The sequence below is a fragment of the Dysidea avara genome, chromosome 2 (genome assembly GCF_963678975.1).
Source record: "Dysidea avara chromosome 2, odDysAvar1.4, whole genome shotgun sequence".
Classification (NCBI taxonomy): Eukaryota; Metazoa; Porifera; class Demospongiae; order Dictyoceratida; family Dysideidae; genus Dysidea; species Dysidea avara.
In genome coordinates this window covers 318,192-390,280 of record NC_089273.1, presented here as the reverse complement: position 1 = coordinate 390,280, position 72,089 = coordinate 318,192, and the positions used below count along the sequence as shown (strand labels likewise).

At 36.0% G+C, this 72,089-nt stretch overlaps 1 protein-coding gene across 2 annotated transcripts; it reads right to left on the bottom strand.

The window, feature by feature from the left end:
* Positions 1–17,563: 17,563 nt before the first annotated feature.
* On the bottom strand, positions 17,564–63,982 carry LOC136246410 (TNF receptor-associated factor 5-like). 2 transcript variants are annotated; one of them, XM_066037798.1, is made up of 4 exons: positions 63,884–63,982; positions 24,802–24,924; positions 24,283–24,358; positions 17,564–18,568 (listed from the first exon to the last, which is right to left on the bottom strand). In XM_066037798.1, exons 2-4 carry the CDS (start codon positions 24,841–24,843, stop codon positions 17,745–17,747), a joined length of 942 nt encoding a protein of 313 aa, XP_065893870.1. In that variant the 5' UTR covers positions 24,844–24,924; positions 63,884–63,982; the 3' UTR covers positions 17,564–17,744. The 2 variants fall into 2 exon arrangements, with proteins under 2 accessions (XP_065893870.1, XP_065893871.1); XM_066037799.1 differs by lacking the exon at positions 63,884–63,982 and having other exon boundaries at positions 24,802–24,937.
* Positions 63,983–72,089: the final 8,107 nt, after the last annotated feature.

Genomic DNA, 72,089 nt, shown 5'->3' with positions numbered 1-72,089 from the left:
TCTCTACAATGTGACTTCTTCTAGCTGAACTCTCTACAGGGTGACTTGTTTCTAGCTGAACTATCTATAGGTGATTTGTTTGCAGCTGAACTCTCTACATGGTGGTTTCTTTGTAGCTAAACTCTCTACAAGGTAACTTCTTCTAGCCGATCTTTCTACAAGGTGATTGAGTTTTTTGCCGCTGAACTCTTTACATGGTGGTTGCTTTGTAGCTGAACTCTCTAAAAGGTGACTTCTTCTAGCTGAACTCTCTACAGGATGATTTGTTTGCAGCTGAACTCTCTACGTGGTAGTTTCTTTGTAGCTGAACTCTCTACAATGTGACTTCTTCTAGCTGAACTCTCTACAGGGTGACTTGTTTTTAGCTGATCTCTCTACAGGGTGACTTGTTTCTAGCTGAACTCTCTACAGGTGATTTGTTTGCAGCTGAACTCTCTACATGGTGGTTTCTTTGTAGCTGAACTCTCTACAAGGTAACTTCTTCTAGCTGATCTTTCTACAGGGTGATTTTTTTGTAGCTGAATTCTCTACAGGGTGATTTGTTTGTAGCTGAATTCTCTACAGGGTGATTTGTTTGTAGCTGAACTCTCTACAGGGTGATTTGTTTGTAGCTGAATTCTCTACAAGGTGATTTATTTGCAGCTTAACTCTCTACAAGGTGACTTCTTCTAGCTGAACTCTCAACAGAGTGATTGATTGTTTGTGCAGCTAAACTCTCTACATGGTGGTTTCTTTGTAACTGAACTCTCCACAGGATGATTTGTTTGTAGCTGAACTCTCTACAGGGTGATTTGTTTGTAGCTGAACTCTCTACAGGGTGATCTGTTCATAGCTGAACTCCCTATAAGGTATCTTCTTCTAGCTAATCTTTCTACAGGGCGATTTGTTTGTAGCTGAGTTCTCTACAGGGTGATTTGTTTGCAGCTGAACTCTACATGGTAGTTTCTTTGTAGCTCTACAATGTGACTTCTTCTAGCTGAACTCTCTACAAGGTGACTTGTTTCTGGCTGATCTCTCTACAGGGTGACTTGTTTCTAGCTGAACTCTCTACAGGTGATTTGTTTGCAGCTGAACTCTCTACATGGTTTATTTCTTTGTAACTGAACTCCCTGCAAGGTGACTTCTTCTAGCTGATCTCTCTACAGGGAGATTTGTTTGTAGCTTAACTCTCTACAGGTGATTTGTTTGCAGCTGAACTCTCTACATGATGGTTTCTTTGTAGCTGAACTCTCTACAAGGTAATTTCTTCTTGCTGATCTCTCTACAGGCCGATTTGTTTGTAGCTGAACTCTCTACATGATGGTTTCTTTGTAGCTGAACTCTCTACAAGGTGATTTCTTCTATAGCTGATCTTTCTACAGGGTGATTTGTTTGTAGTTGAACTCTCTACATGATAGTTTCTTTGTAGCTGAACTCTCTACAAGGTGATTTCTTCTATAGCTGATCTTTCTACAGGGTGATTTGTTTGTACCTGAACTATCTACATGATGGTTTCTTTGTAGCTGAACTCTCTACAAGGTAACTTCTTCTAGCTGATCTCTCTACAGGACAATTTGTTTGTACCTGAACTCTCACATGATTGCTTCTTTGAAGCTGAACTCTCTACAAGGTGATTTCTTCTAGCTGATCTTTCTACAGGGTGATTTGTTTGTAACAGAACTCTCTACAAGGAAACTTCTTCTAGCTGATCTCTCTACAGGGAAATTTGTTTGTAGCTGAACTCTCTATACATGATTTGTTTGCGGCTGAATTCTCTACATGATGGTTTCTTTGTAGCTGAACTCTCTACAAGGTAACTTCTTCTAGCTGATCTCTTTACAGGGTGAATTGTTTGTAGCTGAACGATCTACAAGGTAACATCTTCTAACTGATCTCTCTACAGGGTGATTTGTCTGTAGCTGAACTCTCTACAAGGAAACCTCTTTTAACTGAGCTCTGTACAGGGTGAATTGTTTGTAGCTGAACTATCTACAAGGTAACTTCTTCTAGCTGATCTCTCTACAGGATGATTTGTTTGTAGCTGAACTATCTACAAGGTAACTTCTTCTAGCTGATCTCTCTACAGGGTGATTTGTTTGTAGCTGAATTCTGTATAGGTGATTTGTTTGCAGCTGAGCTCTTTACAGAATGGTTTCTTTGTAGCTGAACTCTCTACAAGGTAACTTCTTCTAGCTGATGTATCTACAGGGTCACTAGTTTGTAGCTGAATTCTCTACATGGCGGTTTCTTTGTAACTGAACTATCTATAAGGTGACATCTTCTAGCTGATCTTTCAACAGGGTGATTTGTTTGTAACTGAACTCTCTACAAGAAAACTTCTTCTAACTGATGTCTGAACAGGGTGAATTGTTTGTAGCTGAACTCTCTACAGGGTGATTTGTTTGTAGCTGATCTCTATACAGGTTACTTATTTCTAACTGATCTCTTGAATTCTGTTCAGGGTGACTGCTCTATTAGGATGACTGCTCTATTAGAGTATCTCGATCTCGCACTTGCTACACCAAGTTGGATTTCGTGTTATACCTCCGTGGCTTTAAGTCTGATTTTTCTACACCATTGAAGAGCCTTTCTAAGATGATCACTCCATCTGTACAGCGATTTTCAAAGCATTACCCCAAGTGGTTTATCTGGAAGGCGTGGCAAGCATAATAATAATAATAATAATAATAACAAAAATTAGCTAATCTTGATTGCGTAATTGTTACACACTGTTGATGTTTTCGCTGTATCTTCCTGGTTTTTAGCTCGATTTCTTTCAAACCACAAAAGGTTTGAGGTTCAATAGATAACCTATTCACCCACCGATTTTCAGCTTCTTCCCATACGCGGTTTACCCTGTAGGCGTGACAACATATTGGTGTTATATTCCGTGCATAATCGCTCATAACTCTTTGCCTGTTTATGGTATTCCGGCCAAAGTTGGTACAGAGATGCGCCTTTATACCCCCATTCTGTGTGCCAAATTTCAAGGCAATCGGATAAGGCGTTCGCGTTTTATAGCAGTATTTGTAAGTGTGCGAAAAGAGGAAGAAAAATAAGAAGAAAAAAAAAACGAAGAAACTAAGCCAATTTTTGAAGTCGCATATCTCAGGAATGCCTGAAGCGATTTCGCTCAAATTTGGAATGTGGAGTACTGAAGTTGGAGGGAATGTACACAGCAAAATTTGTCTTGTTTCATCAAGGCAGCACAGAGCTACGGAGGTGCGAAAATTGCGTTTTCTTTCTTCCTGTCAATATACTCACGGGGTTGCGCGCCGGCTTCTTGGGCCGCACGACACACTACCGTGTGTCTTGATAAATAAAATCAACACCTTTAATTTGAAACCATGTTTATATAAAAAAATAAATGTCACAAGAATTACTATTTATGTGGAAAGTTTCACAATTGTATCAAAAAGTGCATAAAATGCACACTATGCCACTCTACTAATAGTCATGCTGCTATTGGAACTCTAGTAGTGTATTTTTGGACCATTAAATAGACTGTTGCCTGAATAGCTTGGCCAAATGTGCAAAAAAGGGACTGATAACCTTTCCCAATTCCCAACTCTGACTAATTACAAGTGAACTCATGTTTTAACCTGTCACCTTCATAATTATTATAAGTTTATTTTCACAACAAACAAAAGTGATATGTTATGATGTGACCACATGCACATTTCAAACTCATACCATATTCAGAAAATGAAATTATGGGTAGCCAAGTACATGTAATTACCTTTTTTGTATATCCAGTAACATATTAGTTCTTCACTGCTTGGTAGCATCAGGTACTCCACTACTGGGTTCACTCCATTGGAATGGCCAAAGGTAATGACCTATAACCACTGTGAGTTGTTAGGGTACCCCTTACATCAAGGCTTTGTGCATACCTAATAACCTGCAGGGGATCAAGTAGACCACCAATAGTCCACACAAATATACAACTACATTGGGAGCTCTTTCTATTATAAGCTATGACATCACACTTATAACTGTAATCGCACTTACACAATTAAACAGCAATCATTTAATACTACACACACAAATGTATTACAGCTACACCTTGAGCTACACAAACCACTAGCTATGCAACATAACACACCTCACAAAATTTTATGGGTAAAAATTCATAAAACAACTATCTATATAGCTAATAGAGGTGTGTGATTATCTAGATATCATAAGACTTATCAAGATAAGGATGACAAGTTTATTTATCTAGGTAATAGTAAACTTCAGTAAATTACTTGTGTACCAAAGATATCTGATGGTAGAGAACACCTCCAATTCCCTCACAACTCGAACACTGTGCTAAAATTAACAATTTTCACTTCTTTATGTTCTAATCAAAATTGTAATTTTCTCACTTTACTGGTTTAAATTATTGACAGTTGACTATAATATGTATTTGTTTAAATTATCTAGATAATTATGTTAGATAACCGAGATAAGTTCAAAAGGAAATATCGAGGTACTGTATGCCTAAATATGTTATTACACAGCTCTAATAGTTAACAGTGTACTGATTAACTAGCTTAGATTATCAATCATGAATGAAAACCATTGAAATTATGTGCTAGCTATAATATGGTCACAATTTAGTGTTAAGTAGTTAGGTGGTGTGTATTAATGGAGAAAAGACTATCTCAAAATACATAACATGATGACCATAATGAAAAGAGATTTGTATTGAGACTTTCACCATCTAGATACTGATCATGTTCTGAGCTTACAAAATCCCTATACATTGAGGTAGGGTATACTTTGTAATTACCCACCATGAACAACAGCCTGTGGGGAAGTTAGGCTTGAGCAAATTATGCTTTGAAAACTGTCTATTATGCTTTTGAGTGGTGCTCAAAATCAAGCCTATTATGCTCAAAATTGTGCTTTCAAAATCAAGATTATGCTTGAGAGTGGACTGTTTTATTAGAGTACATTAACATTTCTGACTGCTGTATTAGAGTAGGTGACTGTTCTGTTAGAGTATCTCAATCTTATTCCACAAGTGTGAATTATCAGCCAAGAAACAATAAAAATAATAACATTATGAAATAATGTGTAGCGTGTTCATGTTGTGCAATATTTTTGGCATGCACATTGCACTTTTTAATTTAAATTGTTGAAAATTATCCTATTAATGCTTGATGCTTTTGCTAGCCTTTTAATACTATTATGCTCCAAATTATGATGGAATAATTAGCACAATTAGCATAAGGTAAGTTCCTGCTTAAGTCCAATACCTTGAATTCCAGATCTGAAGATCTAAATTTGCTGTTACCTATCCTATTAACCGTTGAATGGAAATTGATGTTATTATCTTAGGAGAGCTCCTTATTGGTGTGGTTATACCTTCACTGGTCAGTGATTTCACACTTAATGCTACATGTACCAGTCCACCATGTACCAGTACACCATGAGCTGATATTGTAATCATAAAAGTGGTAAGAATGTTAGTTGAAAGTATGTAGCTAACTGTAATAAGTTGAGTTTTGCAAGAATAACCTGACTGAAACCAAATTGGTGATCTTCTAATAGATTTAGGTGTTCTATGACAGTGATATAAAACAATTATGCTGATAGATGTTAGGGGTATTGGACGATATAGTTTTCTGGATTACAATGGTCTCCCTTCTTAATAATTATGCCAGTCACTTCAGCAAAATATAATCACCTGTGAGTTTTCTTGTTGTTTACAGTGCAGCAGCTGAATTAAGCAAATCATCATGATCATTCTTTCAAAACTCATTAAATATCTCATTAATGGTAGCTAACAGCATAACTAAATCAAGCTGCAGGAAAAATTGAGTTGCGTATAAGGTAGCTTCTGATCCTATTATACTTGAATTTTTATAGCTATAAGTAAAGGTAGTGAAAATGTAGTTTTGGTTGAGTGGATCAGCACTACGGAACCCCACCCACAACTTGTTTAAGTATAATTACTTACACAGGGTAACTATTAAAACACTTACTGCCTATGGTTGGACAGATTAACATTCACTACCACTGGAAGAATACTAAAATTTCCTGGGATCAGGAAACATGCAGTACAGGGCAGAATTTCCTATAGAATTTCCTGAAAAACCAGGAAAGTCTATAGGAAATTCTACCCTGTACTGCATATTTCCTGATCCAGGAAATTTTAGTATTCTTCCAGTGTACGTCGATAGTGCTGGCATAATTTCAAGCATAATAGGCTAGCAAAAGCATCAAGCATTATGCCAGCATAATAGGATGATTTTCAAGAATTTTAATTAAATGTGCAATGCGCTCACTAAAAATACTGCGCAACATTAACACACTGTACATTATTACTACAGTTCATATCAAAATAACTTGTAATGTTATTATTTTTACAGTTTGTTGGCTGATTATTCACACTTCATGGAATTATATAAGATCACGATTGAGAGAACAGTTACCTACTCTAATACAGCAATCAGAAAATGCCGATGTACTATATCAGGGGCGGATCTAGGATTTTTAGAAAGGGGTTTCCAGTGGCAATGATTCTTAGATTCTTCCTGAATGTTAACCACCTCATATCACTTTGTCCCTCTCCCCCCAACTTAGAGTACTGTTCTGATACAGTGCTCTGTTAATTCTTGTTATTGACACAGCAGTATACCTTACAGCGTAAACAGAAGAGGATATAGAAGGTGATGGTAACAGTGATAATGAAGAAGAAACGCTAAATAGCTATATATGAAGAAGCAAAGAGTTGATAAACAAAATCATGACTAGCTATAATACTTGAAGCTAATTATAAAGATTCAACAGACCAATCTATCATAACTAACTACAAAACTATCAGTGAAAACATGACATATTAAATGCTAGTGAGTATTGATAGATCAGAAACTCTGTAAAATAGTAGGTTTAAAACAGTACAGTAAGTTTTATTAAATTTCAAGTGTTTCAGAATTAAAACCTTGTCAACATCTAGGGGCTGAGTCCCCAGACACCCACATCTGAATCCTACTAACAACACCTTATATTGGTGTGCAAATCACAATATTAGGACATAATTAATTACATGCCAAATTTGAAGATTGAATTTGAGAACAATTTCATTGGTCCGAATACAGTTTTCCTCAATGACTGTCAGTAGGTAGATATCAGTAAATGAAGGCCTTTGAAATACACACATAAATTTGTAAAGCTACATCTCTAATTACAGCTGAGTTTATGTAATTACATCTTAATAAATGAATAATGGAATTAGTATATTGCTTAAACTGAATGTTCTATTAGAGTAGATGACTGTTCTATTAGAGTATCTTGATCTTTCTGTATCCTCTCAAAAAGTTTTGTGATTCTTACTGCAACAATAGTGAAAAAGTATCAGTTTAGCAGATGATCATTGATGAGTATAATTCGTGTGTTATTTCCTATGAGTTTATAGTAGAAGTATACAGCAATAAGCTAGTTTACTAAGGGCTGGGCAGCTGTTCTGAAGTAAGCCCAACTGCAAAGAGGTTTCTAGAAACACAGAAACACCCCTAAAACCGCCCCTGATAATAAAGCAGTCAGATCACGAGCATAATCTTGATTTTGAAAGCATAATTGTGACCGGGCCTGCGAAAATAGGGCACGTGGACACATAAAAATTGCATACTTTTTCAAACTTGCATGTGTCATAACTTTGCACTCCATATCTCTGTAGTCATGAACTTTTAAGCACTTATTAAACATGTAGTTGGCTTTACAACACATGTCATGGAATGAAAATATTCTATCCCATTACTGAGATATGATATGTTATATAATGGGGTGTAGTTTGTGCCCACATGCCCTATTTTCGCAGGCATGGTCACAATTTTTAGCAAAATAGGTTTGATTTTTGAGCACTGCTCAAACTCATAATAGGTAATTTTCAAAGCATAACTGTCTCAAGCCTATTCACTACAAATAGTTGAATAGATTGACATTCACTGCCTATAGTTGGATAGATCAAATCTGTACAGAGTGGAGTATAATGCAAGGAGACAACAAATCCATTTATGGATAGCTAACACAGCTAAAAAGAGAAGCTGGTAGTACTTAACATCAGGTACCTAGGGTTATACTACTGCAGTAACTATTTTAATTAAATGTGCAATGTGCTCACCAAAAATACTGAGCAGCATTAACACACTGTACATTATTACTACATTTCATATCAAAAGAACTTGCAATGTCTTCACTTCTGAAAACATAGGGCAGGGAACTACTTTCCCAAAATAATTATAGAGGACATTTGAATGTTACAACTGTTACTCAATTACATGTATACATGTGTTACTATATTTAATTGATTGCTATTCCTTACCAGACCACCCATGGGGTATATCAGGACTCACCATACTTTTAGATCTTTATTTGTGACCGAATTTTGGAAAATCACCCATATGGGTGCATTTGACAGCTAAAATATTTAATGATAAAACTGTAAACTTTATAGTGCAAATCTACTTGTTGATGGTTTTAAGCCATTGTCAATACCATAAATTACAAGAAAATTCTTGAAATATTTTCAAAACTGTGCCCTACTCTTGTTAGCAACCCACTAAACATGAAAATTCTTATTATTTCATGCACGCCCATATGGGTGATTTTCCAAAATTCAGTCACATTTATTATAATGGCTTTTATATACTATAGACAGGTTTACAAGGCAGCAACATCACCATAGATGGACAGATATTAGTACAGTCAAGAGTTCATAGAGGAAGGGAGAGTATCCAACACTGTATTACGTGGTCAAAATGAGTACTGTATTCAAAGATTGCATACTATATCAGCACCAAAGTGTATTAAATTGCTACTAAAATGGTGTCAGTTCTAATAAAGTGTAGGGCTGGGTGATATTGAAATTTTACTATCATGATTATAATTATCATGGACAAATACTAATTATCATAATATTCTTTCTATAGGTGCTCTACTATCAAACTACGCCTGTCTACAGAAGTGTCATAACCTGCAGTAGCATGAACTGATGCATAAATAACATACTGTAATTATACTAATATCCATTGAACTACCATATGCATGGAGATGCAGGCATCAGATAGAATTCCCCGGGAATATAGATAGTGGAGACAGACAGCATAAGACATACTAATGCATAGAGACATCTGTAAGTGCTATCCCACTAGTAAGGAACCATGAATACACTGATACAAATGGAATGACTTACTATTAAAACATCCTGACTTTGAACTACAAATATGCATAGCATGGACTCATTTTATACTCCCAAGTCAGTGATAAAATACAGGAGGTCTAGCTGCATCTTTACTGTTGCAGTGTAAGGCTGCGATCAGTTTTACATCATGCATTAGATTATAATGATAGCTACAATATCTGGTTTATTGTTTAGCTAATTAAGATAAAAAACACGAAGCATAACACTCTCCAAATACAATGTATTTTTATGGATATTTACATCAATGTTCTATTAGAGTACATAAATGTGGCTGCTCTGCTAGAATGTATCTGACTGCTCTATCAGAGTATATCAATCTTTCAAGCAAGTTTTTAAGAGGGCTCATGTTCCATCTGCAAATCCTTCCCTGAAAGAAAGTTTCTGCTATATAAATTGTGGCTGTATGAACTTTGGAAATTTCCCATATGCGCGTGCATGAAATAATTAGACTTTTCATGTTTAGTGGCTTGCTATAAGAGCAGGTAGCAGTTTTGAAAACATTTGAAGAAATTTACAGCATTGAGAATAACTTAAAACCATAGATTTGCACTATAAAGTTTGCGATTTGACTATTAAATATATTTTAGGCGTCAAATGCACCCATATGGGTGATTTTCCAAAATTTGGTTGCAATACTTATGTGTAATTTTGTGCTGCCAAATTAATGCTGTGTAAAGTTTGCTGCAAGCTTAGAAGTCTAAATTTTACAAAGGGATTCCTGAAACCATAGGAAACCCCTTCCCTACACCCCTACCCTCATGAGTCCTTTTTATAAAACTTTTAAAAAGAATATTATAAAATAATACAGTGAGTAATATCCATTTGGTTCTACTTGGGGTACTTAGAGATAATAAGTCACTCACTAGAATTCCTATGGATACAAATACAAAGAGAAAATGTCCTGACCACCTGGCAAACTCCTGTAAGCGTTCAATCGTTGATTGGATTGTTGCAGGTTCGAAGCTGCCTAGGTCAGATCAAGGATTTTTCTCCTTTCTGTAAATTTTTAAACACACCTATAATGACATCTTTAAACAGCTATAGGGAACCTTCAGTATTTTTGCTGTAAAGCATTAATAAATACTCTAATAGATCAGTCATGTATACTCTAATAGAGCAGTCACATTTACTCTAATAGAACATTCTCACAATATAAAAGGTTGTTAGTGAGTGTTTGTTTTGGAGTTTACGGCTAACAATATTTTCAGACGAAACATTATAACTTGAAGGTGATACAAATGAGCATGACCTTACACTGCTATTTTTTGTATAGCAGACATACTGTAGGACTCCTGTATTTTATCACTTGGGCATAGAATGAATCTATCTGTATAAAAACAATGTTTAGATTGTATATAAGTCATTCCATTTGTATCAGTGTATTCATGGTCCCTATATTTATCACTGTGCAAAAAAATTATGTTTCCTGACGTTTCATGCATAACAAATTATGACAATTCCGTGAGTCAGAAATACCCGAATGTGCGTAATTCCTGAATTAAAGAAAATGTACATAGAATTGTGTAAGGAATTGTCACAATTAATTTATCTTTTGGCAAGAGTTCATAATATATATATTTAGTATATTTATATTATGAACTCTTGCTTTTGGTAATTATATGCATGAATGTACCTAATTCCTTTCAGGAAATGTGCATGTGCATGACAAACTAATACATTTCCTGAAAATTTCATTGGTAAATGTTGCAGGACTATGGAACGAACAGGAGAGGGTTCAGTGGCATAGCTACTTACCACTAAGGCAACCAAGGCAGCTAAGGAGAACTAGATAAATGTATCGTACCCTAATAGAGCAGTAAGATACTTAGATAGAGCAGCAACAATACGCCTTGGTGTTGTGTTACCTAGCCTATTAAAGGTGTAATAGTGTGTATATATCTTAATATACAGTAGAATCATCATAAGCTATAAGCTACTGTAGTTGTAAATAGCTAAGCATAAGGATTCAGTAGTTAGATAGATCTTGTGTAACCTATTATAGGCATTGATTTCCAATTGCACTGATAGCTAAAACTTCAGTTAGCACTATAGCAGCCCATTGTAGACTATTTTAGAGGCTCAGTGACTTGAAGTGTATACAAGGATACGGGAAATGATTTCCATAACTCAAATGAAAAGAAGCTTGAAACACTAGAGTCCCATTACATTTTACCTATACGCTCTGTCAAGTGTCATAGAAGATTATAGTATGGAAAGCATCTAAATCTCTTAACCAAACATGTTTCAGTAATGAGTATAAATGGATTGCATATGACTACTCACTACATGTAGCTTGCTAGATGGAGTGTATGAAGCAATACATATGTATTGTGCCCTATTCTCAGGTCCTGATAAAATTGATGAGCCGGTCAAGACACCATTGTATTTATGGACAGTGACATTGCAGAAGTTTAAGAAGCACTCATAAAGTGATGGACATAAACATGCATCTGAATGTCTTGGCTGAAAATTTCATTAAAATAGCTAATGGCATCACAGTAGCAAGATGTTGATGAACAGCTTAGCACAACAGTTGCCATATAATTAAGTTTAAGCCAATTAAAACTTTACCAAACCAACTTGTTCTGTGGACAACAGAGTATTTTTTGAAGATATCAGATGATAATAGTGACATCATCAGTAATTAGATCTGAGCTGTGTATAATAACTAATGTGTAGTAGATTTTAAACAGTAAGTTTTGATTTTATCAGTTGCATAATGAGCATAATCTAGTAAAGGACATTGATGTATTAGAAAAGATACAAAGAAGGGCCACTAAGTTGATGCCATCTGTCTCTACACTACTTTATGAAGCTAGACTTGAATATCTTGACTTGTACTCACTTTATTTTGTAGTACAAGAAGAGGAGACCTAATTGAGGTGTTTAATGTTCTATCGAAGTGTGCCAAAAGATATTTTTTTACATTACAACAAGATAGTGTCACCATGCAGGGGTCACCATTAAACCAAGAATTAACAGAAACATTGGTCAACACTTTTCAGCTTTGGAATGACCAACAATAGAATGACTTACCTGATCTGGAAAAAAGTCAAAAGCTTTCATTATATAATACAGGAGGAAAACTGGATACGGACATAGTCAGAGGCCTTTAGCCTATTAATCATTTTGTATTTAAAGTCTATTAAATAGAATGGAAAATGAAGGACCATGTGTATTTCATTTGCAAAAAATCATGTCCATGCATGGGAAGATGGTGTAGATGATACCCATGAATCAATAGCTGTGGAGGATTAGATTATATGAGTTGACTGTTCTATTAGAGTTTAGAGTATCTCCATCTTCATAAGAGGTTTGTATTCTGTAACTTGTCTCATAAAGCCAATAATAAATGCTTACTAAGTGATAAAATTAATTGCCATAACATATTGGTATAAAATTTTATGAGTCAAGGAAGTTCGAAAAACTAGGCAAAAATCACATGTCCACATGCCCTGTTTTCACAAGACCAGTCACATATATCTGCTACATGATAAAAGTATCTTCTTTTGCATATTATAGAAATTCCTACTAGACCTGCACTAGTGATCTAGTAGTTAAAGGATTGGTACTGTTTGTAGAGTTCCACTGCTTCCGCAGTTAAGTGGTCAACAGAGCAGATCATACGTAACTAGCTTTTGTTCATCTGATATGTCTCAGATCAAAGTCAAAGTTGATCTGGCATGTGCTGAAATTGTATAAGGCCAAGCAAACTTGATTACTTGTTTCTCATTCACAAAAATTCGGATTTCCATGAAGGAGGGAGGTAATTTTTCATTATTCACTATTAAAGAAAATACTCCAAATCAAACTGTATGATACTATAAAGGTTAGCTAAAGCTATTAAGAACTAATACTTACATTTTACCACCATTTCCGAGGTTTAAGCAACATTTGCTGTGCTGTAAAATGATAGCCAGCTTTCTTAGCATCAAAATACATGTGCATGCACATGATTGATAACAGCAATAATGAAATTAGAAGTGGGTGGGTAAAAAGGGATACAAGCGGGGTTGAGAAACAATTAATCAAGTTTGCCTGGCCTAATGAAGTACATGCAGCATGCATGAGCATACCAAGGTGGGAATATATGCTTCAGGAAATGTTTAGGTTGTAAATGCATAGATATTGCATATTATAAGTATTTTGCCAACCAAAATTCCTTCAGCCTTCATGCACTGCATCACTGTTAACCCCTGCACATATGTAGCTATAATGAGTTATAATAATAATAATAATTGTGACCGGGCCTGTGAAAATAGGGCATGTGGGCACACAAAATTTGATTACTTTTTCAACCTTTCATGTGTCACAACGTTTTCGTTAGTTAAGCTATGGCCATGCAATGTTTACCAGGTATTACAAATTTAATTGGCATTATAATACTAGTTACAGAATGTAGATATTCCATCCTAGTACTGAGATATAACCCATAATGTGATAGGATGTAGTGTGTGCCCACATGCCCTATCCAGTCAAAATTTGTGATCATACACTTGATAGCCTTTACAATATAATACATGCCAGAAAGTGTGAACAAACTTAAAGATCTGTGGATGAACAGTGTCCACAGTCATATTACACAAGTAATTACAACTACAGTAGCTACACATACAATAATATATTTTACATTGTGATTATATAGCTAGCTACAGTAGGTAGTATATCAACTAAAATTGTTACTTATGTTATTCAAGTTGTGTATAGCTAGATCTAGATCTGTACTGGAATTTTTGAACAGGGACAGAGAAAATGTAATGTGCATAAGGACTGAAATTACTAACCTTAATTGGAAGTGAATGGACATATAATTGTTTCATTATTCTAGCAATTATGATCAAACTATAACAGGACGTTTGGACAGCTTTCAATCTCGCATTGAACATATGTGTGATTTCTTATTTTCCTCTTTGACTGACCGACGCAATGCCTCCATCTTGGGCTTTACCTGTCGCCTTTTAGATGGTGAGGGATGAGGCAATTTACAAAGTTTTTGTCCAACATTTAAGAAATCACCAACCCGACTATCTAACAGATTACATTTTTTTTGACCCAGCTAGCCATCTCCGTCTCATGAACATATGTAATTTTCGAACTCTGGATCGTTTCCGCCGTAGTTGGCGGGCCGCAGTTGTGCCTATGTGGGACTTAGTTCCGGCTGATCTTTTATTGCAGGGCGATTGTGTGGGATGGAGGACAGTTTTGAAAGATATTCAGAGAACTATTATGATGTAATTGTATATTGTCACTGTGTGCTTGAATTAATAACGAGGTTTCTTAAACGTAAAAAAAAACAAAAAAAAAAACAAAGGACCTTTAAAAGGCTGTTGAGTTCCAGCTGATCTTTTATTGCAGGGCGATTGTGTGGGATGGAGGACAGTTTTGAAAGATATTCAGAGAACTATTATGATGTAATTGTATATTGTCACTGTGTGCTTGAATTAATAACGAGGTTTCTTAAACGTAAAAAAAAAACAAAGGACCTTTAAAAGGCTGTTGAGGTCTTTACAGAGTAAGTGATCAGGATCCATTAAAACCCGGAATACGGAATAGATAGATAGAATAGAATCTCCAAGTGAACATGTGGGAGAAAGGTGCAGAACATCAACTTTGCTGAAGAGTTTAGGTTTGATTCCTCAATGAGACAAAGTTTAAGATCTTTTAGGCTTTTAGGTGCACCTTTTTAAAAGCACTTTGAGTGCTCCATTAGAGTAGCTGACTGTTCTATTACAGTGTATTGATTTTTTTTACTGGAAATAATAATACTATTCTTAACCAGTTAAGTAGGTAGTACAGGCTGTCTTTGTGCTAATTACTCAGTAAAAGTTTCATGTCTGTTTGCCTTGGTGACGTCAAGGTACTGAAACTGCATAACTCTGAATAGGCTTGAGCCAATTATGATTTGAAAATAGCCTATTATGCTTTTGAGCAGCACTCAAAAATCCAGCCTATTATGCTCAAAAATGCTCTCAAAATCAAGATTATGCTTGAGAGCTGACTGTTTTATTAGAGTATATCAGCATTCCCTGACTGCTGTATTAGAGTAAGTGCTGCTCTATTAAAGTATCTCGATCTTATTTCCATAAAGTGTGAATAATCAGTCAAGAAATATATAGTAAAAACAATAACACTGCAAGATTTTTAATATGAAATGCAGTAATAATGTGCAGTAATTTTGGCATGCATGTTGCACGTTTTAATTACAGTTATTCTTGAAAATCGTCTTATTATGCTGGCACAATGCTTGATGCTTTTGCTAGCCTATTGTGCTCAAAATTATGCTGGCATAATTGGCGCAAGCCTAACTCTGAAGTAAATAAACCAGTGTGATGTACATTGCATTATGAGCTATACACTACGATACACCTCAATTAGCTCATACCACAATTCTAAGAAGTAAGTGCACCCAGTGACAGATAAGAAGATAGTTGAGTTGGACACCAGGAGGTCATTTGATATCATTATAATCCTACCCTAAGGTGTGTGCTTACCCTCCTTATGTATGTGATGAGAATTTACTCAGTGTTGGGGGTAATGCATTATACTTATGTAACGCATTATATATGTAGCTAATAATTATTACTTTTGTGGTAACAATGTAATATAACAAAATACACTGTAAAAACCGGTAATATAACTCAAGTTACTTTACTTACAAATGTAATGTGTTACCTAAGTAATGAAGTTAGCTACTGTAACGAGTTTATTACATAATATTATTACTACAAGTAATGAAGTTACTAATCTCATTAGTAATCCACTGAGTAATGCCTTTCCACAATAAAGTAACAAAGCCTACTGAATTAAGCCTATTCGCCAGCTTCTTACTTATAACCAAGATTTACACATTGTCCTACAATGCAATCATGTCACGTGATAAGGTGGTAGTTTCACACGTGACAGCTTAAGGCTGTGGACACAAAGTAATAATATGTGACAGCAATTGCGAAAAGGGTCTCCACACACATCCAATTCTATGAACTTGAAAGGTCGTGACTTAGCATTCAAGAAAGATACAACTGTACAAATTTTCTTTATCCATTGACCTATATATGTTGGTGGTCACCTCTGACCAAATTTCAAGTCAATGGGTTTTTCAATCTCAAATTATGAATTGCTAAAGTTCTATATGTGCTCTCCATTGGTCCCATTATGCTTGCATTATGGTCCTAGGTTTTTTAAATACGCAATAATTATTGAAAACTTTAACCAATGATTGCTCTGTTTCACTACAAATTAAAGTGAATGTCCTATCAAAGTGTATCAATCTAAGGAGCTATGTACAATGCACTTGAGTGCTCTATTGCAATAATTACTTGTTCCGCTTACTGCTCTATTATGGAGTATTAATCTATCTTGCTCCACATTTTCACTTAATAATTATTATGCTAGCATTATACTAGCATAGTACTACAGCGTATTATGTTTCTATTTTGATGCTGGCCTATCATACATGCTATAATATAGTATATTATTTCTTATACTGTACATACACATCAAGTGTACAGTGTCTATCCTAAGCTAAACACATTCCATACAGGCACTATGTTGCAAATCTTGATTATGCTCTTCTGCACCCAAAAATGCTATATAACAAACATGGTTACATAAACAAATCACACATTCACTCTAGAAGAAATGTGTCAATGTGATGACCACATAATTAAGTGTGCATTGTTACTTGGTTACAGTCAGTATGTTATTATGCACTATATGTGACTGTGTTTGGGAAAACCAGTCTTAACTATATAATTGCCAATTGAGAAATGCTAGCTGGTTTTAACTGCTGTTTAGGTTGTAGCTCGCCTTTGGTTAAAGCTATAATAATGTATGTGTACACATGTACATGCAGTCATTAGTTCACACCAATTCTTTGCCTTCCAGTACATACACTGTATACAAGTACCCAATGCAACATGAACAGCTATTAAAATTCCCACTATTAATGGTAGATTTTAACTCAAGGTTAATTGACTGAAGGCAGATGAAGGAGAGAGAAAGAGGGTTTTATAAAATGAAAGAGAAATGCATAAATTAGGCTATAACTGGTTATGTAAAATGAATGGAAATTTACATCACAGGCCTTTATTCAACACCATACATTAGTACCTGTACTGCATATGTGTGACTAATTATGAGAAAATTGAGTTATTATCCATGACTGCAGGTTTGATTTTTTCACCATAAACTCAAAGCTACATGAATATACACTACCAAAATTAATTTCACCGTAAAATCTGCTTTTCCAAAGCTAAGCAATACAAGCATTCTAGGGCCTTATATTAATGGAGCTGTGGCCAACTTGCATGGGTGAGGCTGTATTCGGATTGTTTGTTTCCAGTGCAGACCTTAGCTTATTAGCACTAAAGTTCAATTAAATAGCTACTCAATTTCTATATTTTTATCAGGAGGCATGCACATAGCTATACATGTTAAACAACATCTCTCACTTAAACAGGATTAGAAAAGTGAAACATGATTGTTTAAAGATAAATGCAAACAAAATCCTATAAAAATAACAAACTAAAGTTTTCACACGTCTCAATGAAGTCAACAACAGTTGCTAAAGTTTTTACTTATTCATTAGTTTTGTCATCATAACTTCTAGTGATGCCACCTTTTTCTCAAGCTGCTTATTAGCATATTCCAGCTGCTTCCTTGCATTTTCCTCACTTATGGCTCTCTTAGCAACTAAATCAAGATGGTGTTGTATGGCAGTAGACATGTGCTGATCAAGCTCTTTGCGTTTCATCTTTTGTTGACATCCAAGCTCTGAATACTTGCATGCAACAACCTGGTCAGGACAAACTTCAAGATGTTGTTTCATTTCTTCTCGAGTAATCATTTTAGGGGCTGAGCATTTATTAGGACAAGGTAAGGGCATCTTAGGGCAACCACTAGTGTGTTTAGCCATATCTTTGTCCTTCACCTTCTTCCAGCAGTGAATACAGGAGACCAAACGCAAACTGCAATCAAATTCAGCATGAAGCCTCATGTTGTTCTTCTCAAGCTGTTTATCACATCCGTGTGGACACATTATTGGCTTTATGTCACAAACTTTGAGGTGATTTAGTAGCTCTGATGGTGCACCCTTCCATTGACACTTATCATCAATGTGATAAGGACAACAGATTTTAAGCTCATTGATAAGCCTCACACTCTTCTTGTCTGGGAAAGTTTCAATTTTCCCTCGACAATGAGGGCAAACTTTGTTATGTACTTTCCCAACACATTCCTTGCAATAGCTTTGACCACAACAAATGGTCATAACTGGATCATCAAGGACATCAAGACAGATCTCACATTCTAAATGACTAGGCAGAGGAGATGTGAACGAGGCTTTAGCAACTTTTTCAGCAACAGGCCATTTACTAGAGTTGGTGACATCTCTATCCACTAGAAAGGAAGATACAAACAGTACCAAAAATGTAGAAAATATAAAATAATTGCATAAAACCAATGTACAGCTGGTTGTTGTGTGCAGAATTACAATTTATTTACTTATGAACATAAATTACAATGTCTATTATGCTAAAAGTTGTAAGTCATTTATGTCACCATCTTTGTTATGCAACACTTCCCTTACTGTTCCACTTCCAAAATTGGATAACATGTAAGTAAAAGCATGAAACAGTCTGATTAATGCCTGAGCAAATGATGAACATACCACTACATAGGCAATTCTAGGTTAAATGCACCCTCCCCCTGATGAAGTAAGCTTTGAAAAATCTTGGAGGAAAGTTACAGTATAGATTAGCATTGTTATTTTTAGCATAATATTTTAGCTGTTTTCAAGCTTTCAAATTGAAAAAAAATCCTGCAGCTGTATTCACCAGACCACCCTATTTTACATTACAGCCATACGACAATAGTCATGCTATGCCCTACTTGGCCCCCTGTGGGTCAGGTCTAGAATCACCACTACCACTACATTACTTTTTTTGGGGTTGGCAGTTAACTAACAGATATTTAGCCAAATGTATATGATTTTGTAGTCTTTTCAATAAACAAATCTGGTTGGTATAGCTACATTCCAAACTATGAATGTATGTACCACAAGGCAAAGCCAAGTGCTACAGTACTACAATTAGTATTGAAGGCAAGAGAATAAGTTTAAAAGTACTTTGAAAACATATGTTTCTATAATTATTATTTATGAACCAGTCAAGTAATGGAGAAGCAGTATGATGGAAGTTTGTCTGAGAAATCTAAAACTTTTGAAGTACTGATATGCATGCACTTCAAGTGTGACACGTATACTGCAAGTGACAGCTATAATTTATTAGAATAAATGGCTGTTCTATATTAGAGTATATCCCAACTACTGGCAGCATGCAGTTATTGGCACAAGCATTCTCAATTATCAGCAGAAGATTATGTATTTTGCTTCAATAATTTATGGCATCTCTTGAACATGTGGTGAACTGAAATTGAGGTAAAACTGTCATGGAGATTGATTATTAGTTGTTTTTATTGGTTGATATAGGCTTGTGCTGTTGTGGGGACACTGGTAATTATATTCATGATTCTTTGCATCATTCTATTTGGAATTTCCTGGAAAAAGCTTGCATTATGCTCCAAAATTTATGCATTATTCTCAAAATTATTTCAATAAATTGAAATAGAAATGTAGAATTGACTGTTCATTTAAAATTCTAAGGTTAATTATTGCACCTAAAAAAGATATTTCATTGTTCTAATATAGTAATATGCAAGAAATAGGATTGATAGAGTATAAAAGTGAATGTTCTATTAGAGTATCTCGATCTGGTGACTGTTCTATTAGAGTATATTGATTGTTCATTCATGAAAGCTTTAATAAGTCTTTCAAAATGCTAGCATAATGCTAGAATAATGATTTCTGGCATTATGCTGAAAATTATTCTGGCATAATTACTGCACCCCTAAGTGAACGCGGTCTTTAGATGCCACAAAGTAAAAACATGTCTAGAAAAGAATGGGGAAGGGGAAACCCATGCTCACACTCTACTTCTGGACCAACCATTCTACCATCAAGATACTCCCTCCAAAATTGAAAGCAATGGACAGATGAAAGCAAGCACTTCGCCATTCATACTGTTAAGGGTAGGCAAACATCCTGGAGAGTGGCAAAACAATTAAATGTCCAAGACAAATGCTGCAAGATAGAATCATTAACCAGGTTGTCCATGGAATGAATCCTGGGTCAAATCCATATTCATAACATGTGGGAAAGTGATTGAACTGGTAAATACTGTACAGTTAAGGCAGGGTAGGACAAGAGCAGACAGTAGGTACAAATGATTGCAACAAATGTAGTGCATGGTAAGCAAAGGTTATCATCAAGCAGAAGAGAATCAAATGGCTGGTGTGGGAAGACAGAGCCATCTGACATTGCATAAAGGTGATCCCATAGTCAAAATAAGAATAGATTGCGTGAACAAGCTAGGAAACAATGATGACTGATTATTTGTGACCGGGCCTGCGAAAATAGGGCATGTGGGAAAAAGATTTTTGCCTACTTTTTCAAACTTCCATCACACATAACTTTTTATACCATTAAGCTATTACAATGCAATTTTCAAGTTTTAGCAAACATTTAATTTGCTTTATGATGCAAGTTACAGAATGCAAATATGTTGTTCCAATACTGAGATATGACCTGTAGTGCGACAGGATGTAGTTTGTGCCCACATGCCCTGTTTTTGCAGGCTGGTATGTGCTGCAGAAGATTAAGCTGATGAATAGCCAGAGTCAGGTTTACAAGGTCAACAAGACTGGAATACTGTTAGACCACAGACCTGTATGGGACAAAGAGAAGTCAGAAGAAGGTACTTAGCAGAACGTATGATAATAGGAGCCAGGTGACTGTCACTGCTTGTGTAAGTGCTACGGGACATGCAATTCCATCATTAATTTTTTTCATAACATTTGATGCAAGGGCCTTATTATGAATGGACCAGGGGAAAATTCCAAGTACACAATGATGATCTCAACAGTACTGGCTGGGTTGACATATAAAATTGCTTGAGAGATGGCTGAATAAGCATCTTCTGAAGCATGCTGTTGGAAGTACACCTTTGCTTTTAGTGCTGTATGGTGAAACACACATTATCTGCCAGAAATGTGGCTCAACTCATGAAAGCCAGTCATTGGATTCTAGTGTCTTCAAGTCATTCAAACAGAATTGGCAGAATATTAGCCACAAGTAGGGACCAGTCTATTTTGCTTTTTTTCCCACCTATTTTTCTTTCCAACAATTTCTTTTATTTTCACCTATTATGCTCCATATTGTGCTCAAGAATTATAAATTTTGCTCGGCAATGATCTTTGTTAATTGAATATTTCCAATTGCTAAGCTACAGTTTCGCCTTAAAGCAACTGTTCTGTTAGAGTATCTTGATCAGCAATTACTTCTAACATGTAAAGCAAGAAGCTAACTAATATTGCTTAACATGTGTGACTGTTTTATTAGGGTATCTCGATTGTCACTTGTTGTTCCTGTAACAATTAGCTATGCATTGTCGATATTTTAGCACGTCTGACTGTTCTATTAGAGTATCTCAATCTTTTGTGCAATTTTTATGACCACTTCACAAAAATTGCACCTATTATGCCAGCATTTTGCTCATTACTTTTACCTGTGAAGTCTCCTATTACAATTCCTGTGTTGTAGCTACCGAATACTTGGTCACATAGCTACTGACTTGACCTGTCATGGACTACAGTCAGTAGCTACGTAGCAGTAGCTACTGTAGACCTAGATGGATTGGTTGCCAAGTAATGCCACAGAATCCCAGTTAGTGCATTTTTCAATTTCATATTTTCTTTATCTAGATAAGTAAAGGATATGGTCAATCGAAGTTTCAACTCTAGAAGCCAAGAAATTTTGAAGTTACAGCGCTACAAAGTGGTAACAGCAAAGAATCGATTTGTATATAGTGACAATAAACTACAGGCACTTAATAAGACAATCATAACATACGGATGCAGTCCTCTACCAAGATGAAACTTGCACCATCGGATTCTCCATGAAAAAGCAAATCCATTGCTGGGTAAGTTTTGTCTTCCAGGCCTTTTCTACAATCAGGAGGATCAGCAAAGGCGAACGAACGTGAGAAAAAGCGATAGTGAACCGCTCGTCCAACGCAAGGCATACTAACACTGATATCTTCCATCTCTGTGGGAGTACTGACATGAAACAAAGATTTTGGAACTCCTCTTGCTTTTGGGATCATGATGCTACCAAGGTTTTTGGTGTTACCACTTTCCTTCATTGTGAAACAAGTGCTTTAGAATTTACAGATTATTTCGATTTTGTAAATATTTCACCCATCACCCATTGGGTTCCAGCGTGCATGCGTTTATTGTATTCTACTGTAAAATTAGCTAGGCTTGCACGAACGTATGGGACCAGTCACAAATGTTTATGTAATTTAAGTGTTGTATATGAAGTTACTAAACTCAGTAGTGAGTGTTCTCATGTGTGGCAAGTTTCTCACGATGCTAGTGCAGATCCACGCGATGTTCCCAAGGTATTGTACAGCACATTGCAAAAGAATGATCCCGCGAGAAGACACGAGCATTACTCGCATGTGTATACTTGTGGCGTTACCTGTGAGCTGTACTGTAATAGTAGGGATTAAAGTGTGTCTCATTTTAGCAAGTAGTCGTCTAATCTTGTTTCCTTATTTTTACTGCTGGATCATTTCTCATCAGTTTCAGCTGTAACATTTTTGAGCTTGTTTCCTTACTTTTTGTAGCCTGTGTTATATATTATACCAATCCTTAAAATTATTAATTTTTAAAATAGCTAGTATGCAACTTTTATCCAGTGAACATTTTACACAGGTATCATTTCGTTAGTATGTATGTTTGTAAACTGATGCGAGTCATATAGGAGTAACACTGCTTGAAGGTTCTTAGTTTACTAATTTGTTAAGATGCCTTACTGTAGTTATACTGATAGTAAAGTGTCAGTAAACTTAAGTATATGGAACATAATTATTTTACTAAGTTTTAAACTCTCAGTAAAACATCAGTGAATGCGAGTTTACTGAAAAACTACTAAAATAACAAACAATTAACTGTTCCATATACTGGGGATATACCACTGTAGTAAACTAAGATACTTCAAGCAGTGTAATTGTTTGTAGTTATTGTTTGACAATTTAGTAACATTTTCTTGACTCCACATGTATTGAATGGTATTGTATATACATGCGTAGTTTTATGAACTGTTGATTTACATGTACATGTTCAGCTTTGCTAGAATCTGACTTGTTTGTACAATGAGAAAGTGAATTTACAGTATATTTGTTTGAAGCAAAGTATGGGTTTCAAATAAGGAAGGCTGACTTATGGAAACTCCATCAAAGCAAGAGGAGTATGAAATTTGCTTTTGTACACTTTCAACATTAATCAAGTTTAATCACATTATTTTCCAATAGTTTTTTTTTCTGGGCAAGGCACCAATTCATTTGGACTTTTGTGGTATCACGAATTTGATACAAATGATGCAAGTTACATTTTTGTATACACATAACATGTCATTATTAAATGCACTAGAGAAAGTATTGGAATACTATAAACATTAACTCTTTTAGAGCAGTCAGGTAACTAGTTGACATGAGTTGTTAAATGTTGTAAATAAACAGTTCAATGGAGTGAATATTATGGGAAGCATTATTGTCACTTAACCATGAACATAATGTGAAGGTCATCAAATCAATACAGAAAGTGCTAATCATTCAATAACCAATTAACCATGAACATAATGTGAAGGTCGTGAACATTTTGGAAACTGTGGCTAGATATAGATAAAATTGTAGGCTAAATATAGATAAAATTGGAGGCTAAATATAGATAGAATTGGAGGCTAAATAAAGATAGAATTGGAGGCTAATTGTCAAGTAGCTACCTGTATAGTTTATTGTTCCTATTATCTGTTGATATTACTTTCATACTTTGTAGCACTGTGGCTTTTATAAAAGGATTCGTTATCACTTATTTAATTACCTCAGCCTACATTGACTGTATACATAAAGAAATAGAATAGGCAAAGCAGACTTGACAAAACTTGACTTGTGATGCATACCAACAAGTCAGATACTTGCTACTACTATAGATACCTTGTGATTGCATCATCAATTTTGGATGAGATCTTTCATAATCTTGAATCATTTTGTTAATCCTTGGCTGGTAACTCTGTAGATGACAGGAAAAGATTGTATTGTTATTTTTCACACATTAATACACAACTGCACTTTAAAATACATTGGTAGCAGCAGTTAGTGAGGTCAAGAAATGGTGATAATAAATCTAACTGTAATCTCTGGTTTTAATAATCACATTTCTACTATACCTTTTAGGTGCTCATTAATTTTTGTGCCACACCAAACTTATTACCAGTATAAGTCTCACAAATTCTGTTGATGAACCTCTACACTAATATGCCCTTGTATGACTTTAAAAATATGCAACGATGTATTAACTTTTACATATATACGTATCATAGGATATTACGTTAGTTCAACTATACATGATGGAACAACAGGTAGTAACATAGGAACACCACACACATACTACAATCAGTATAATTATGCAGCTAGAGGATGGTACAATAATATAAGGACTATTACTGTTTATACCTGATTAACACTGGAAACATCTTTATTGAACTCTTTGATCATACAGTAGACTATGTCCACCTTGCTGTCATCAACTGCTCTTTCTAGTGGTGTCTTTTTGGTCCAACCACCTTTACCTAGTATCTACATTAGTAAAATGAGAAGGTTATTACAAAACCAAACACATCATAACTAAGAGATAACATTGATTCAGTTACTGATCAAGACACACAGAAGTGTGTTGTGTGGTCATATCAAAGCATGTTGTATAATATCAGAATGGCAACAAATGAAAATTAAAAGTTACTGCCAGTAATAATTTCTGTTAGCAATACTGTGCACTATCTTTGTCCTTTGTTTTTTGTTATTTTTTTGTCCTAAGATCATGAATTGGACTGATTAATTAAACCATGATTGTCTCTAAGGTCTCAGGCTGTGGATGCATGGATTTCGATTTCTCCAATACAAACTGTATACATTTTACAGTGCTTCATATTTTCAAATTTTGCAAGCACTATACATGCTCAAATACCATACACTTTACTGCCATCCAACTCCTTATGAATTGCTCTATCTAATTCTGCCTGAACAAAATTCTTAATCACCATGGTTATGACATAGTGCCACTATTATTTTAATTGGAACACGTACTTTGTGATTGACTCTCCAATAGATTTTGCATTGCATCACAGTGAGTTACTATTTACTACCATTTGTTGTAAATTTGCAACCTGTAAACACTTAGAAATCTTGTAAACACTTTGACATTGATTTAATTTTGATGGCTTATGCATGTGTAATTACAGCTGAACAAAACTGATACTACCTTCAGAACAAGAGTTATGATAAATAATGTTACCTTTATAGGCTGCTGTACATTTATTTAATGCATAATAATATTTTACAGAAAACTTAAAAGTATCGGCTAATTTTACTTATGTTTTGATATATCAAATAGTTAATGTGATAAACAAGCAACAGTAACCATAAGTATTGGATTTTTCATAAGTCATCTATAATTCTACTGTATAGGATCCACTAAATGTGTTGTGCAGCAGAATATTGGTTGTATGACACACACAACAAGACTGTGGATTACTATAGAGTCAACAAACATTGCTATCTATATTATAATAATATCTACTACAATAAAGTACTCCAGGATCTTTACTTGTGATGCATGTAATGTCATTACAATAATTCTTTATTGAAAAACAGCATTTGATGTATTGGTACATAACTTTCATACAGAATTTAGTTAACCAGCAGTTAATCACATCAAAAAATCTCTCAAAGAGATTTAATGATCACAGTAGCAAATGCAATCAGGAAAAATCAACTTACTATTGATTTTTGAGAGTAGTTGTAATAGTATGTGGCTACTACCACTTATTAAAGATAATTCTAATCATGTTGGAGGGTGGGGAAGAAATGATTTCCATAATCAGATGCACAGTACACACACCAGCTGGATGCACCACAAAATGTAACTAGTTCATAGCAATAAACCTTTATTTCATTGTGGCTTACTTATACTAAAAGTGTGATGTCTACAGTTAGGTATGTGTTAAGGCAGTACAGTTTAACATGCACCAGGTGTATAGAATGTCTCGGCTACAGTGAAAATGCTTGGTGTTTACATTCTGCACATTCAGTTTGTTGCCTGCTACAAAAACTATTTCAACAAGTATGCAAGGAATACACACAACCACAGGTCTTTATTAAAGAAATAAAAACTGTTACTGTTACTTATGAGAGACATCTGAATTATTAATTCTAATATTGAAATCCATATTTGTTTATGTACCAGTACTATTGCACTGTATGACAATGTTACGGAAACATTAGAAATTTTACAAGCTGTTAATTAGTAATGGCTTATTGCAATGAAATGTTTAGACAAGGTGCAGTGGCAGATCCAGAGGAAAGGCACAGGAAGCATGTCATAGGCAGCTCCAGGATTTTTGGTGACTGGTTTCTAATGAAGAGCATAGCTAGATTTTTGGTGAAGATCAAAAAGAAAGGTAACTGCCTGCTGGGAATAACTGCCCTCCACTAAATTAACATCACTGATAAAGTACATAAAAAATCTTATTTATAGCTACATAGCTTGCCACACTGCTGCTCTGAATACTGTGACTACTTTGTTAGAATAATTGACTGCTCTATTAGAGTATCTCAATGTGAATGTGAACGGTTTCCGGAAACCTCAGAAACCATCCTGGAGCCACCCCTGCATGTGTCCCTCTCTCTCAAAATAATCTATACACAAGATAGAGATACTCCAATAGAGCAGTCAGTAAAATACTTCAATAGAATAGTCAGACTTACTGTGTGTAACACTATTAAGAATCCTCCACTGAGTATGAACACTGTAACACCAACCCATGGGTACACTGTAATACCAACCCATGGGTACACTTAATGGTGTAACCTACAAGGAACTTTTGCAGCTTAGTCTTTTGCATGTAATACGACAATTTACATTAGGTTCTATAGTGGAACTTGTGACTGACACTGATCCCTACATGCAGCTCTTGATCAATGTAGAACACTTAAAAGTATGATTTATTACTGTGATTTAGATATTGCTACCCTGCATCAAAAATTTCAGTCCTGAAATATGCAAAACACTCAACTATTCTAGGTACAGCTTATAAAGCTACTGTACCTACTACCCTGGTTATGGTACATCCCTCTTGTCAAACCCTGGATCCACCTCTGAGGTGGGTCATCAGCTGAAGTACAAATGTTATTCCTGGATTAGCCCAAATGATAAGCATGACTAATGTAAGGATTAAATTTGTACTTTAGTTTATGATTCCCCTTGTTTAAGTATTTTATTATTGTAGTGATTTCTTCTAGCTTGTAAAATTCTTAAGTATTTGTTATACTGTTTGTATATAGACTTTATTCATCATTAGTAAACTACTATAACACTACATCAATGGATAGAATAGTGCCAGATGTATGAGACTACAATTGTACCATACAACGTACACTTCTATACTAGATACAATATTAATAAGAAATATATACAGTCATTTCATATAGTTTTTGACTATGGTCTGCCCTTTACACTGACCTACACGCTAACAATACATTAAGCTACTCTATAACCAATCTGTTTACTTCAACTGCTGGAGGAGTGATGCAAAAATCATGGACAATATTCATTTTATGATTTTGAAATAGGAGCACAGACAATTGGTGCACTACCATAACTTTCATTATCAGTGAAAAGATATGGAACACAAAGGAGGACAAAGGCAAATCCGTGATGAGTGCATCATACATATTGCTTAATGCCAAAGGGTATCAGTCCGGACGAAGTAATGTCTTACAGTGAAATCTCAAGCCTTGTAAATTTTGTGCTTGCAGTAAACATGGTAATGGTATAGCAAGCATACATTCTTGATGAAAAATGCTACCAACATTTCTCTGCTGCAATTGTAATGCAATGATACTGGATCACACTGGGTGCACAATACCTACAAATGCACTAAATGCATCATCCATTAGTATATCTATTCTTATGGTTACATAGGCTTGGGTCTGCTATGCTTGCCGGATTTGCAAAAGGTACCTTTTTATGCACAAAGTTTGACCCATATTTTGAACTTTAAAACTTCATAATTTTTGTATCACAGCGTATAACTGTCTGAACTTTTCCATGAGTGTAGTTTCAGTAACTTGCTACAGTTTGATAGAAACAGCAGCTTAATCAGTGTAAGGAGACAACTGTTACAACATTTTGTTTACTCACATGTAAAATGTGTAACCACAAATATGACTGAATTTTGGAAAATCACCCAAATGGGCACTTGTGAAATAATTAGAATTTTCATGTTTAGTGGGTTACTAATAAGAACAGGGCACAGTTTTAAACAATTCAAGAATTTTCTTGTAATTTAATGCATTGAGAATGACTTACAACCATTAACAAGTAGATTTGCACTTGTGATTTGATCATTAAATGTGACCCGATATTGGAAAATCAGTGTTAATGTCACATTTGAAATAAACAGAAATCTGCACTTATATGAGTCACCACAAAAGCACTATACACCTAGTAGAATATTTCACAGAATTTCATGTAATTTTGGTGCTCACTACTGATCTAATTACTGTAAAGCTGAGTAGATGTTTGTAACATCTTATTTAATCATAAATATTCCAGTTGTAAAATGTGACATTAAGACTGATTTTCCAAAATCCAGTCACAAATATTTTAGGTATCAAATGCACCCCACCCCTATGGGTGATTTCCAAAATTCAGTCACAAATCTGGTCAGATCTAATGATAACTCCTTCCAGTGCTTCTGAAAAATGTCTCTCTCATATTGTCACTCAGTATCTAACCTACAGTACTATTCCCTCATTCCTCTATATAGGCTACCTTCATGCAGTGAAACACTCTCAAGCAAAGTATTATTTGTGATAAGTCTTGTGAAAATATGGCTTGTGGATGCATAGATTCCTATGTTTTAATTTTTTATGTCATTAAGCTATAGCCACACAATTTTCAATGTCAATTCAGTATTAATTTGGTTATATATAACTCCATTACAGATAATCTGTTCTAGCATTGAGATGTACCCTGTATGTAGGCCTGAGTAAAACGTGCTCAAAATTTTTCCCAAAATTCCTTCAGGAATTTCCCAAAAATTTTCACCTATTATACTTTTCAGGTGTTCCCATTATGCTTGCATTATGCTCCTAGGTTAGCAACATTTGTTATGAACATTTTAATCAGTAAATACTCTATTTCAGTGTTTTACTATAAAGTGACTGTTCTATTAGAGAGAATTGATCTAAGGTGCTATGTACAATGCATTTGAGTGCTCTATTGCAGTTTGCAGTTTTAGCTGACTACTCTATTAGGGAGTATCAATCTAATTTTATTGAATAATTAAGCTCCATAGTTAACCTAATATGCTAGCATTATGGTGGTATAATACTTCAGCCTATTATGCTTTATATTATGCTGGCACATTTGACGCAGGCCAATCTGTATGTGTTCACAGTCCCTATTTTCTCAGACCTGGTCACAATGATTTTCTGATATTTCATCAGAGCCTACATGTCACTGCTGTTTATATTTCGCCATTATTTAAGATTGAACCATTAAATTTAATAGAGCATATAGCACCATAAAATGAGCATTTCGTGAACTCTGTGATACAATAATATTGTTAATACCATCTAATCCAAAACAGCCAAGCTGTAAAAAAAGTGTGCGGCCCTCAGAAAGACTATGGTGAAAAAAGATGTGAAATCCAAGGTGGCGGCCAAGAAATGGCTGTGATGGTAGGTTAATGGTAAAAACTTTAATAATGACAATTCAGGTAAATTTTGTGAAGCGGCACAAAAATTCACCTGAATTGTCGTTATTAAAATTTTTACCATCAACCTACCATCACAGCCATTTCTTGGCCGCCACCTTGGATTTCACATCTTTTTTCACCATAGCCTTTCTGAGGGCTGCACACTTTTTTACAGCTTGGCTGTTTTGGATTAGATTTCATTTCATTTTGTATTTGTATACCCCAAAGCCGGCCTATGGCCAGCTTGGGGACTTTTTTAACCTATGTTTTTTTGTCTTTACTACAGGAAGAAGAAAAGATGAAGTAGATGTACTTTAAATATTTTATCAGTAAATGTACCACTCTGCGTGGGCAGTTCAAAGGCACCGCCAGTGCCATAATTTGTATATTGCACTGCTGCAGACCACAGTGAGTGCATTATAACTTATAACGCACTGGTTGTGGTTTTGTAGACCACAACGAGTGCATTATAAGTTATAATGCACCGACCGCAGTGCAATATACAGATATTGCACTGGCTGTGGTTTTGTGCAGCATAGCACAAGTGCCGGTGGCGAAGACCACTACGACACCTTACCTAATAGGTGAAGGACACTTCACAGATCACTCGAATTCTTTTATAGCCTGACATGTAAAGGTCGATTGTGGGCCATAACGTCACCAATACGTATAATGTTTACAAGCAGCCAATGGCGATCGAAAAAGCCAACACGGGTGGTCACAACTCTAGTCTACATATATATAAACGTACTTATACACCTTACTAGTCTGGTGCCATCTTAGCCCAGATTAAACTGTAGTCCACTTCGACAATGACTTAATAAAACAAATTATATTCTAAATTATACTAACCTTTACGTTCGATTGTGGTAACCAGTTTTGTCATGCCACCAGATTCAAGTTTAGCCAGTGTGAATAGTAAGAATTAGACTAGTATCGTTTAGTAGTTGGGTTTTGTTTACTTAAAACGTGTAATTAGCTACTTTTTTTTCGCTCGAGGGAATCACTATGGCGATTAGTCTGGTGCTTAGTCTATATGGCGATTGAGTGATCACGCTGGCATGTTGAGCACTACATAATGAGAGTCGAACAGCAAATGCAGGTTAATGATATAACCCATAGCGTACTAGCTTTCAATATCTCAGGTGGCTGCAGTACTGCAGGGGGGACGTCATCGCAACGTCCGGCTTGGTTACCCACAATCGATATTAGAAACCTGGCCTTTATAAGTGTTACAGCTGTCTTGTGAGACTCTCCCCACCTATTAGGTGAGTGGTACATAACAGTTATACAACGTGCACTCGTGCTCTATCTGTATAAACGCACTTGCCTTCGGGCCTAACGGCCCTCAGGCTCATGCGTTTATATCAGGCAGAGCACTCGTGGTCATTGTATAACTATATAATGTACAAATTATATATATGTGACCGGATTTGCGAAAAGGGGTCTTCCACACACATCCAATTTACGAACTTTGGCAGTTCATAATGTCAGATAGGAAAATAGTATTGCCTTGAAATTTGGACAGTGATGAGTAACAACATAGGTTAATACATGAACAAACTGTCAGGTTAGTATCTTCTTTGAGCACAAAGGTATGGTCATTCAAGTTCATAGAATTGGATGTGTGTGGAAGACCCTTTTTCGCAAATCCGGTCACATATAATACATATGTGACCGGATTTGCAAAAAAGGGCCTTCCACACATCCAATTTTCCAACTTTGACAATTGATATCTTCAGATTGGAAAGAGCTATTGCCTTGAAATTTGGGCAGTGGTGATTTCTTTGCAGCTGAACTCTCTACATGATGGTTTCTTTGTAGCTGAACTCTCTACAAGGCAATTTCTTCTAGCTGATCTCTCTACAGGGAGATTTGTTTGTAGCCGAACTATCTACAAGGTAACTTCTTCTAGCTGATCTCTCTTCAGGGTGATTTGTTTGTAGCTGAATTCTGTACAGGTGATTTGTTTGCAGCTGAGCTCTTTACGGATTCTTTGTAGCTGAACTCTCTACAAAGTAACTTCTTCTAACTGATCTTTCTACAGGGTGATTTGTTTGTAGCTGAACTCTCTACAAGGTAACTTTTCTAGCTGATGTCTCTACAAGGTGACTAGTTTGTAGCTGAACTCTCTACATGGTAGTTTCTTTGTAACTGAACTTTCTACAAGGTGACTTCTTATAGCTGATCTTTCAATAGGGTGATTTGTTTGTAGTTTCACTCTCTACAAGGTAACTTCTTCTAGCTGATCTCTCTATAGGGAGATTTGTTTGTAGCTGAACTCTCTACAGGTGATCTGAATTCTGTACAGGTGATTTGTTTGCAGCTGAGCTCTTTACAGAATGGTTTCTTTGTAGCTGTACTCTCTCAAAGGTAACTTCTTCTAACTGATCTTTCTACAGGGTGATTTGTTTGTAGCTGAACTATCTACAAGGTAATATCTTCTAGCTGATCTCTCTACAGGGTGATCTGTTTGAAGCTGAATTCTGTACAGGTGATTTGTTTGCAGCTGAGTTCTTTACAGAATGGTTTCTTTGTAGCTGAATTCTCTACAAGGTAATTTCTTATAGCTGATCTCTCTACAGGGAGATTTGTTTGTAGCTGAACTCTCTGCAAGGTAACTTTTCTAGCTGATGTCTCTACAAGGTGGCTAGTTTGTAGCTGAACTCTCTACATGTTGGTTTCTTTGTAACTGAACTTTCTACAAGGTGACTTCTTCTAGCTGATCTTTCAATAGGATGATTTTTTTGTAGCTTCACTCTCTACAAGGTAACTTCTTCTAGCTGATCTATCTACAGGGAGATTTGTTTGTAGCTGAACTCCTTACTGGTGATTTGTTTGAAGCTGAACTTACTAAATGATGGTTTCTTTGTAGCTGAACTCTCTACTTCTTCTAGCTGATCTCTCTACAGGGTGATTTGTCTGTAGCTGAATTCTGTACAGGTGATTTGTTTGCAGCTGAGCTCTTTACAGAATGGTTTCTTTGTAGCTGAACTCTCTAAAAGATAACTTCTTCTAACTGATCTTTCTACAGGGTAATGTGTTTCTGGCAGAATTTTCTACAGGGTGATTTCTTTGCTTTACATGGTGGCTTCTTTGTAGCTGAACTCTCTACAAGGTAATTTCTTCTAGCTGATCTCTCTACAGGGAGATCTGTTTGTAGCTGAACTATCTACAAGGTAACTTCTTCTAACTGATCTTTCTACAGGGCAATTTGCTTGTGGCAGAATTTTATACAAGGTGATTTCTTTGCAGCTGAACTCTCTACATGGTGGTTTCTTTGTAGCTGAACTCTCTACAAAGTAATTTCTTCTAGCTGATCTCTCTACAGGGTGATTTGTTTGTAGCTGAATTCTGTACAGGTGATTTGTTTGCAGCTGAGCTCTTTACAGAATGGTTTCTTTGTAGCTGAACTCTCTACAAGGTAACTTCTTCTAACTGATCTTTGTACAGGGCAATTTGTTCGTGGCAGAATTTTATACAGGGTGATTTCTTTGCAGCTGAACTCTCTACATGGTGGTTTCTTTGTAGCTGACCTCTCTACAAGGTAACTTCTTCTAGCTGATCTCTCTACAGGGAGATTTGTTTGTAGATGAATTCTGTACAGGTGATTTGTTTGCAGCTGAGCTCTTTACAGAATGGTTTCTTTGTAGCTGAACTCTCTAAAAGGTAACTTCTTCTAACTGATCTTTCTACAGGGCAATTTGTTTGTGGCAGAATTTTATACAGGGTGATTTCTTTGCAGCTGAACTCTCTACTTGGTGGTTTCTTTGTAGCTGAACTATGTACAAGGTAATTTCTTCTAGCTGACCTCTCTACAGGGTGATTTGTTTGTAGCTGAAATCTGTACAGGTGATTTGTTTGCAGCTGAGCTCTAAACAGAATGGTTTCTTTGTAGCTGAACCGTCTACAAGGTAACTTCTTCTAGCTGATGTCTCTACAAGGTGACTAGTTTGTAGCTGAACTCTCTACATGGTGGTTTCTTTGTAACTGAACTTTATACAAGGTGATTTCTTCTAGCTGATCTTTCTACAGGGTGATTTGCTTGTAGCTGAACTATCTACAAGATAACTTCTTCTAGCTGATCTCTCTATACATGGTGATTTGTTTGTAGCTGAATTCTGTATAGGTGATTTGTTTGCAGCTGAGCTCTTTAAATAATGGTTTCTTTGTAGCTGAACTCTCTCAAGGTAACTTCTTCTAGCTGATGTCTTTACAGGGTCACTAGTGTGTAGCTGAATTCTCTACATGGTGGTTTCTTTGTAACTGAACTCTCTACAAGGTAACTTTTTCTAGCTCATCTTTCTACAGGGTGATTTATTTGTAGGTGAATTCTGTACAGGTGATTTGTTTGCAGCTGAGCTATTTAAAGAATGGTTTCTTTGTAGCTGAACTCTCTGCAAGGTAACTTCTTCTAGCTGATGTCTCTACAAAGTCACTAGTTTGTAGCTGAGCTCTCTACATGGTGGTTTCTTTGTAACTGAACTTTCTACAAGGTGACTTCTTCTAGCTGATCTTTCAATAGGATGATTTTTTTGTAGCTTCACTCTCTACAAGGTAACTTCTTCTAGCTGATCTCTCTACAGGGAGATTTGTTTGTAGCTGAACTCTCTACATGATGGCTTCTTTGTAGCTGAACTCTCTACAAGGTAACTTCTTCTAGCTAATCTCTCTACAGGGAGATTTGTTTATAGCTGAACTCTCTACATGATGGTTTCTTTGTAGCTGAACTCTCTGCAAGGTAACTTCTTCTATTGATCTCTCCACAAGGCGATTTGTTTGTAGCTGAACTCTACAAGGTGATTTTTTCTAGCTGAACTATCCCTTTCCATAGTTGCATGAACTCCCTACAAGGTAACTTCTTCTAGCTGATCTCTCTACAGGGTGACTTGTGTGTAACTGATCTCTATACAGGTTTCTTGTTTCTAGCTGATCTCTTGAATTCTCTTCAGGGTGACTGCTCTATTAGGATGACTGCTCTATTAGAGTATCTCGATCTCGCACTTGCTGCACCAAGTTGGATTTCGTGTTATAACTCCGTGGCTTTAAGTCTGATTCTTCTACACCATTGATGAGTCTTTCTAAGATGATTACTCCATCTGTACAACGATTTTCAAAGCATTACCCCAAGTGGTTTATCTGGTAGGCGTGGCAAGCAGTGGTTTTTTTTTATTAGCTAATCTCGATTGCATAATTGTTACACACTGTTGGTTTTTTCGTTGTATCTTCCTGTTTTTTTTTTTTTTTTATTATTATTATTATTTATTATTATTTATTAATTGGTATAAGGAAGACAAAGTCTTATAAAAACCAATCTCAAGTACATCTAAATAAAATCAAACCGGCGGTCATATAAAAATACATCTAATTCAGTCTTAAAGATCAGTACATTAGGTGCAGATACAATTTCATGGGGTAAGGTGTTCCAATCATTGACGATTCTCTGTGAAAAACTATGACCTCTAATAGCAGTGTTGAAGCGATTTTTGTAAAGTTTGAGTCCATTAGATCGGGTGGGGTTGGTATTAACAGTAAAAAAATAGTCTGTCCACAGATACTAAATTTTTCAGGATTTTGTAAGTCATAATTTAGCTCGATTTCTTTCAAACCACAAAAGGTTTGAGGTTCAATAGTTAACCTATTCACCCACCAATTTTCAGCTTCTTCCCATACGCGGTTTACCCTGTAGGCGTGACAACATATTGGTATTATTTTTCGTGAATAATCGCTCATAACTCTTTGCCTGTTTATCGTATTCCAGCCAAAGTTGGTACCGAGATGCGCCTTTATACCCCCTTCTGTGTACCAAATTTCAAGGTAATCGGATATGGCGTTCGAGTTTTATAGCAGTTTTTGTAAGTGTGCGACAAGAAAAAGAAGAAAAAACGAAGACACTGAGCCAATTTTTGAAGTCGCATATCTCGGGAACGCGCGAAGCGATTTCGCTCAAATTTGGAATGTGGAGTGCTGCAGTTGGAGGGCATGTCCACAGAAAAAATCGTCTTGTTTCATCAAGGAAGCACAGAGCTACGGAGGTGCGAAAATTGCGTTTTCTTTCTTCCTGTCAATATACTCACGGGTGTTACGCGCCGGCTTCTTGGGCCGCACGACACACTACCAGTGTGTCTTGATACCTGTTTCACTGCCCATACAAAAGTCTCAATAGTAGCAGTGAAATTTATCCCATATTTCACTGGTAGCAGTGAAAAAGTTGTAATTGTAATTTCATTGGCTAGAATTTATGTTAACAATGTAGCGCCAATTAGTGTTTACGCATGTTTAGTACATAGTGACAAATATCGTACATAGCAACGCTAATGCACAACATGCGTATATGCAGCGAGTATGGTATTAACTGGGAATAGCATGGGTATAGCAGTGAAATTTGGGATAAATACCACGAGTGTTGTATTGGAAATGGTAAATTTCACATCGCTTCGCCTCGTGAAATTTATCCCCATTTCCAATACAACACTCATGGTATTTATCCCAAATTTCACTGCTACCCATGCTATTATTAGTACGAAACTTTTCACACAAATTGTGTTCCTTGTGACATTTTATTTTGATATAGAGCCATCATGGATTTGACCTTTGGTTACCTTTACAGCCATTTTTCATTGAAAATTAATATTTTTGTCGTTACCTAACTGAGGCATTATTTTACACTGTTAAAATATGGTATCAAATTAAAGGTGTTGATCTAAGAACTGTTATTGACTTTTATTCGAAGTTAGTATCTCATTCCACTACAAAGTTATTATCATTTCTTAAACTTCTTTGCCCTTGGGGTGTAAATTGTGCTGTAATACATTAATAAATAAACTAGTTTCCATTTGGTTCTACTTGGGGTACTTAGAGATAATGAGTTACTCTCTAGAATTCCTATGGATATAATTACATGAAAATAACAAGGAGAAAACATCCTGACCACCTGGTAGACTCCTGTAAATGTTCGAGCGTAAATCGGATGGCTGCAGGTTTGAGGCTACCTAGGTCCAGTCATGGATTTTTTCTCCTTTCTCCAACTTTTCAAATACACCTTAAGTAGCTAAAGTCTTTGAGCTGGCTGTAGGACCAGGTGTCCTACAGACCTTCAGCACTTGTGCTGTAAAGCATTAATAATAATAAATTACTAATGAGCAAGTAATTCATAGAATTTCATGGTTAATATTAATGATCATAACTTTGGAATGCAACCACCACAAATAAAAGCTGAGTAGTCCATATTAGCAACACCTTTAATTTCAAACTGTGCAAAATGATGCCTCAGGGAGATAAAGACAAAAATGGTGAATTTAATGGTTGTGAAGGTCACCAAAGGTCAAATACACGATGGCACTATATCAAAAAAATATATTTCACAAGGAGTACAACTTATATGGAAAGTTTCATAATTGCATCAAAACGTGCACAACTATCGCACTATGCTGTTCTACTACTTGTCTAAACAATAAATTCTTGAGCACGTATATTTCAGTTTTCAAGACTGCTGCATTCACACAGTAGCCACCTTGTGTATTGTAACCAAGATATTCTCATTGAATTGGAAGAAATGTGTAGTGGACTCTTTGATATTGGTCTTCACAAGATATTAAAGAAGTTGAACTAAAGTGTGACTATACGTAGCTACATTAATCTGGACTATTATAGTTAGCTGCATTGTTGAAAGTAGTAGAGATAATGGATAATGGTAATGACCTGCCTGCTCTCACTGCACATTTGCAAGTTTCTGATGAAAACCAAAGAGGTCAAATATTTAGCATTTAGGTAAGTTCCTAGTATATATTAGGCCAGGCCAAATTAATTCACAGTTTATCGTCACCGCCCGCATGGGTTTTTAGGAATAGAGCAATAATTTCATAATTCATTATTTCTCACGTGATAATCATTGCTTACGCTTCTGAACTCGTTTTTGTATATTAAAACATGGTGTGTGCAACACACGTGACGATTATTCCCAGCCTGGACTCGTTAGTACATTCAATAAATGGATTTCTAAAGAGAGATTGTATAAACGAATAGCTAAGTATTAACAGTGACGTAATCAAATAAGCTCTGCAATCATTGTTAAAGTAGCTAGCAACTGTGTGAAGCTACTTTCTAAATGTTTTTCCATGTTAAAAAAATTATGAAATATGAAAAATGGCCTCCCGCCCGCATGACGTTTTCAAATATCCCGGACGATAAACTGTCAATCAAATTGGCCTGGCCTTACAGCAGACTAGAGCATCTATACATATTTAGACTACAACAAGTTTGATACTGAAATTTGATTGGCTGAAAACGTGGTCTCTAAATCTCGTAGAGCCACGGTCATGTCCAATAGAGACCACGCTCTGAGGCGATACGAAACACGATAATTACGCGCCTGTAACATTGGCAACGCTTGGGCATTTAAATGGCTAGTAACAGCCGTACTGAATTAGAGGGAGGTGTAATGGGCTTGTTTGTACTGATCAACACTACATTACTTGCTTACAAGCAGCTGTTGAGGCACAACAACAGCAACAATGAGTTGTAGTCCACTCGCTGAGTCCAGTACTTCGATACATAGCACGCGCCTGTAACATTGGCAACGCATGGGCGTTTAAATGGGTAGCAACAGCCACGCTGAGGTCCCGCCATGTCGGGAGGTGTAGAGGGCTTGTTTCTAGTAATTAGCCATACATTTCCTATTTACAAGCAGCTGTCAACTCAAGGTACAATAACGAGTTGTAGTATAAATAAGTTAGACGTCAAGAACCACTGGGTTCTACGGGATTTAGAAAACCCTCAGGCCCTTAGTAGCGCCTGAGCGCAGCGAGGGCGCTACAGCCCAGGGCCTTCGAGTTTTCTAAATCCCGTAGAACCCTGGTTCTTGACGTCTAACTATTATATAGATTAGAGACTTAGACAATAATGTGCTCAGTGACTTGCAGTGGCATAAGATATACAAGGTTCAGAATGAGAGGTAATCATGTGTTTAATCTCAGAAAATGTTAGCAGATTTTTATCATGACATGGTATGACTTGCTCTATTAGAGTATTTGAATGTTCTCTTAGTGTATATTGATCTTTTAGAAACTTTTTAGCCTATACTTGTAGCTAGTAATTTTGGCTCAGCTTTCAGTTTAATTCAATTAAGAAGAGGCAGCCACTGAATTTCACAGATTATTCTTTTGGATGCCTAATAATTTCAAAACTATGTCTGTAAATGGGTTATTGCAGTATTCTCACAAAAAAGAGATTATTTTAAATTTGTTAATCTGGCATATAATAGGTACAAATCTACTTACTGAGTATAGATCTTGATATTGTACACCATAGGTTATCAGGCATGTATATGGGTGGTAGGCACCGGCCGATTATGCCAGCATAATTTAAAACATAATAGGTGACCAAAAGTATCAAGCATAATGCCAGCATAATAGGTAGGGTCCGCAACGCGAAAAATCGATATCCTCCAATCAACTACCTAACTATTGTCATGTGTTAGGCTAAGTGTAACTTGAATAACACCAGCGTGGCAACCAAGTTTGTCACTTTCTTCTGGTAGAAAACGATACAAATGTCTTAAAATCACGTGATTTTTCGCTGCAGCGGTTCGTAGGGTTCTTCATATGCCACGATATTCACTCTCAACATTGTTCAAGTAGTCTATCATCAACTCAAAGTATTGGTGGTTTGATTTTATTGGTAAGTTTCTGGTGGCAGCACGATCTGTGCAGCTTTTTGACGACAGACAAAATGTTTCCTCCTCTGGAGCACAGGACAAGCAGAGCAGCAACTGCGCCGTGGGTCAGCAATGACCAGTACTAGGCAAAGTACCTGCATGCGGAGTATGGTTATAATTGAAGCTTGTTAGCCATCTGGCTGAGCCATCTATATGCTGAAATTCGGCCAAAATGACGCGAATTTCGCCAACAAATACCAGAATGGTTGATACATCAGTGAGACAGTTTCCAACAGCAAGAATACGAAGCTTATAAACACCTAACAATACGGCTATCTCGCCCAGTAAACGCATACAGTAGAGCAATCCAGTGCATGAAATAGGTACTCACGTGATTGAAATTCAAATTGCGGAAATACCCATGAAATCGCTTTCATTTCTGAATAGGAACCATGCAATGTGCTCCTTTTGTAAATATTTGTGTTAAATTGTTCACTCAGACGTGGTCTGGGCCAGTGCAGGTGTGTTTTGTACTATGATGGTATCGTAGGAAAAGTCTTAGACTGCTGGGCTAGTCGAGATGCTGAATTTAACGCACACAAACTGATTGTCACTTGATTCCAAGTGATTTTAAGGTCATTGGAATAGATTATAGTTGTATTTTCGGAGATTTGAATATCAATCACGTGAGTGCCTATTTCATGCATTGGACTGCTCTATGCGTTTACTGGGCGATATAGTCGTATTGTTAGGTGTTTATAAGCTTCGTATCCTTGCTGTTGGAGACTGTCTCACTGATGTATCAACCATTCTGGTATTTGTTTGCAAAATTCTCGTCATTTTGGTCGAATTTCAGCATATAGATGGCTCAGCCAGATGGCTAACAAGCTTCAATTATAACCATACTCCGCATGCAGGTACTTTACCTAGTACTGGTCATTGCTGACCCACGGCGCAGTTGCTGCTCTGCTTGTCCTGTGCTCCAGAGGAGGAAACATTTTGTCTGTCGTCAAAAAGCTGCACAGATCGTGCTGCCACCAGAAACTGACCAATAAAATCAAACCACTAATGCTTTGAGTTGATGATAGACTACTTGAACAATGTTGAGAGTGAATATCGTGACATACGAAGAACCCTACGAACCGCTGCAGCGAAAAATCACGTGATTTAAGACATTTGTATCGTTTTCTACTAGAAGAAAGTAACAAACTTGGTTGCCACGTTGGTGTTATTCAAGTTACACTTAGCCTAGCACATGACAATAGTTAGGTAGTTGATTGGAGGATATCGATTTTTCGCATTGCGGACCCTATAATAGGGACGATTTTTGAAAATTTTATTAAAATGTGCAATACGCGCGCCTGAAAGAAAGCAAAATTCACTGCCAATAGTATTATTAGTGTATTTCATATTTAAAATCACATAATATAACTTACTAAACTGTTTCTTTGTTGTTTATTCACACTTTGCAGAAATAAGATCGAGATACTCTAATAGAGCAGTCACTTACTCTAATACAGCAGTCAGGAAAGGCTGATATACTCTAATAAAACAGTCAGCTTTAGAGCATAATCTGGGGTTTGAAAGCATAATTTTGAGCATAATAGGCTTAATTTTGGAGCAATGCTCAAAAGCATAATATGTAAAATTTTGGGCATAATAGGCCGGAGCCTAATGGGTGGGTAAATTATAAAAAAATTGTACATGCATATACAGTACATTCTTTGCATACTAGCTAGCTCTGCAGATCTCCATTTCACTTACAAGACACTTAAACGCACCTATTCTAAAAATTAATGGTGTGAACTGGCAGACTGGAGGGTTGACTGTGCAGTCTACTGTTGGCCATCTTTATACACATTACATGTAACATGGATGGTGTAAACGAATAGCAGCAAGTGTTTGTTCCACAATTGAGAAAGGGTAATTTTACATGTTATCTATGTGGCCACCTCTTCAGAAACTACTGCAGGTGTAGTTGTTGAAACATAATTCTGTATTAAACAACTTGCATTGGCAGGTAATCATGAAGAACAAGCCATTTCTCAATGTTACCCACCCAATCCCAGCCTTTGTTGGACACGGACATGGCTGTGGACACGGACATCTTCAAAATATTAATTGTGATTGAATCTGACAAAATGGGGCTTATAGCTGGAAAATATACATGTTTTCCTAATAATGTGTATCTCCATTTCTGTGCAAGGTATAACAATTCTGTAAGTTTCAGTAAAATTTCCATAAATTTCTACATGTTGATGAAAAATTTAAACAGTTAACATGTCCACAGAAAAAGCTATAAAATTTCTAACTTTGAAATTATGGTCAAAAACTGACAGGCTATAAGCACCATTTTGTTATACCGGGTCACAATTATAAAAAGCAGTTAATTTTCATATCAATGTTGTTCAGTTTAGTAGTCTTCACTTCCATACCCAGACATCATCTATATATAGTGTTTAAGTGCATGTGCAAAGAACAGATACTGTTTTTCATAAAGTTTGCTTAACTTTCTTAAATTCAATCTCAGAAAGTGTAAATTTGTAAAGTTCTAAGCTAGTTAACTTTCAAAATTGTATGCACAGCAAGCAAAAATTCATCTCAGAAAGCCTGATTTTACTTCCATAATCGTGACCCTATTTTGGAAAACCATACATTTGGGCACATGCAAAATTTGTGGGAATTCTCAATTGAAAATTTCAGTGATTTTTTAAAATTAATTTTTTTGCATATTCTGATAAAGCAACTATTAGCCTTCTTGCTGTGAAATTTCACACTCATAGCTTCTTTTATCTAAGAGATATACTCAATTATATCAGACCATGTAGTAGTTTCACAATGCATGGGACAACAATTAACTTACAAATTGGGTGGTTTGTTCATTCCCAAAACCAAACATTTTCTTGTCTTTAGACAATAATACAATTGATTTAATTGAGAAAAAGCACAAAGAACACATGATTAACCTCTCAAGGATCTCTTTTCATTAATTTTAGATTGTAAGAATGGTGATCTTTGTCAATAAAGTGATTTGTCATCAATTTGTCACATCTGATCACTATACAGTTCTATAAACTGATAATGAAAAGTTAGTTTGTAATGTATTAGACAGTAAATTGGCCATATCTTTGGAATGCTTCAACGTATCATCACAAAATTTTCACACAAGGTAGATAACCACTCAGTGCTTCATTGTAGCTATAAAAAAGAAAATTGGCTAATGTGCCCAAATGTATGGTTTTCCAAAATAGGGTCACAATTATGAAAATACTCTAATATTCTTAGTAGTATATAATTCAAATAGCCTAAGTTTCTATGAAGACATCCATGCACCCATGTAGATCAATTTGCTAGTAATTTGTGGTCAATACATGCATAGCTGTCCCAGTGATCTCACACAAATTTTTTATTCAACAGATACACGGTGTGCTATACTAATAGAATAATTGTTGACATGAGGTCACATGGTTGTCCTAGATATTACATCATTAAGTCATCACTACTATACTCATACATCAAGCTTTACCAACCATAGGATCTGACTTCACTCAATCACAAAAATCAAAATCAACACTCATGACGCAGCCTTAAATGACCAATTATATGTGCACTTTCACATGGTCACCCCCCATATTCCTGATTCCCCCAAAGGAGATACAAAGGGTGTACGCTATATTAAACACTGTTTTCAATAGAGACGCGTTGATTTCACCACAAAATTTTTTAGCCTAGCTAAGGTGTGGGTAAAAGCAATGCACAAATTGCTGGCATAATTGGTGCAAACATAAATATTGCACAAAAGATTGAGATACTCGAATAGAACATTCACACGTGATAAAATATCAACAATACGTTATGGGAAGAGCATGTATCGATCAAGATATTCTAATAGAGCAATCACAAAACAATATATATATATAGCTAGCTTCTTGCAATATATGGTAAGTCGCATACAAGCAATTATTTAGCTATAATATTAGTAAGAGCAAGTGCAGATAGAGATACTCTAATAGAACAGTTACTTTAAGGTTAAATTGTAGCTTAATAATTTGTATTTGTATTTTAAGGACAAAGGCTTACACTTGTACATCCATAAATATTATGTACTTAGCTATTCTAATTACTAAACAAAATCAAATAAGCAATTACTGTAATGTCTGTCCAGTACTGTTTAAATCTATATATGTGAGTGAATTTGACAAAACCCGGCTTCGACGCACAAAACTTCGTTAGGAGATATGGCGATTTTAAGTAATCATTGTGTAATAACTTCCCAGTGCCTACAGCTGTGCAAACAAAATTTGCACCAAGTATGCATCTATTTACTAGCTATCACTGAGTGGGTGTATACATTTCTGATACCCAAAATTAGCCCTGTTTTGGGCAGCTTTTCTCGAGTGGGTAATAATATCACAGGTGATAGTAATAGGGTGGGAGGGTGGGGGTGGATGGTGGTCTTAATATACGGGTATAAAATGGAGTAAGAAGACAATTGGAATCCAGAGGCCAAGTTTGGGCTCTCCATGGCCCTCAAATCACTCCAAATTGACCGAGAACACTATAGGTGAGCTCTCTGTGAAGTCCCAGCTCACTACACACCATTATCACAAAGCCATGGCCATTCAATGGCGCTGTCACAGTGATATATGTTTCCCCGGGTAACGTGTTTCCCGCACACATATCCCTAGGGATCCGTGTTTCCCCGCACACATATCACTAGGGATCCGTGTTTCCCACCAAAAGCTGTCAGTGATATGTGTTTCCCGTAGCGATTTTTTTAATATTTCACCGCACACACATATCCCTAGGGATTCGTGTTTCCCCGCACATATATCACCAGGGATCCGTGTTTCCCACTAAGATATAGCCATCGTGCAGTAACTCCAAGGTCCTATGGCTATAGTTGCAAACAGTACGCGATCCACTGAACCATTCAGTAGATATATTGCTATACCTAGCTAATAGTCACCCATGCATATTGCATGTATATAGCTATAGTTAGCTAACTAGCTATATAGCTACTATATAAGCTAATACAATAATTATACTAGCTAGCTATACTAATAATCAGAACTATAGTCATTTAAAATAAACTTTGTTGCTCTTCTCTGGACCTGCACAATAAGTGTGATGTCCTTGACAGGGGCAGATCTAGGATTTATAAGGGGGGGCTCAGCAAAAGCATGCTGGAACTAGAGGGGCCTGGGGGCATGCCCCCCCCTCCCCCAGGAAATTTTGAAAAATAGATGCTAAAATACTGCAATTTGGAGACATTCCCACATAAAATTCATAATATTTTCTGCCTGTAGATTATATATACTGCCTTTAGATTATAGGTATGGCTCTCTGAAGCATTTTGCTAATGGAAAAGTTTGGGTAGGTACAGACAACCAAGTACATGATGCACCCCTCTCACAATTGCACAACACTGAATAGGTGCATGTTAGAATAATAATGTTGAAAGTGGAAAATTTTGAAATTTGAACAATACAAGATTGAATCTGAGAGCATTTTCAATGGAAATTGTGTACCTGAATTAAGTATTGTCATACATATTAACTACACAAGTGGATGAATGAAGCCCTTTAAACAAACCAATACACTTCATTGTATGTATAGGTGTAGGCAGATTTGGAAAAATTTCAAATCTGTGAAATATCTTTCAAATCCACAAAGTTGCTGAGTCTAAATCATTTTGAAACAGTGAAATATCTCCAGGACTACAAACAGTATTATAAATCTTGGTGTTGTCAATGAATAGTAAAGTTTTACTGATGGTAACACAAGACGGTAAATCATTCATGTAAATAATGAAGAGTAGAGGTCCCAAAATACTCCCTTGGGGAACCCCAGATAGAACCGGCAAGGGGGTAGATAATGACTGAGTGCATGCCAAAGCTGTAGCTACATTGATTAGTTATACATAGCTGCAATCACATGATTTACTCTATATAGCTAGAGATAGTATTTTATTGTATATACATGTACTTGTAGCTACTGTTTTATTAAACTCATGCTATAGCTACATAGCCAAATCACAGCACAGTTTAGCAGTTATAGTTGAATGCCAGTGAATGGCTTGATTTCCTCCATCAACATGTATAATTATAGCATTAGTTGTATAGGTATGGCTGCTAGCTATGATTATTAAAAGTGCATGCGCGCCTATATGCTGTAACACTACGTACGTTGCACATGACTTTATAAAGGGGAAACATATTACCCGGGGAAACACATATCACTGTGACGTGTAGGCCGCTAGCGAGTTAGTGATATGTGTGCGGGGAAACACGGATCCCTAGGGATATGTGTGCGGGAAACACGTTACCCGGAGAAACATATATCACTGTGACAGCGCCAATCTCCCACTCGTGGCTTTGACAGGGTCGGAAGAAAGCTGCCACAGAAACCAGACTTGCCAGTCCTGAAGGAAGTACAGTGTGGAATGTGATAGTGTATTAGGCCAGCAATCCATTTCTGGTAAAAACGTAAGTTTGATTTTGTGTGTGTGGAAGCCTTGTTATGTGAAATCCGGTCACATTTAATATTAAGAGAGGCATCACGTGAGATCACGTGATCTAACAATACTACAGTTAGCTTGTTTGGCTGCCTCTTGCTACTCCTTGTGTTCCATGGGTTGGTAATAAAGTGTGGGCCTGTTTTCAAACGTCAATTGGTAAGTTACACTTTATATGGGCTATAATAATCTGGGCGCATCGGCAATTGCCGTCTGCCCAGTAACAATAAATAATAATAATGTATTCATGTGTGACTGAATTTGACAAAACCCGGCTTCGACGCACAAAACTTCGTTAGGAGATATGGCGATTTTAAGTAATCATTGTGTAATAACTTCCCAGTGCCTACAGCTGTGCAAACAAAATTTGCACCAAGTATGCATCTATTTACTAGCTATCACTGAGTGGGTGTATACATTTCTGATACCCAAAATTAGCCCTGTTTTGGGCAGCTTTTCTCGAGTGGGTAATAATATCACAGGTGATAGTAATAGGGTGGGAGGGTGGGGGTGGATGGTGGTCTTAATATACGGGTATAAAATGGAGTAAGAAGATGATTGGAACCCAGAGGCCAAGTTTGGGCTCTCCATGGCCCTCAAATCACTCCAAATTGACCGAGAACACTATTGGTGAGCTCTCTGTGAAGTCCCAGCTCACTACACACCATTATCACAAAGCCATGGCCATTCAATGGCGCCAATCTCCCACTCGTGGCTTTGACAGGGTCGGAAGAAAGCTGCCACAGAAACCAGACTTGCCAGTCCTGAAGGAAGTACAGTGTGGAATGTGATAGTGTATTAGGCCAGCAATCCATTTCTGGTAAAAACGTAAGTTTGATTTTGTGTGTGTGGAAGCCTTGTTATGTGAAATCCGGTCACATATATATTGAGAATTTGGTACAAGTAGATCACATCACCCTTTGTCTACGGTGTTGTAAAGATGGTAGGTTTAGATGTCTTAATTTGTCAGAGTATGATAATGGCTGATAGATGGAATCATTTTGGTTGCTTTACACTGTATTCTTTCCAGTTTTTGATTGTCAAGTGGGTAAGAGGATCTCATAATTATGACATTGTTATATTCAACAATTGGGCGAACAAGGGTTTTATACAGCTTTACCATAAATCAGAATCTTTACAGTCAAATGAAGTTATAATGCTGAGCAAAAATAGATAATTCTTCAGCAAAATATGGAGCATAATAGGTGAAAAATAAAAGAATCGTTGGAAGTGGAAAAAAAAGCAGAATAGAGACTCATCCCTAGTTTTCAACAAATGCTGAGTATTGATAAAGTATGACAACAAGGTTTGCATTGCGGGTAGTGATTACTTGATGCAGCATTGCAGTGTAGCTACAGAAGCTCTTCATAAATGCTTCAATACCGTTTGCCCTTTTACATTGACAGGGACGCATCAATTTAGCCAGAAAATGGTTTGGCATAATGGGTGGGTAAAAGCAATGAGCAAAATGCTGGCATATTAGGTGCAATTCTTGTGAAGTGGACGTAAAATTGTACAAAGATCGAGATACTCTAATAAAACAGTCAGACACAATAACATGATTATCAACACATTGCTAATTGTTATGGGAAGAACAAGAGATACCCTAATAGAACAGTCACACGCACTACGTGATATTAGCTAGCATCTTGCCATTATATGTTAAGAGCAAGTGCAGATTGAGATACTGTAATAGAACAGTCACTTTAAGGTAAAATTGCACTTGAAAATGGTAAATTAACAAGGATTAGTGCTGAGCAAAATTCTTTAGCAAAATATGGGTGCAAAATAAAAGAATTGCTGGAAAGAAAAATAGGTGAAAAAAAAGCTAAATAGACTCATATTTGATTTTCCTGATCATTTTGCCATACATATTAATATTCATATTTATATGTATATATACATTTGAATGATCTATTAGAGTATTTACTATAAAGTGACTGTTCTATTAGAGAGTATCAATCTAAGGTGCTCTGTACAATGCATTTGAGTGTTCTATCGCAGTTTGAAGTTTTCACTGACTACAGCTTTGACATTTACAAAACTACTGCACATAAATATATTATGCAAGATCAAATTTCACTGTCACCATGTTAAGTTTTTACTTTTGCTAGCTGCTTGTTGAAGCCCAGTGGTGAGTTGTATCTGATGGGATCTATCTGCTTGTAAAATATATTAATTTTGCATATAAAATCGTATAAAACTTTTCATACAGACCAACTACAGTATATAGCTATTGACTAATTTGAAGTTCATAACTTCCAAGAATAAACCATGTAGCTAATGGCCTTTAATACTGTGGCTACAGTGTTACCTCTTAGTTATGCAACAACAAGTATATAAGAAGGTGTCATAAAGATCCTTTGTAGCATTACTACAAACATTATAATATGCTAATAGATGAACCACACTTTAGTAGAGGTTTACCAATATCGGTATTGATGCCGATACTAGTAGTATCGGTATTGGATTGGTATCGGTAGTACAAAGCTGCATGTACCACCAGTAGACACTTACCATGTTTATTAATCTTCAACGATCTCTACTTAAGTTTCCAGAGCAAATAAGTTAGTAGAGATAACAAAGTAGTGAATACAAAGCCTTTGTTACTCTATTCTAATTATTGCTACACTTGCTCTGTGTGTTCTATTATATTAAAGCATGTGAATCCTTTGTGATTAAATGACAGTGCAGCTGTTCCTCAAAAAGAAGTAAGTTTATAACTAGTTGGCTTGCTTTTTTGTGTAAAGGTTTGGTTGCAAGGCTGTAACAAACATTGTAGAATTATTGTACTGAAATCATCTGCTGATACTGATACCGATACTAAGCATTGAAGCCTACACAAGTTTAATAATACTGAGTGATATAGAAATTTCACTGTTATGATACATAGCTAGCCATAGCTGTTAAAATATCACAGTAATTGTGAACTTTGATTGAGAAGTGATGTTCATCAAATTAAGCAATTAGTAATCCACAATGGTTTCCATCAAGTTTAGCATATTTGTTTATACAGTGAATATGAAAGTTATTGAACTCATTTATTAGGTAATTAATTGCATGGGCAGCCATCGTACACCACTATACTTTAGATGTGCCTCCTGTATTGCTTTTCTTCTGGTTATGCTAAGAAATTATTGTTACAGGGTAGTTATTCTACATTTTACAGACATGTATTAAAACCAGCTGCCAGGAAAACACTTATTTGCAATTATCTTAATACTACATGTCAAATCAACAAGGATTTAGGGCATTCATTTAGATTTCAGCAAACACTGATGTATTTTTAGTATTATCCATATAAGGAGTGTATGTACAACAACCCAACATTATTGTACTGCACTACATAGCCTCTCAACAAATAATTATAATATTGGTATGTTTATACTTACTGATTCTACTGTAACTTTATAATGTGCTATAATATTTCAATAAAACTTTCACAAATTGACGACTGTAGATTAACACCTTAAAGTGATTAATAACTATGTAACTACTTTAGTTTCAAACTCCCTTTGGTGTAATCTTAAACCGTAAGGTGATTCAAAAGGTGTATCTTCAATATTTTCGCACTAATGGCTAAGTCATGGTCAGTGTTTGCTGAAATTTTGATTGCAGGATTGTAATATGTTCAAGACATCTAAATGAAAAATGGTATGCAGTGGAATTTATGATGTTACTGTTGTACTGCAGTGGGTGTACTCGTGCAATAATCACCCCTAACAAGCTGGTGCCAAATTCATGTCACACAATTAAGGTATGCAAGTGCAGTGAAATGTGTCTTAACAACTACCTGTATTGAGACCACTTTAACATTAATGTGGATGTCTCCAGTACACCACCCTGCAAAATTGTACGGCATAGCACTACATGGGTGGTGTAAATGACTTACACTGTTCAGATGATCCAGATTTGGATAATTAAGGTTCTACTGTACTTTGTATAGTAGCCATGCCACCTATTGGTTTATCAGACTATTACCCATGAATCCAATAAACAATAACTGCAGTAGTTTTTTGTACAGGTGGTTACATTGCATTGTACTAGGATACTTTTAATTGCACAATCCTTTGCATGGGCTGGAGGTTTACTCCACATACAACAGTAACAGACCACAAATTCCACTGCCTATCACAAATTATTGATTTATATTAACTCTAGAAAGGTTAATTCTGTGGTCTTGCAACCAAACAGTAGCAAACACACACACTATGAACCAATAATGATTGAGAAAAATTTAAAGTGAAAACAGCCTATATAAAGGAAGGCAATATTTGAAATCTTTTAAAACCACTAAACCATTTCTAGCTGATCTAGAAGCCATGATAATAATCACAAACTTGGTCTTTTGGTCTTACATAACATGAATTTATTTCAATGTTACAGGTGCAGTCAGAATATCTTTCAAATCTAGATGGGTTTCTGGGGTTTAAACAGAAACCCCCTTTTAAATTTAGCTCAGTGGCAGTCTAAATACATACACATTGCTGTACTGACAATTTGTCATATCAAACAGCTATATACCACTGTATTTCAGTAGCATGCATGCAGCTGCACTTAACTGACACCATTTATAGCTATTAAACCCTTAGTAACACTTCACTTTTCATTTCCCACTGCATTAAAAATGATCGAGATACTCTAATGGAGCAGTCAAGTAACAACTCTAATAGAGTAATCCAAGCTAATTTAGCATATAGTCACCAATTGCCTATAGTTAGCTATAGTACTTACAGTTTAAAGCATTGGATTTATTGTAATTGCTAACTAAAAGTAGCCTAAAATCTGATCTTAAAGCTTCTAAATAGCAAAATTTTCTGGAGAAATGTCAAGTGCCTTATTCAGCTATACAAACTTTCAGAAACCCCCTTTAAAAAATCCTAGATCTGCCACTGAATTATGATAAAGCAAACTGTTTTAGTTGCTCTTCTGAAGGTGCCAATATTTCATTGTAAAAGTACAAACACAATCCAATTGAAATAACATGCTGCATAACCATGGCTTTGCAAAAGTGCCTCATAAGAATATGACCTACTGACCTGCATGGATGGACACCTTCCTTGATCAGCTTTTAGAGCTGATTATGTGTTGCTTGGCAATAAAGATGTAATATTTTATATGTGCATATTTGAGCACTTTATGTCTTCCATATTCTCTATTGGTTTTATCTGTTGAGTTGTTTGTGTGTGATGTGGTAATTTTAACTGTTGGTATGAATCACAAACACTGTTACAGTACCATATTTGGTGCTTTTATCAAAGTTAATGATTTATTAAACCAGGAACACATCCACAGCCAGCTGAATTCTGGCTGTGGCTGCATGCCTGGTTTAGTAAAATTGTTTTCTAAAAAGTGTGCATGTGTACCTATCTATCTATGTATCTATCTACAGATGTTTGTACGTACGCACCAGCGTGAGCAAAATCATTAAATGATAAAACAGATTATACATAAGAGGTAAAAGCAAAATGAAGTCTGTATTAAACTTCCGCACAGGTAATCTTTGTTCTGAGGTGACTTTTTTTGGCAGTCTGAAATACAGGCGTGGCGACTCTCCTCAGACTTTGTGAATTACTTCCCCTTCAGGTTTTACAGGCATTTATCAACTGAAAAACAATGGTGCAGGTTGTAAACTACCCTATCCCTTCCAGTGGCTAAAAGGGGGCATATGTCTATGTGCACAAAAAAAATTAAGAACAGCTTTGGGGCTTTGTCTAGAGAATTTGTGAGAAAAAAACGACATAGTTAAACTATAGAAGATACTTGTGTGCATAATGAGTGGTTTGTTTAACAAGGCACAATCAAAAAATTATGAAAATTTCATGAATTACTAAATCCAAGAATTACAATAAATTAATTATGTATTATTGCACAACCAAAAACCTATTGTTTAAGTTCACAAGATACCGTAAACCCATGTGTACACTATATATCATTTTTTCATGATTTGGGGTTTTGATTTTTTAAACCAGGTTGGCGTACACCTGGTTTACTGAAATTGTTTTCAGAAAAGTGCATGTGTGTGGGCGTGCGTGCGTGTGTGTGTGTGTGTACCAGTAGCCATTAGAGACAGGATGTTATCCGTAACACGGATAATGGGATTTTACTAGTATACTAATAATTCTAACCACCTCGTCCTGTCAATATAGTCTATAGTGACTAACCTGTCTATATAGTCTATAGTATCTAACCTGTCTATATAACCTATAGTGGCTAACCCATCTATATAGTCTATAGTGATTAACCTATCTACCCTGTCTATATAGTCTATAGTGTCTAACCTGTCTATATAGTATATAGTGCCTAACCTGTCTATATAGTCTATAGTGCCAAACCAGTCAATATAGTCTATAGTGTCTAACCTGTCTATATAGTCTATAGCGGCTAACCTGTCTATATAGCCTATAGTGGCTAACCTGTCTATTTAGTCTATAGTGACTAACCTGTCTATATAGTCTATAGTGGCTAACCTGTCTATATAGTCTATAGTGACTAACCTGTCTATATAGTCTATAGTGGCTAACCTGTCTATATAGTCTATAGTGACTAACCTGTCTACCCTGTCTATATAGTCTATAGTGGCTAAACTGTCAATAAAGTCTATAGTGACTAACCTGTCTATATAGTCTATAGTGACTAACCTGTCTATATAGTCTATAGTGTCTAACCTGTCTATATAGTCTATACTGACTAACCTGTCTATATAGTCTATACTGACTAACCTGTCTATATAGTCTACTAGCATTGGTACCTGCCCTATGTGCAGGACCATCTCCACATTAAACATTTTAATGCCACGAAGAGGGACTAAGCATTTAACACCAGCACTGCTAATGTAGCTATGTAGGGTACATGGTGATGTCACATTTTTTAAAGAGCATGAGGTTTTCTTATGTCATTAATGATGCAAAACACTAAAGTTTATTGTTTGTGGTTTTGACAGGAATGTAGTTTAATTATTCAGTGCATCTTCCCTACCAGTGACTTCAACGTGCTGTATAGAACAAACGAAACCTTTGCTGCTTTACATGAGAACTAATGCAACAATAATTAATATATTGGGAACCAAGCATAAATATTAGTGTCCTATATTTGCTGCGTAGCATGTATGTCGATAGTGCTTTAAAGTACATGATCCTTATGCAGTACATAATAATTTATAGTGAAGCATGCATGCAAGGCTAGCTAATTAGTTAAACTGCATGCGAGCTAAGGCAATTGTATACAGTATACCCTACATTACATACAGGTTGTGTACACACGGTACAGTTTCAGTTTCTACATTTTGATGTTTACCTTACCGACTGTCACAAAGAGAAATGAACTTGAGCATAATTTAAAGTCAACACAATTTGCAGTTATAGTTACTGCATGGCAAGCAAAAGTTCAGAACTTGTCCTATGCACTTTCAGTTCTGATGTTGCAGTGACACATATACCTCTTGCCATACAAAAACCCAGTTTTGAAACACCTGCAGTGTAATTGACCAATAAGGTAATGTATGAATCTTTAGAGTGAAAGCATGTAAGCAGGATAGTGAAACAGTTGTGCCAGGTCAGATGCAGTTCCTCGGTGTAAACTATGGATCTGCATGGTTCCAGTATTATCATTTTCAGATGCACAGTAGTATTTGTTCAATCATGCAAGCTGCCTATTACTACAGCAGTATTGAGGTAAGTCTGAACAAACAGTTTTTCATGTCAGTACACACCTATGTGCTTAAAACAAAGATGTAGATATTCTGGATACTGGTGAAAGAAGCTTTTACCTACTCTAATACAACACACTGGACCAACACACAGATGGACAAATATGTTGGCAATTTGTCTGCCCTGTCCCAAAAGTGCTATAAGAGTCCCTATTATGTGAGGTAATTCAGTGCCAGTGCTGAAAAACTGATCATAAGAGTTTGTAGATGAAGACTTGCATGGAACAGATAGAGCACAAAGGTGCATCAAAAAGGTCCCAAAAAGTGAAAAAAAAGTTAAGACCTAGGCGGGGATTGAACCCTGGCTGGTTATAATAACTTGGGGTTAAGGGAGGTGCACAAATCGCCACAGTTGTTTATCAGTGGTTTTGACAGGAATGTAGCTCAACTTTTCAGTGATCCTTCCCTACACCAGTGCCTTCATCGCCCTATAAAGAGCGAACAAAAGGACGTATTGATTTGCTACAACAACACTCGAGTTGCCAGATGATGGGCGTTTAATTTCGCTAAAGTCCCGCCTCGATACATGCTTTGCATGCCAAGATATGATGAGCTAAAAGTCGTGTTTTAAAAAAAAGGTGTTCACAAAAAGGTACTGAGTAGAAAGAAAAAAATCTGTCAACACGTGGATTTGAACCCACGACCTCTTACACGCTAGTCAGGCGTTCTACCACTTGAACAGTATGTGCTGTGGTTTTCAAAGGAATGTTGCTCAAGTTTTCTCTACACCTTGGCCTTCTACGCGCTGTAGAGACCGAACGGAAGCATGCGTGAACTCGTGATAACAATCTTAGAGTAGGCGGATGATGAGCGCTTCATTATCAGCACAGACTATGTCGATTCGCGCCAAGTCTGGTGAGTAAGCAGCGTGACCGTCAGACAGACAGACAGACAGACAGACATTTTCAGCTTTATATATATAGATAGTGTCTAACCTGTCTATATAGTCTATAGTGTCTAACCTGTATATATAGTCTATAGTGACTAACCTGTCTATATAGTCTATAGTGTCTAACCTGTCTATATAGTCTATAGTGACTAACCTGTCTATATAGTCTATAGTGGCTAACCTGTCAATATAGTCTACAGTGACTAACCTGTCTATATAGCCAATAGTGGCTAACCTGTCTATATAGTCTATATTGACTAACCTGACTATATAGTCTATAGTGGCTAACCTGTCTATATAGTCTATAGTGTCTAACCTGTCTATATAGTCTATACTGCCTAACCTGTCTATATAGTCTATAGTGCCTAACCTGTCAATATAGTCTATAGTGACTAACCTGTCTATATACTCTATAGTGACTGACCTGTCTATATAGCCTATAGTGGCTAACCTGTCTATATAGTCTATAGTGACTATAGCCTGTCTATATAGCCTATAGTGTCTAACCTGTCTATATAGTCTATAGTGCCTAACCTGTCTATATAGTCTATAGTGGCTAACCTGTCAATATAGTCTACAGTGACTAACCTGTCTAAATAGCCTATAGTGGCTAACCTGTTTATACAGTCTATAGTGACTATAGCCTGTCTATATAGCCTATAGTGTCTAACCTGTCTATATAGTCTATAGTGTCTAACCTGTCTATATAGTCTATAGTGTCTAACCTGTCTATATAGTCTATAGTGAGTAACCTGTCTATATAGTCTATAGTGTCTAACCTGTCTACCCTGTCTATATAGTCTATAGTGTCTAACCTGTCTATATAGTCTATAGTGGCTAACCTGTCTATATAGTCTATAGTGTCTAACCTGTCTATATAGTCTATAGTGTCTAACCTGTCTATATAGTCTATAGTGACTAACCTGTCTATATAGTCTATATTGACTAACCTGTCTATATAGTCTATAGTGACTAACCTGTCTATATAGTCTATATTGACTAACCTGACTATATAGTCTATAGTGACTAACCTGTCTATATAGTCTATATTGACTAACCTGACTATATAGTCTATAGTGGCTAACCTGTCTATATAGTCTATAGTGACTTACCTGTCTGTATAGTCTATAGTGACTAACCTGTCTATATAGTCTATAGTGGCTAACCTGTCTACACAGTCTACATAGACAGGTTACACACTATAGACTATGTAGACAAGTTAGTCACTATAGACAGGTTAGTCACTATAGACTATATAGACAGGTTAGACACTATAGAATATACAGACAGGTTAGTCATTATAGACTATATAGACAGATTAGTCACTATAGACTATATGTGACCAGATTTTACAGAACCGAACCAAATCGCACATCAGGCAAAATCAAACTAACACCACCAGTGGATAGCTACACTATCTTACTACAAGTTTTGACCCTCAGCACTACTCAAACTACACGAGGCTGGTTTTAATAGACGTCTTTTCTGGGTGGTGTGGAGTGCCCAAATGGCGGTTTCAGGCCTTGTGAAGGACCTGGCTTGGCAAGAATCAGTGGTTTACTGGTGGACAACCTTATAATGTTGGCCAGACGTGTTCTCTGTAGATTTTGCTACATATCAGCCACTAAGGAGCCAGCACAACCCTGTAATCTCGTGTTTGGACTCCAATCGTGGTCTGCCTCCATTTTGAGGTCTATCTTTTGCCCTCCCCGCCACCCCCCAGCCTCCACCCCTTTGTGAGCACTCGTGATACTACTTCGCTCGTCCAACTGCTCAGATTTTCTATCTTATTTGGCGGGAAACTGTACAAGCAGCTACAAGTACTGGAAGTGGCTTGAAAGGTAACAGATTGATGCATCTTTTGTATAAATTTCATACGCGTGCTTGCTATCCTTGGAGAGTTATGCTGGCTTCAATTCTTTAAAACCGTTTATCTCGAAACTTCTAATGTGCGATTTGGATCGTTTTTCCAAAATCCAGTCACATATAGACAGGTTAGCCACTATAGGCTATATAGACAAGTTAGTTGACTATAGACTATATTGACAGGTTAGCCACTATAGACTATATAGACAGGTTATTCACTATAGACTATATAGACAGGTTAGACACTATAGACTATATAGACAGGTTAGACACTATAGACTATATAGACAGGTTAGACACTATAGACTATATTGACAGGTTAGCCACTATAGACTATATAGACAGGTTAGTCACTATAGACTATATAGACAGGTTAGACACTATAGACTGTATAGACAGGTTAGTCACTATAGACTATATAGACAGGTTAGACACTATAGACTATATAGACAGGTTAGTCACTATAGACTATATAGACAGGTTAGACCATATAGACATGTTAGGCACTATAGACTATATAGACAGGTTAGACACTATAGACTATATAGACAGGTTAGTCACTATAGACTATATTGACAGGTTAGCCACTATAGACTATATAGACAGGTTAGTCCCTATAGACTATATAGACAGGTTAGACACTATAGACTGTATAGACAGGTTAGTCACTATAGACTATATAGACAGGTTAGACACTATAGACTATATAGACAGGTTAGTCACTATAGACTATATAGACAGGTTAGACCATATAGACATGTTAGGCACTATAGACTATATAGACAGGTTAGACACTATAGACTATATAGACAGGTTAGTCACTATAGACTATATTGACAGGTTAGCCACTATAGACTATATAGACAGGTTAGACACTATAGACTATATAGACAGGTTAGACACTATAGACTATATAGACAGGTTAGACACTATAGACTGTATAGACAGGGTAGACAGGTTGGTCACTATAGACTATATAGACAGGTTAGACACTATAGACTATATAGACAGGGTAGACAGGTTGGTCACTATAGACTATATAGACAGGTTAGCCACTATAGGCTATATAGACAAGTTAGTCGCTATAGACTATATTTACAGGTTAGGCACTTTAGACTATATAGACAGGTTAGTCACTATAGACTATATAGACAGGTTAGCCACTATAGGCTATATAGACAGGTTAGCCACTATAGACTATATAGACTGGTTAGGCACTATAGACTACATAGACAGGTTAGACACTATAGACTATATAGACAGGTTAGACACTATAGACTATATAGACAGGTTAGTCACTCTAGACTATATATATAGACAGGTTAGACACTATAGGCTATATAGACAAGTTAGTCGCTATAGACTATATTTACAGGTTAGGCACTTTAGACTATATAGACAGGTTAGTCACTATAGACTATATAGACAGGTTAGCCACTATAGGCTATATAGACAGGTTAGCCACTATAGACTATATAGACTGGTTAGGCACTATAGACTATATAGACAGGTTAGACACTATAGACTATATAGACAGGTTAGACACTATAGACTATATAGACAGGTTAGTCACTCTAGACTATATATATAGACAGGTTAGACACTATAGACTATATAGACAGGTTAGACACTATAGACTATATAGACAGGTTAGTCACTCTAGACTATATATATAGACAGGTTAGACACTATAGACTATATAGACAGGTTAGTCAATATAGACTATATAGACAGGTTAGACACTATAGACTATATAGACAGGTTAGTCACTCTAGACTATATATATACACAGGTTAGACACTGTAGACTATATAGACAGGTTAGTCACTATAGACTATATATATACACAGGTTAGACACTATAGACTATATAGACAGGTTAGTCACTATAGACTACCGTATAGCGGGTTCTTTTCGAAACAGAAATTTTCGTATAAAAAGCAAAATCTGAATTTCGAAAGATTTTAATTTCGAAGAGTGCATAGCTATTTCGAAGTCCGGATGGATTACAAATAAACAGAAATTCATGTCACAAATTATGAAGATGCGTGAATGTTTGCCAAAAACTGATTTATTGATGAAATAATCCCCATTCCTGTGCACTGGAGAGAAGACTGAGGGATTCTCGGGTGGAGTGAACTCACTGGCACGATCACGCTCGATCATAGCTAGCTTATAGTATCCTAATCACCATAGAATCTAGAGCAGATGGCATCAATTCCCATTCTGGATCACCTGTTTTCTGGTTATTGGTACAGTAATGATACAGTTTACCTATTATCATCAGCAATACTGAGCTAAAACTCGAGGAATCCACGAACGAATCTCCGAAAGTTGGACGGTTGCTTTCACTTGTGGGAATTTATTTTCGAAAAACAACCAGACGTGGGAATTTATTTTCGAAGAGAAGGGCCTCTTCGAAATATCCGAAAATAAAAACCTTTCCGGCGAAAATTACCAGCTATACGGTATATTGACAGGACGAGGTGGTTAGAATTATTAGTATACTAGTAAAATCTCATTATCCGTGTTACGGATAACATCCTGCTACTGTTACGGATAACATCCTGTCTGTAACGCCACTTGTGTGTACCTATCTACCTATGTTTGTCCGTATGCACCAACGTGAGCAAAATCATAAATGGTAATAGCAGCTTGCACATAAGAAGTAAAGGCGAAATGAAGTCTGTTTAAATTTCCGCACAGGTAAGCTTTGCTCTGAGTTGGTTTCTTCTCGGTGGTCTGAAAAATAAGTATGGCGACTATTCATATACTTCATGAACGGTCTTCCCTTTCAGTTTTATAGACGTTTAACATCTTTAAAACAACATTAAAGGCCTCTTAGGATACCAGAGATAGTGTATCCTTTGGGTAGAAATGGAGGCGTCACCCATATACTTACGAGAACATAAATGATAGGAATCCTCGAGGCTTTCTCTAAACAATTCGTGTGAGAAAACATGATAGACACACTATAAAACAGTTGAGAAGATACTTTTGTACGTAATTTGCTGTTTAAAGTGGTTTGTTATAGTTACGCTTCCTTAGCAGTGTAGAGCAACATAATTACCGCATTACAAAATAATTCATGAATTATGAAATATGCTAAATTACTGTGACAGTAATTACAAATCTAATTATCTAGCTGAATTAATAATAACAATAGCATGAATATATAGTACAAATATATACATGGTTGATTACTATATGGTTAGAATGGGATAATATTAACTGCATCAGCACCTGGTTTTTAGAAGTAGCATTACATCAACTTGTTCTTAATCCAATGTTGCTAAATATTTATGCATTCTTAACTTCTTGGTTAGTTGGTTATTTCCAGATGAGTTAACTAGATGCATGGCACCTGATTTTTAGAAGCAGCACAACACCAACTTGTTTTGCTTAGCCACTCTCCTATACTACCTACAGAGCCTTCCCCAGAAAGTGTCAATTTGCTAACAACATCAAAGCCATTAGATTTTGTTTATTATATACATTCCTTTAACCACATCAAAGGTATTTTACAAGGCATAGTGGAGCAGCACTACTCTACCACTCCTTAGGGAGCACCCTATAATAGGTGAAAATTTTGGAAAATCCCAGAAAGCAGCTTAGGTAAATGTATATATGACTCAGGCCTTAATTATGCTCTTCAATGTTTCCATTATACTTGCATTATACTTCTACTGTGGGTTAACAATATTGCTTACAACCATCTTGGAATATTATAATCAGTAAATGCTCCAATTAGAGTATTCTACAGTATTACAAAGTGACTGTTCTATTAGAGATTATCTATCTAAAGAGCTATGTATCATGCATTTAAGTGCTCTATTGCAATTTCACTGACTGCTCTATTAGGTAGTATCAATCAATTTCCAGAAGTTAACCTCCAGAATTTGAAATATCCACCTAATATGCTAGAATTATGCTGGAATAGCACCCTATTATGCTCTTAATTATCCTGGCAAATGACGGAGGCCTATTACTACTTATTTTTGCCCAAAATTATAATGGCATATTCTATGAGTCTCCAATAAGAGTCTAGTGTAGTTGAGTATTTGTTTATTTAGGAATTGTGAATGAATTTTCTTCTACAGCATCTACATAGCTTACATATTAAGAATAATGTGACTACTATAACTAATATTCATACATGCATAAACTATAGCAGCCTTCAGGTATATACAGTAACTTCATCACCAAATCTACACCATCAGGCTAGATTCAGTAGTGCAATAACTGTATGTTGAACCTATATTTCAATTTTTTCGTTGCTGCATTATCCGTATGTATATTTGTGTTGCTAGAGATGCATCTGCCAAGTTGTATGAAACAGGATACAATGGCAGATCCACGATAGGACATTCGGGGCAAATTACCCCCCGCCTCCCTCCATCCCTAATCTCGCCCCTTACCTTGTGGAGTAGCCATAATATTATAGTTAGATATATTTTTGATTAAAATACTGAACTTTATGTCAGGCCAAGATCAATTTATAACGCATGAAAATATGCACATTTTTACTAGAATTTATTGTTACAAATTCACCAGTAATCAAAGCAAACCAGTCAAACTAGCTGTAAAATTGTCACTCAACACCTTCGTGCATACTAAGCATCTCTAAAATAATTATGGTGTTGCGATGCTTTTAAAGACATTATTAGCTTTTTAACAGCTTTTAAGATTTCACAACCATCTGCAAAGGTAAAAATGGCTAAATCAACACTGAGATACTATTAACAGATGATTTTTTTGCTGCTTCAAAATTCAAAAATACAGCAACTAACAAGATCATCTGGGTCTCTCCAACCACTTACAACTTAGCCTGTTTGTGTCCCTCCCCTTGCCAGCTGCTGGATCTGCCCCTGGGATACAGTGAGAGTGACTGTACTAATGTATTTAACTAGGTACCAACCTATTATGCTTTCAAATATTTGCTGTTCAAAGAATAAACTTGTTATGTTCACAGTAAATACGCCTTAGCCATTATTAACTTTAACTCATGATTAGAAGAAAAGAATTGTTGTCCATGACATCAATTTGACATTTGGTAGCTTTACAAAGTAGTTACTGACTGTTCTATTACAGCATGTAAGTATTTTCTTGACAATGGACTATAACTTAAAGCAGGGGCAGTGGAGCAGGCCAAAGAGTGAGGGGGCCAGGCCAGCTGTAAGTTGAAGACCAAAGAAAAAAAAAGGTCACAGCCTGCTGACAATAGCTGCTCTCCACCAATTATATCTCCTTATTTATAACTACACATACGTAGCTAAGTAGCTTGCTACACTGCTTCTCTGAATACTGTGACTGCTTTATTAGAGTATCCAGATCCTGACTGTTCTATTAGAGTATCTCGATCTTTTCTTGCAAACAGTGTCCCATATAAGTGGTGGGGCCATGGCCCCCCTGCCCCCCCCGTCTCCACCGCCTATGACTTAAAGTAAGGAATAATTATTGTGTCCACTATACTACAGTGCTTATGTATCAGTCACCTACTGTATTATGCTAAAAATTATACCAGTATATAATAGGTTGGTAAGTTCACTTTCCTGAATATATAGGTGGCTTGCATCATTCAATGTTCAAAAACACCTTAAATAAATCAAATACATTGTTATATAGTGACATGCATATATTAAGCCACAATCTTTAGTTGCATATGTCACACTGTGACATAAAACAAAGAATCGCAAGAAATGTTACTTTAAAGGTAGACAAAAAAAAGTGAAAGTCTATTGTGCAGGTGGTAATACCAAACTCTCCTTATCAACTTTGTAGCATTCCAAGAATACTAAAACTTTCTACTCAAAAAAGCATGGAGTTGTTGGCTGTAGTGCTTCATGCTATCGAAACCCACACTTCATTATGCTCCTCTGAAGCAAGATTGGTTTAGCATTTTTACAAAGCTTGGTTAGCAGTACCAGGAAACAAACAATAGCATCACTGTTAGACTTTTCCTGAGTCACTTATCAACCTGGCAGGGAAAACAATTATCTTATGCATATCTTGCCAGTAGTGCCATCACAATCATTTCTCCTTGTGTTTCTCTGCCTCCACCTGCTGTACTGGACTCTTAAACATAATTCAAACAAGTTGATGTTGTGCTACAGTTTTGGCCTCACCTCAGGCTTCCTTATCCACAGTTCTGGCATAATTTACATGTGGAAATCATTCAGCTGTTGTCTTAATGCATCGAGGGTTTAGGTCAAAAATCACTCACAGTTGAAGACAGAGTAGTACCCTTGTGACTGGGAATATCGCAAGGGTTGCAGGAATAATTTTGGGAATAGGTATGTTTGGGAACCAGACAATTATACCAGCATTTTAAAGCAATTGTAAAGCTTTAACAATGAGAAATCTGCAAATTATACAACTACATTATATACTATAATAGAACAGTCAACAATTGCAATAGAGCAGTCACACAATTCCACTACTCTATTAAAGCAATCACTTGGAATAATGAAATTCTCTAATATATTAACCGGCTATAAGAATAGAGCAATATTTAAGAATGAAAATCAAAGTAAATGGTCTAATATACACCATTTAACAGGCCAAAAATGGGCATAATTTAATTTTACTAAAGCACATTTTGAGCACTTCCCAAATGTATAATGCTCAATTTTAAAAGCATAATATGTAGCCACATGCCTAATGTACTACTGACAAAGGCCTAATGTATTACATCTGTGCAGTACTACAATGTACATGTTTATTACTTGTACATAAATTGAATATTTAATATGATTAGCAAGATCAGCAGTTCTCTACTACTTATATACAAGTGCAATTTACTATACCACAAAATGATACAGTCTTTAAAACATGCTTTGAGTTAAAAATACATAACAGACAATGGAGATGAATGTATAGTACCAGTTGGGTTATAAAAAATTTAAAACAATATGCCTTTGAGTATTCCAAATATGTACATTATGTTACTGAACACCTCCTTACTTTATAATACTTTAGTCAATTATTTAATGTGTGTAGGAAAGACTACTACTACTACTATAACCAGTAAAACACACTATAGTAACGTTTATATTAGCCAATACCAAATTGGTACATAAGGCTCATGACTAAGTAATAGTTTAGTGTATACATAAACATTAAATTTTGCAACAATTACTTACCCCATCCTTTATGGCAATATCAGCTCCTAGTTGTAAATATAGCCTGACACAGTCTATCTTGTTCTGCTGCACTGAATAGTGTAGTCCAGTATACCTCTATACAACATGTGATGGAGAATATTATCACTATGTTTGACTAAGATAAAATATTACAAGTTGTTAATTAAATGTTATTTATTTGTTAATGTTTTTCTACACTGCATATTCCATAAGAATTAGCTTTAAGATGCTTGCTACTCACTCAGGCATGCATGCAGTTATAAAATTAACCATTTAACTGTTACTTTACAATCAAGTACATGCTGAATTTAGATTCTACCAATTAGAGTAAAAAAAAATCAGTTAAATTTGTCACTTCAAACACACAATTATACAAAACAGATATACATTCAAATAACATGTTACCCTTTTATATAGACCTATTTGAAGCCACACTATACTGAAACTGTAAAGCCTGTGCAATAACTACCATATTGTCCAGTAAGGTGTTAAAATGTTGGCAATCAGAATGCAGTGTCAGTAAAATGTGTTCATGCAAGCGAATATGAAGTCATACCCATTAAAGTGCCCACAGTCTTTCACTTGAGTATAAGCCAGTTATATCACAGCAGTTGTAGATATTAACAGTTGCCCTTGGCTGTGTGTGAAGCCATATATATATGCATCAAAGCACTGACAGTCTTTTTCTTGATATAAGCCAGATATATTACAGAAGTCATAGTGTAGTTGTTAACACTTGTGGGCCAAGTCAAATATGCTGCCCAAAATAATTTCAGGAATTTCCCAAGATTTTTACATAATAATTATATTATGTTCTTCAGTGTTCCCATTATGCTTGCATTATGCTCCTAGGTTAATACAATCATATTGGAACATTTTAATCAGTGAATGCTCTTATTAGAGTATTTCACTACAAAGTGACTGTTCTATTAGAGAGTATTGATCTAAGGATCTATGTACAATGTATTTGAGTGCTCCATTGCAGTTTGCAGTTTTCACTGACTGCTTGCTCCTTTAGGGAGAATCAATCTATTTTCATGGAATTTAGCTCCACAGTTTGAAATATCTACCTAGTACGGCACATGCTAGCATTATACTAGCATATCTAGCATTATGCTGGCATAGCTCCCCAGTCTATTATGCTTTTTATTATGCTGGCCAAGAGCAGATCCAGGGGGTTCAAAGGGTTCCATGGAACCCCCCTTTTGAAAGTTCCTCTCTTACTCGAGATACTCTAATAGAGCAGTCAAATCGAGATACTCTAATAGAGCGGTCAAATTGAGATACTGTAATAGAACAGTCACAGTAGTCTTTTGAGGAGCAGTGTATATAGCAAGCTATGTATCTTTTTTTTTAGTCTTCAACTTACAGCTAGGCTGAAGTTGCAATTCCAAAGTGAAATCCCCCTTTTTTAAAGTCTGAATTCGTCCCTGCTGGCATATCTGACACAGGCCTAAACACTTGTCCTCAGCAAATGTAATTATAACTTATTAGTTAATCAGATACTTCAAATCACAGAAAATTATAAAATTGTGAACAAAGGCACAAGTATAGAGTTGAGGCTGACTAGTTATCATGCTTGTTTATGGTATCACTTGTAGTGACTGTTCCCTTGCAAAAACACTATTTAATGGCAACAACAATGCATCTTTTGGATACTTAATATATTTAACGTCCAATCCATAGTGTAACTCTTGTCTGAAGGCAACAGTTAGTTGGTTAGTCAGCAGAAAATTTCATTGAAAATATGATCAGAGCAACTTTAACTACATATACTGCACTGCCAAGATGCATTGAAGCTATATTATAATTTCTGAGCTAGTAAACAGAAATATTCATGATTCCTACACTTTAGTGTTTCCATACTATAATTATGATTAGGTTATATGCAGGTAGCAGGTAATGTGTTATGAATTAAGGGATAGCAAGTAAACATTGCTAGTAGGTTAAATGAGAAGGTGGAAGTAAAAATATGACACTGTGAAAAAAGAGGGATATAAGATGGTATTTCCAGTGGCTTATTGAATACAAAAAAGCTTGGTATAACCTGTATTATACTAACAATCTCATGTAAGACTTCAGTTAATGTGTTAAATATACTGAAACCATATATGCAATGGGAAGCAGTAAAACCCGGAATACGGAAAAACGGAACAGCGGAATAAGCGAAAATTACATTCTTAATATTTTACTACTATATATACAGTCTATAGCATTTATACAATACTCACCTCGTAGCAATTCCACAGAGAATCACTAAGGCGATCCTCAGGGCGATCTTTAAATAGAACTAGCACAAAACTAACCACTCTAGAATAATCTAACTAAGCTAAAATACTTTCTAATACACTTTACTACAAAATCGCTACAACACTATAAGTTCTTTCTGCTACAGCTACTTATACCAGCCATCACACAAGAGTAACTGCCCGAATTTATTAGTGACAACATTCCATCCTAAGAAATCTTCTCTGAAATAATCTACTTTGGCTAACCTGCTAGTTATCCATCGCCAAACAAGCTTAATGTAAATTCAAAAGGTTAAGTGCTGTATTTAGCTGACATCACTTTGTGCAGCTTGATTCTAATAAATTCGGGCAGTTACTCGTGTGTGATGGCTGGTATAAGTAGCTGTAGCAGAAAGAACTTATAGTGTTGTAGCGATTTTGTAGTAAAGTGTATTAGAAAGTATTTTAGCTTAGTTAGATTATTCTAGAGTGGTTAGTTTTGTGCTAGTTCTATTTAAAGATCGCCCTGAGGATCGCCTTAGTGATTCTCTGTGGAATTGCTACGAGGTGAGTATTGTATAAATGCTATAGACTGTATATATAGTAGTAAAATATTAAGAATGTAGTTTTCGCTTATTCCGTTATTCCGCTGTTCCGTTATTCCGTATTCCGGGTTTTACTGCTTCCCTACATGCAATGGTATAGTGTGGGCATTATATTAGATATAAGCTATTTGAGGTAATGTGGTAAATAAATTGAAACCATATATGTAATAGTATAGTATGGATTATGCTAAAGTATAAAATGAGTATAATACAAGATTTATATTAAGGCTTATTTGTATTCAATAAGCCACTGGAAATACCATATTATATCCCACTTTTTGCACAGTGTGAGTTATCATAGTTTGGTAAAATTGTCAAGGTTATCCAATCACAGAGCTACAACATAACGACCATCATAAAATGATGAACAATATCAATACCTTGTGGTCACTTTATTTGAACCATTAAGCATACAGCTAAGAGACAAAGCCGAGATATTTCAAAGGGTGATAAAAGATGCCTTAATGGATATATGGGTATACTGACAGACTTTATTCACTAAACTATACAGGATACACTAAATGGTAAATGTACTAAATAACACATTAATATTCTGGAAACGACTATATACAGCTGTAGCAAGCTACTTAATTGAAAACGTACTTTCTGGTTTACATCAATAATAGATTGTAGGTATCTTACCAGTGTATCACTTTATACTGAAATGGTATAAATGAGTGATCTGCATTTTAAAATAATTACTGTGACTGGCTGAGCAAAAACATCCTGTTTTTACAATTTTTTTTGAAACCAAGTAAAACTATGTATGTAACATAAAAAATTATGCACAATTTAATTGTTTCGGAATGCAGTGAAACTAACCTCAAAGTAATAAAACTTATACATCATCAGATTTGCTTATTCATGGAAGCTAGAAATCTTTATGTTATTTTTGTACAGTGAAGGGCACCTGAGTTATTTATGGTAAGTTTAGTATAGTCATTTCTTTATTGGAATTACCTTCTTCTCTGTGCATAACAGAGGAATATAGGAAGAGCAGTATACCTTAATGGATTTACTAGGCAGTAGTGAAGAAATTTAGCAAAGTACTTCCTTCACAGCTTCATGAGTATAATGATCGAATAATCAAGTACCTTGTATTCTTTGGCATTATAGTTGCTGTGCAAATTGTGTTCCAAATATGTAATACCATAGTTCCAAGACAATTCAACACGAAAGGCTGACCCTTTGGCAGTCTACTGCTTTGTTACTGGAGACAACAGAGAATTGATCTCTAGGTATGTGTGAAAATGACTGAAGCTGACCACAACATGCACACTCAGTGTTTGGCTTTTTCAGTGTACTGTTCGCACTTTACACTTTGGCTTCTGGATGCTCATTCAAGACATGCACAAGATGTAGATATCTGTGTCTGCAATTTCTAATTCAAAACTAAGTACACAAAAATTCTAATTCTTCCAACTCTCCAATTGAAGATGGATAATGGAAGATCTAAATTAAATCAAGGGTTTTACATTATGCTTATACCCTCATCTAATCCTTTTGTCATTGGTACTCTTCTTATTTGTGGCCATTCTATTAGAGTAGATAAATATTTTTAAATTTCAACTGATTCTGAATCTGAATAGATTTCCATACTATAGAATAAGGTAGTTTGTATAATGATGCAATTTTCAAAAACACTTCTCTGACTCTGAATATGTTGCTGTACTGAAATATCAAGGCACAAAATTTACTTGTGATGTATGTATGATCAAGCACATTGTGAAGTAACACTAAGAATGGGAGATACTCTTGTTACATACTTTACAATGGGAAAGATGAAAATCTTTAGCTGCACAGTGTGTGTGGTGATACTAAGCTCTTTTTTTTCAACATTGTAGCATTCCAACATTCAGTACTGAAGAGTTCTGCTTGAGGTTCTGCTGGTAAAGAATACTGCTGATTGCACGAATCTTTAAAAATTGCGTGACGCATGCGTGTATGCGCACATGAGAATTAAAATGCTTTGCTTCATGGAACAAGTTGCTTACGTTGGGAATCTTAGTCACTGACATCAGTAACCTGTTCCGTGAAACAAAATATTTTTAAATCTTGTGTGCGCACACACGCATGCGTCACACAATTTTTAAAGATTTGTGCAATCAGCAGTAGTGAAGCTGTTTCTGCAGTGATTTGCACACCTTATTGGTGCTTCTCAAGCTAGTTTGCTTACAAAGTTGGGTGGGCAGTACCAGGATAGAAATAATGGTACCATAGTTAGGCATACACTTTACTTGATTTGCTTATTAGGGACAATACCCTTTTGCATATTGACTGAAATCTTGTGATAATATATAGCTTCTCTAACTAAGAAACAATTGTGAATTTTACCCATGATGGTAGTATCAATCTACAGCCCTTTTCACATGTGTTCTAGAGCCTTCACCAGAGTACATTATAACACAGTCAATTATTACTGCCTGACATAGGCCATTTGTCAGGCAAATATCATGCATGGCCGACTATAGTGGAATCTGCCTGACAAAATGTCAGATCAAAATAGAAGGAAGTTAGAGAGTTTTATAGTGATTCAGCATTGTCAATCAATTAGACAACACAGATTGTATTATTATAGGTTGAGTCACTTTATTTTATCCATGTATCATAAGGATTTCCAACGAATTGTGTAAAATAGTAGCATATCAATGTCAGGTAATGCTTTAGGTTGCCTGACATTTTCACTGGGATTTGAAAAAAATTATAATTGTCTCTGCATTATAACTAAACTTACTATACGTATTATACTGTATAACCTTATCACCTCTCCTACTATAGCTAGTTCTACAAAAGTTCCATGATATTTCTGTGTCACTTCCATGCTTCAATGTTATCTGTGACTTCCATAAAATTCCATAAACTTTCCATAGTATTATTTCTGCAAACTTTTTGGCTTTTACACTATTACCACACAATGCAAGCCACATTTCCAAGCTATTTCTAAATTCCATACCACATTCCCACACTATTCCATACAAGTTCCAAGTTTCATGTCACACTTTCATTACCATCTTTTTAATATGATTATTCTGTTATGGACCACCTTTTAGCACCTTGAGTTTTGCCCGGAGATAGCAGTCAATGTGATATTCTGTTTGTAGCTTCACAACAAATCAATTGTTGTAAATGCTGAAGGCAGGTGCTGGCGCCCATGAAGGAATGATAAAATACGAGTATTAAATTTGACTTAAGATAGTGTTGATTGGTACAGCAGTCAATGGAATAACTCTAATACAGCAGTCAGCTATTCTAACATATTATACATGCATAGGTTAGTCATTGGAGCTATTAATTTTAATGTCTGGTTTTAAAGGTTCTCCTAATTATCTTACATCTCTGCCCCCCAGATTGCTAGAAGCTCACGCTTGGAGTTTTGAATGGGATTACTAGCAGTGTATCCCTTCTTAAATCTCAGCACCATATACAGTCAGTGCTGGACCAGATACATGCAAATACAATTAGTTTCCTACACCTTGTTACATTAGTAATGTTACTGCAGACAACATGACATCAACAGAACACAGTTTAAATGCTCCATGCATCTCTTGCCTCTACAATCAGAAAACCATAAAAAGCACTGACATATAAGCATAATGACTAATGGAATTTTGTAAAATGACTTATCTTCCATCGTAATTACATGAAAATGTTGCTGCATGCATTCTATATCCTCTAATGGTTTCATGTCATGGGGATTATAGTATGCAACACAACACACTGGGTTGACTGGGAACAAAACTCCATCTATTGTAGTGTTAAAGATGACATTACAAGAGGCAGGCCATTAATTGAATTCATTAGTTTCTCAACCAGCTCATTTTAGTGCTAAAAAAATTGGTAATTAAAGGGAGTGGCACCTGTTTCGAATTCACTGGTGAGTTATCATCCAAAATAAAACAGGATGAGTACTCGCAAGCAAAACGGGGGCCATGCCAATTACTTGAGCTTTTTAATCACTCACACAGTCACACTCTTGGGAGACGACGTTGCGTTTGAGCAGTACCGCAGTTTGTATGCATAATAAAAGTTATTTTTTTGATAGGGAGCCACCTCAGGGTTGACCTTTGGTGAACTTTCAACCAAGTTAATGTTTTAAAACAGTCATATTTTCATCTCTCTCATCTAAACGTATATGGTTAAAGTTTGACATAGTCATTTGTGAGAGCAAAAATAGCCTTATTTTCACTTGCCTACACATATACATAGTTTAGTACTTATACACATTACAGATTGTATTTCTAACATAGTTATTAGACGCTTCCCGGATTGATATTTTTATACACACTACAGATTGTATAATTATTAGATGCTGAGTAAGATATTTGATACCATTCACAATTGAACAGTGGAACCTGTTTTATACTGGCCACCTCTCTATACAAATAAACTTCTAGAGATATCAGTAGTACGTACATTATACAGTAAAACACACTACTTGTCTAAATAAGATAGACCACATGGCTAAAATAGTGCTAAATATTTTTCTTATCTTAAACTATAATGCTGTAACAATGTGACATTTTATGCGTTCCCTTAATTGCTATATATACAATAATTATTATATTAAGGATTATGTTGGTGTGTCATGTCTTTGGTGAAATTAATACTGGATGATCCATACCGCCACTGTCAGATTTTTGGTAGTGGCTAAATCACTAAATGGAATAAACATCTTACATGTAGCTATTATAGCTATTGCTGGTTTGTCCAGTCCTGAGTGTATGTAGAAATGGTTAACACAATCATGTAATGACAGTGGGACACATGGACATGACAACTGTTAACAGATCAGAAGTGATTGATGCCACTGATGTGCATGCATGTGTGCTGTTTAAAAAAATAGTGGTTCTGATAAATATTGAGTCCAGTATAATAATTCGTTGCGCTAGCTACTATACTAGCCATTTAGAATTGTCCAGTGAATTTCCTGATGCATGCATGGTTTATCCAAAATGTAGACAAGACTGAACAAATGTTACAAACTATAGTGTGGACTGGTCCATCTGTTTTACAATAAAATTAACATAGCTAAATCAACTTTCTATGCATCTACCATATCTAGTTTTACTATATAATTGTGTAGATCTGATCACAATCATATGACTTTATTGCAGTGTTGTTTCCAAGATCTTCAAGCAAGCGTTCATGTACAGCACTCACCATAGAACAAATAATATAAACACCTGCTATGGCAATCCACATTATACCTTTCTAGCTATATATAGTTAAGTTAAGTTCTTGAACAAGGCCAAGTGTCTGTGATATTACCGAGAACAGTACACATCAGTACTGCACTAGCTTTTGGCTGTTGCACTGGTTTTTGCCAATTATCTACCAAGAAAGCCGGTAAATAATTATACCAAGTCATTCTGA

Excerpts from the sequence above, each read along its gene's own strand:
- LOC136246410 (XM_066037798.1), bottom strand. The coding sequence starts at position 24,843 with ATGATCAAAGAGTTCAATAAAGATGTTTCCAGTGTTAATCAG. Across the intron at positions 24,359-24,801 it reads ATGTTTCCAGTGTTAATCAG|AGTTACCAGCCAAGGATTAA; the intron begins GTATAAACAGTA and ends TGTCATCTACAG. Across the intron at positions 18,569-24,282 it reads ATTGATGATGCAATCACAAG|TGGATAGAGATGTCACCAAC; the intron begins GTATCTATAGTA and ends CTTCCTTTCTAG.